The 72,089-nt window shown below is 34.4% G+C and overlaps 2 protein-coding genes, 1 non-coding gene and 1 pseudogene across 6 annotated transcripts; 1 reads left to right on the top strand and 3 right to left on the bottom strand.

The window, feature by feature from the left end:
• Positions 1-7,299: 7,299 nt before the first annotated feature.
• Positions 7,300-7,404, top strand: LOC128292448 (small nucleolar RNA R71). The gene has a single exon (XR_008282433.1). It is a non-coding gene; the product is annotated as a small nucleolar RNA R71 (small nucleolar RNA).
• Positions 7,405-24,311: 16,907 nt separating this feature from the next.
• Positions 24,312-43,449, bottom strand: LOC108459189 (E3 ubiquitin-protein ligase SINAT2-like; annotated as a pseudogene).
• Positions 43,450-46,248: 2,799 nt separating this feature from the next.
• On the bottom strand, positions 46,249-50,454 carry LOC108460797 (gamma-tubulin complex component 3). 3 transcript variants are annotated; one of them, XR_008281745.1, is made up of 4 exons: positions 47,914-50,448; positions 47,353-47,815; positions 47,232-47,276; positions 46,249-46,695 (listed from the first exon to the last, which is right to left on the bottom strand). XR_008281745.1 is itself a non-coding variant. In XM_017760452.2 (2 exons), the coding sequence occupies exons 1-2, from the start codon at positions 50,175-50,177 to the stop codon at positions 47,524-47,526; spliced, it is 2,556 nt and encodes an 851-aa protein (XP_017615941.1). In that variant the 5' UTR covers positions 50,178-50,454; the 3' UTR covers positions 47,065-47,523. The 3 variants fall into 3 exon arrangements, 1 of the variants encoding a protein (XP_017615941.1); XR_001867654.2 differs by lacking the exon at positions 46,249-46,695 and having other exon boundaries at positions 47,065-47,276; XM_017760452.2 differs by lacking the exon at positions 46,249-46,695 and having other exon boundaries at positions 47,065-47,815; positions 47,914-50,454.
• Positions 50,455-53,037: 2,583 nt separating this feature from the next.
• LOC108458555 (DNA-3-methyladenine glycosylase) lies at positions 53,038-56,017 on the bottom strand. 2 transcript variants are annotated; one of them, XM_017757973.2, is made up of 7 exons: positions 55,659-56,017; positions 55,301-55,372; positions 55,029-55,152; positions 54,608-54,678; positions 54,121-54,217; positions 53,421-53,478; positions 53,245-53,332 (listed from the first exon to the last, which is right to left on the bottom strand). In XM_017757973.2, the coding sequence occupies exons 1-6, from the start codon at positions 55,983-55,985 to the stop codon at positions 53,441-53,443; spliced, it is 729 nt and encodes a 242-aa protein (XP_017613462.1). In that variant the 5' UTR covers positions 55,986-56,017; the 3' UTR covers positions 53,245-53,332; positions 53,421-53,440. The 2 variants fall into 2 exon arrangements, with proteins under 2 accessions (XP_017613460.1, XP_017613462.1); XM_017757971.2 differs by lacking the exon at positions 54,121-54,217 and having other exon boundaries at positions 53,038-53,332.
• Positions 56,018-72,089: the final 16,072 nt, after the last annotated feature.

Genomic DNA, 72,089 nt, shown 5'->3' with positions numbered 1-72,089 from the left:
ATATACAAATGAAAACGTCCTTGTCTTGATTGGACGTTGAATGTTGATGAATGTTAATGATATACAATTTTTATGAGATAAAGGATTATAATGAAATGAACTTATCTATGTTAAATTGTTGGACTGAATTATATGATTGTAATGATATGTACATGATGATGCACGAAATGAAAGTGATGCAAATATCTATGTTTGTTTGGCCTTATATGATGTCATGAGCATGAATTAAATTAATTAAATGAATGGATAAGTAAAGTTATCTAGAAAACATAGAATGTATGCATAAGTATATTGTCTAAATGGGACAATAGGAAAATTGGTGTAAGCCAACATGAATGAATGACATGATTTTGATGATGTTGCTATGATGATGGGAGTTGTGTCATATGTGTATGTATAAGAAAGTCGAGTCAGAGGTCCTACAACCCCTCCCCCTTACCAAAGTGGTACTTATAATGGAATTTCATGAGATTTGTATTGAATAAGTTTTCGGTTGAGAACCCAAAGAGTTCAGTGATAGAATAATCATAAGTATGATCAGAGATTGAAAATGAGCTGATAAGTAAAGTTAGAGCCAGTAAAGTATCGGATTGACGTAAAGATTATTGGAGTTATGCCTTGTCTCGACTAGAAAAGGAATTCTCCTTGGTAAACCTGAATTACTCGGTGCAAGGTCGAGAAAAGTGTAAATCGAAATTTATTCAGAATCGACCTTCTTTAGTGAATGGTTTAATATGAAATTTGTGACGATGAGAACTAGTTGGGGAAATGATAATTGAAATGTGAACTATCCGAGTGTGACAGATTATGACCGGATGATTTAGCGATCTCTTTTGAGATGTTCTATGTGTTTACCGTTCTCGTAAATATTTCTATGGCTATTGATCTTCGAAGAAATTCTTGTTATATGGGAATGTCTTTTAATCTCGGTGTTGGATGAAAGCATTGGTAGTCTAACTGGTTTATAATTTATATTGCTCTATTTCATCGGGTATTCTATTTCATTTAAATCGATAAGAATTGATGAGAGAATACGTAAGATATTATGTTTCATTTCTTCTACTTGATGCTTCATCGATATATATGTATGGGAAGATATATTGTTCTTGTTATATTTGATTCAGTTGGATTAAATGATGTTTTCTTTTGGACTTTCTTTCTTTGAAGAATTATCGGGGTATTCTATATTTTCTCTATGAGTTTGGTTTTCGATTCTCCGGCATAGTATCATATCTTGGGTTTCTTTATCCTGGATCTCTTTATTCTGGAATTATTTATTCTGGATTTCTCTGTCTTGGATTTCTTTATTCGGTTTCCTTGTTATCTTTGTTCCATAATTTGTCAATTATGACTCGTGTTCGAAGTGCGTTCTTCAGCTCGTGATAATCATGTCAAATATGACTATACTTCTAATTTGATCTTGGTAATGTGGTGATTTTAGTATTGGGGTTTTTCTAATTTACGTAAGGATTTGACGTCAGTAAAGGCATAAGTGATAAAAGCGCAAGTTTCAGTCGGTATGGTGAATTATCTATTAGAAAGATTTCATGTGATAATTATTTCAGGATTATTTTTCCCAAGTCTGATAATAGAATTTCATTTTGTACGAATAAAAGAGTAAATAGTCTGAACGAGAAGTGTATATTTATTAGAAAGAGTTTGATATTAGTTAAAGTCACTACGAATGATAAGGTTTTCGTCTTGTGAAAGCTAAAAAGTTTATTACATGTTGACAGAGTTCGGATAGATGAGAATATTGGTAACCGAAGCATCTGAACTAGACTAGTCTACTTTGAGTAAAGACTTCCTGACTTTCAGTAATGTACTGTTGTATGAATTGTGATGTGTTTCAAGACAGTGAGGTAATGTGATAGTTTAGAGCATTCGATGTTACATAAAATCAGAGTTGTTAAAGGGGTTAAAGCCGAGCATTGGGATCTATCAAAATTATCCTTGTCAGTGTTGATATTGGGGTGGAAATGAGAAGGATTATTCTTGAGGCCATATCAGAATTATTTCCATGGCAGAAAGAGGAAAATGTGATGTATCCTATTGTTAAATGTTTGGCGAGATCTATAAATCATATATGTATTGAATGAATTCCTACTCATCAGATTCATGGAATTTCAGGTCTCTTTGATTGTTGGATTTCTTGAAATTCTGGTCTCCATTAATCAAGTTAAGATCCGGTTTTATGTCATGATATCATGGGAAGCGAGAAGGGTTGAAAATTTAAGAACAGTTGAGAGTTGAAGCGTAAGCTTTCAGATCAAATGAGAAATTAAAGAGATGTATTGGAGGTGCAGTCTAAGTGAAATTTCTTGACACAGAATATGAGATTAAAAGTGAAGACCACTTTTCTGGTAAGATTTTCGGGGACGAAAATCCCTAAAAGGGGGGAGAGTTGTAATATCCTGATTTTGGGCCTAGTCGGAATAGTGGTTTCGTGACCACAAAATCCGAGATAGAAATAATTATTTTATAATTATTTTAAGGTCTATGATATGATTGCATGATTGTATGAAAATTTCGTGAAGAAATTTTATGCATAAAGTGCTTAAATTGAAATTAGGGACTAAATCGAATAATTTGTAAAACTTGCATTCTAGAAGTTTCTAGTATGAAATTGTTTTGAAATATTAATTAGGAGGTCTTAAATAGCAATTTTACCAATTTCTAAGTCTATGGACAAAAATTGGACATGGATGGAATTTTTGGAAAGTTTAGTAGTAAGGGCATTTTGGTCATTTAGGGGTAAAATGAATTAAAATACAAAATTAAAAGCCAATTTTGCTCAAATTCAACCCCATGGCCGAATGTAGTAAGGAGAAACCATGGCTAGGGTTTTTCAAGCTTCCAAGCTCGATTGTAAGTCCGTTCTAGCCTTGTTTTTAATGATTTTTACGTTTTTGGAGTCCCGGTAGCTCGATTAAGCTTATGCTAGCAATAATTTAACCTAGGATTTATATTTGGAAAAATACCCATAGGTGAAATTTGTGTATTTTGGTGTTTTATGATAGAATATGAGGTTTTAAATTATGTTAGACAACTTGTGCTACTCGGTTTTAAGTGAAAACAAGCAAAAGGGCTTAATCGGTAAAAATACCTAATAGTCATAAGTACATGTTAGAGTGAGAATTTGATGTTGCCATAGAAGGGAAAAATGATCAGCATGTCATAAAACATAAGAAAATAGGCTAAAGTTTAATTTACAAGCTTTGGGGCAAAAGTGTAAATATGCAAAAGTTTAGGGGCAAAATTGTAATTTTTCCAAAATATGATTTTGGGTCAATTTGAATAATTTGAGTCCTAATTAGACTATATTTTAAATGATAGAGCAAGGAAAACTAAAATTCAGGCTAAAATAGGGAAAATACCAAGTTGTGGACGAAATGGTAAAAGTAGCCATTTTCGCATACGGGGTAAGTTCATGTGTAAATAATGTAGCATAATTGTTATTTTTAAGTTATTGATGTTAATTATATGATATGCTGATTTTTTTTATCGTGAAATATTATGCTTTGTGGTTAATGTTGAGTAATATGCAAATTATGTTTACTACTTGATAAATATGACTTGCTACCGAGTATCGATTCCGGTATTCCATGGAAGACGGCAATGTGAGATCGAGAAAAAAAGCCTGTTTGAACCTTAGGAATAGATTAGGATACAAGTGACATGTCACTAGGATGGTTGAGCATCCGAACTCGTTGAGTTGAGTCCGAGTTCACTTATGGATGCGAATGTCCGAACTCGTTGAGTTGAGTCCGAGTTCGTGAGAAGTAACTAGGCATCCAAACTCGTTGAGTTGAGTCTGATTTCACTCATGGATGCGAAAGCCTGAGCTCATTGAGTTGAGTCCGAGTTCGCTTATGGGCGGGTTACATAGTAGCTTGGCTACATATGTGGCACTTATGTGCAAACTTTCCATGTATCTGAATTATATTTCGATGTGTTCAACGGGTAAAGTTCTACTCAAATGGAGGAATACTCAAGATGAAAGGGACGTATTGGTAAGTGTTGTGAAATGGATACTTTGAACAGGTATGTACTTAACCCTCGGGTTGAAAACTCGATATAACAACAATATGGTAAGATGATAAATGAAAATGTGATATGAATGTCTTGGTGATGATTATGCAAATGATGTTTTATGTTTGCTTATATGGTTATCTTACTTGCTATTTGCATGTGAACTTATTAAGCATTTATGCTTACTCCCTCCTTTTCATTCCTTGTAGTGTTGACAAGCCAGATCGGAAATCGGGAACGGTCGGAGGCATGCTCACACTATATCCGTATACCATCTTGGCATAATGGCTTGCATATTTTGAGTATGGCATGTATAGCATTATAATCATTTTGTATATATGGTCTTATGATATTGTTATTGAGTGGTATGGAAACGCTTGGTAATGATTAGCCATTGGAATGGCTAATCATGATCATATTTGGTGTTATGTATGCTAAATTACTAGCTAATCCATGGAAAACATGAAATAGGTAAAATTTACCATAAAATAGATTCAGACAGCAGCAGTAACGTGAGTTTGAAAAATCATTTAAAATAGTAGAGATACAATTAGATGGTGAATAAAATATGTAATTGAATAATTATGAGTCTATTTTCATATGGATGGAACAAAACAGGTATATGAGTTATATTTTATGAGATGTTTAATTTTTTGTGAAACAGGGCCAGAGCTATTTCTGGATCCCCTGTTCTGACTTTGTAAATTCACCATAGAGTTTACAAAGATAATTAGAAGTCATGCTTTATATGTACAGATTCCTTATTGAGTCTAGTTTTATTAGAGACAAACGGTATAGTCATTGAAGCTCTGTACAGGGAGATATCTGATTCGTAATACACAGAGGTAAGAGTAGTCGAACCCTGAAATAGAGGAGATTTTAACTAATAAACTGTACTAATTGGCCTGACCAAAAATTCTAGGAAAAAATTAGTAAATAGATATATGAGTCTAGTTTCAGGGAAAATTTACATAATTAGATTTTGAGTTTTGTAACTCGAGATATGAATTTTCAAGCAACTGTGACGAGATTGTTAGCTTGACTGAAAATTTTAAAAATAAATTGTTTGGGCTGTTTAAGTAATGAATTAAGTCTGTTAACACCTCGTGTTCGACTCCGGTGACGGTCTCGGGTACGGGGCGTTACAAAAACCCTGTGTTCCAAGACTCAGTTAGTAGGTTAGACGTGAAAAACTAGAATTTAAAGAAATCAATACTGTTAGTGCTTGGGTTGTCTCCCCAGAAGCGCTTATTTATAGTCTAAGCTCGACTTTCCTCTCTAGTGTGTGATCATGGTGGCTCGAGGAGTTTACACTCCTCATCCCTGCTATCAACTTTATCAATATAAGGTTTAAAACGAGTATTATTTACCTTAAATGTGCCGAATTTGGGATGAATTACCTCGACTGTACCATATAGGAAAATACTGAGTACCGTGAGAGGAATTTCTTCATTAGGTTTAGAAGTGGCAATTCGAGGATCTACTGCATCTAGTAGTATTTTTTCTCCAACCTTAAGTTGATTTGGTGATGTATTGAGCTCGTCATAGCTCGGTTTTGGTTTATCGGGTGTTCTCGATTTTTGTGTCCACCATTTATCTAGCTCCTCGATTTGCAGACTTCATTCTTCATAGATAGGTCCTTTGATGTTGCTTGAACATGGCTCATATATGTTCTTCGAACCTTTTTCCTGTAAGGTAGGTTGCACCACATGGTCAGTTTTAATAGTATGATTTATACAACCACCTTCTATTTTCAATGTGTTATTCGAATTATGAGCTTGAAGGGTGATTGTTTCGTCTCCCACACCAAGTGTGAGTTCACCTGTGCCAACATCAATAATTGTTTTAGCGGTTGCTAAAAAGGGCCTCCCTAAAATTAAAGGAACGTTACTATCCTCTTCTATGTCTAGAACAACGAAATCAACTGAGAATATAAATTTGTCAATTTTAACGAGTACATCTTCAATAATTCCCCTAGGAAATTTGATTGTTTTATCGGCTAATTAAATACTCATCCTAATTTGTTTGGGCTTCCCAAGACCTAGTTACTTAAACATTTTGTAAGGCATAACATTGATACTAGCCCCTAAATCAGCCAAAGCATTATTAGCATCTAGGCTACCAATTAAACAGGGAATCGTAAAACTCCCTGGATCTTTTAATTTGTTGGCCAGCTTATTCTGTAGTATGGCTGAGCAAACCACATTTAGCTCCACATGCGACGCCTTATCCAACTTCCGCTTGTTTGTTAAAAGCTCCTTTAAGAATTTGACTACGTTTGGCATCTGCGAAAGAGCTTCAATAAATAGTAAGTTAATATGTAACTTCTTTAATAATTTAAGGAATTTACCGAATTTTTCTTCTGTGCGGTCTTTCCTTGTCGCATTTGGGTATGGCACACGAGGCTTGTATTCTGTACTTACCGATTTCTGGTCATTGTGGTTCACCTCACCTTTACCTTTACTTAGCACAGTTTCTTTCCTTGGTTTTGGTTCAGGTGCAACTAACCCTTCCTCATCTTGAACGGTAATTGCATTGATTTGCTCCCTTGGGTTAGGTTCAGTGTTACTCAGCAGGCTACCTTGTGGTCGTTCAGATATTAATTTAGCGAGCTGACCTATCTAAGTTTCAAGCCCTTGGATCGATGCTTGTTGATTTTTAAGTGCTGTCTCAGTATTTTGAAAATGAGTTTCTGACACCGAGATGAATATTGTTAGCAACTCTTCAAGGTTTGGTTTTTTCTCTGGTTGGTAGAGTGGTTGTTGGAAGCCTGGATGTGGTGGTGGTCTCTGATTTCCGTGGCTTCCCCATGAAAATTTTGGGTGGTTCCTCCAACCTACATTGTAAGTGTTACTATAAGGATTATTTTGAGATCGATGATTATTACCCATGTAATTTAACTGCTCGTTCTCCATATTGTGGCCATAGGGTGGGTATTCTGAATTGCTTGATCCACCTCCACTGGCTTCGCATTTCATTACTGGGTGAACCTGTGAAGAACCGAGAAAACCGTCAATTTTTCTATTCAAAAGTTCTACCTGATTAGAGAGCATGGTGACTGAATCGATATTAAATATGCCGACTGTTTTTGTTGGTTTTGTCCTCATGACTTGCCACTGATAATTATTCAGTGACATCTCTTCTATAAATTCATATGCATCCTCAGGTGTCTTATTATTGATAGCTCCACCAGTGGCTGCGTCAATCATTTGTCGAGCTGAAGGATTCAGGCCATTATGAAACGTTTAAACTTGTAGCCAGAGTGGTAACCCATGGTGAGGGCACCTTCTCAACAGATCCTTGTATCTCTCCCATGCATCGTAGAGTGTTTCTAAATCCATCTGTAAAAAAAAATCATTACGTAACTTGGCTGTTTTAGCCGATGAAAAATATTTTAACAAAAACTTTTCAGTCATTTGTTCCCAAGTAGTGATTGACCCTCGTGGTAACGAGTTCAACCACTGTTTAGCCTTATTCCTCAACAAAAAGGGAAACAACCGAAGGTGAATGGCATCATCAGAAACGCCATTGATTTTAAAAGTGTCGCAAAACTCTAAGAAATTCGCCAAGTGAGCGTTGGGATCCTCGTCCTGCAAACCATCAAACTGAACAAACTGTTGGATCATTTGAATGGTGTTAGGTTTCAGTTTAAAATTATTTGCAGCAACAGCAAGCCTAACTATGCTCGATTCAGTTCCTGTTAAAGAAGGTTTAGCATAATCATACATAGTACGTGGAGCAGGATTCTAATTAGCAGCAATTGCAAGAGGTAGCAGATTTTCTTGATTTTCAGCCATCTCCTCGGTTGTGGTTGAAGTATCGTCCTCTTGCTCTTCCTCTGTGTATCGTAAGCTTCGTCTTATTTCTCTTCGGTTTCTACGAACTGTTCGATCGATCTCACTATCAAACAGTAACGGTCCCGACGGGTTTCTTCTACTCATACACTATAAAAACCTGCCCGGAATGAATAAAAGAAAAATTAGAAAGGAAAATAGAAATTTAAATAAATAAGGTAAAATGGCTAAAGTAATAAAAATCGAGTGTTCCTAATATCTTAGTTCCCCGACAATGGCACCAAAAACTTGATACGTGATATTCATGACAGGTTTTAAATATTTATAATTAATCGTTCTTGGAACTAACTATTATCACGATGAAGGCAAGTGTACCTATCGAATAGTAGTATAGCTTTAGCAAAACTGGATTGTCGAACCCAAAGGAACCAAAAGTACTAGTAATTAATTTCTTTTTATTATCTAACCTAAAAATTAAGGGATTTGTTTATCTAGACTAATTAACTAAACTAAGGGTGCACAGAGAGAAAATTTGGAAAAAGCTTTGGGAAAACTCGATTGTCTAAGACAATACCCAAGGAAAAATCCACCTAGTCTTTACTTGTTATTTGATTCTGAATAACATGATTTATTCATTTGACTTGATCCGTAAAAATCCCTAAGTTATATTATTATCTCTCTCGAGACTAATAACGTCTAACCCTATGTTGATTAATTGAAATCTCTTTCTCATTAATGCCCTAGTGTTGCATTAACTCGATCTATGGATCCCCTTATCAGGTTTCACCCTAATTCAGCAAAATCTTATCACCCTATCTCTAGGCGTGCAATCGACTTCGATTAATTATGACAAATTTACTCTTAGACAGGGTTTATTCCTCCTCTGAATAAGAGCATTAACTTGAATCAATATCCTGAAATATTAAACAAGAATTAAGAACACATAATTAAGAACAAGTCAAATATTTATCATACAATTCAGATAATAATAACAAGATCCGTTCTTAGGCTTCATTCCCCTTAGGTATTTAGGGAGTTTAGTTCATAATTATAAAAGAAAACATCTCAGAAGAATAATGAATACAAAACATAAAGAAAACCCAAAACCCCTGAATGGAAATTGAAGGGAGATCTTTAGTCTTAAGGATGAATCCGGCTTCTGAGATGGATCAATAGGCTTCCCTTGAGTAATTCCTTGCCTCCTACTCCGTGTGTATGTTCTAAGTGCCTCCTCCGGTGTATAAATAGGCTTTAGAATACCTAAGAGCCCTCAAAAGTGGCCTTTTCCAAATAGGGCTATACTTGGGCTGGGCAGGGACACGCCCGTGTGCGATTACTCCAGCCCGTGGTCAAGGCTGTTGAATAGGCACGGGCGTGTAGTCTACCAGTGTAAGTCATGCTTCGATCCTACCAAATGGACACGACCGTGTGACACGCCCGTGTAAGGAAGTTCAGACCGTGTTGATTTCCCATGTGGGTTCATTTTCTCTGTTTTCGGCCCATTTCTCGCTCTTTTTGCTCTCCTATGCTCACCTAAGTATAAAACATGAAATTAAAGAATTAGGATCATCGAATTCACCAAAGCTAAGGAGAATTCATCCATAAATGTGCTAAGCATGGGATAAAAATATGTATAAATTACGGTTTTTCATTCTATGTTTAAATATATAATTTATAATTTGTTTTAATATATGCCGAATTATGATTTAAACATATTATTAGTATGAACTGTGATATGATCAGTAATGTCTCGTAGTTTAATCTGGCTACGGAAACGGCTAGGGGTGTTACAGCCTATGTCTCTACCTGTGTGGTGGCTACTGGACATTCTGTTTTGCCAAAAATTAAGATGCAGGGGGCACACGGCCAGATCACATGCCCATGGGGGCAAACCGTGTGTCACACATGACCTAGACACACGTTCGTGTGTCTATCTGTATGGACAAATTAAGGGCTATTTACCAAGCCATTTGCCACCCTTATTCACACATACACTCACATCAATTCAAAGGCACAAAACCTAACATACTTAGGTAACCAAAACATCCACAATTATGACCAGCACATGACAGTACAATATCAACAAGCATTCATCACTAATAACATAACCCATCACATACACACAATCACAAACCACATCTCAAAGACATAGGCACATGCAAAATCATATGATCAATATAAGCCATTATTCATGGCTACACACAAATTGAACCATAACCATTATAAGCTAACAGATTTGGCCACATTAACAATGACAAAATTAATCAATAGACCAAGTCCTTATACATGCCATAAACTTAAAATACTTGCATTCACTTATACCTAAATGATAATTTGATAGTATGATAGCATCGCCAGTGAACTCCAACCCGAGCTAGCTAAATTAACCTATAAGAGATAGGAAAGGTAAAGCTTAGTAAGTTCATATGCAAATAATAAACAACTATTAACATTCATTTACTTTATTCATCCATAAGTACTATTATTACAATTTGCATTAAATCTCAAGATTACCACTCAATCATTCGTAGTGCGTACTCTTTTAACTTATAAACCCCATTTACATGCCTTGGCATTAGCTGTGACAGCCCTAAATTGACCCTAGTCAGAAAGTGGTTTCGGGACCGCTAAATCGAGTCACCGAAGTATTTGAGTATAATATTTATTGTCTAAAATATGTGAATATGAGTGTGTGAAAGTTTTAAGCTTCGATTTAGTCAATTCCATGTGAATTTAGTTAATAGGACTTATGTGTGACACTTTTGAAATGTGATAGGTTAATCTATAAGGATCTATTAGTGCATGTTATGAAAATAATGGGTTTGCATGTCAAATTTCCACCTATGACAAGTAGTGGCCGGCCATGATGGGTTATATACATGCAATATGTATTAATTATTAGTTAGTAGCTTTATATTTTATAACATAAATAAATAAAAAAGGGAAAAGTAATTGAAATAAAGAAATGAAGGGTGATGAAAACAAAGCTTGAGTTTCTTTCTTCTTGGCCGAATGTAAAGAGGAAGATGGGAGAAAGGCATTCAGTCATCTTAAGTTAGCATTAAGGTAAGAAGTTATGTTAATTCTTGAAATTTTGGTTAATCTTGAATGAGGTATCAAGTTATTTTAGTAACCCATGTTGAATTTTTGATTGTGGGAATGAGTAGGGCTTTCGGCTATGGTAATTAATAAGGGTGATGGTTGTTGTTTTATGATAAATTTAGATGAACAATGGTAGATGAATGTTTGAACTATACAAATGAGCATATGTGAGCATTGGGTGCTAAGGGAAAAGAATCGGCTACCTTATTATGTACCAAGACCGAATGTGAATTTGATTATGTTTGAGTAATTTATGTACTTAAAATTGATGTAGTATAAGTTACCATGTTCTTGCCGAAAATGTAATTGATAAAGGAGGAGTTTGTTATTGAACGTTAGGCTAAGTCCCTAGTGGATGGATGAATTGATAATAATTGTGTATAAAGATTTGCTTTACTATGTCTTTGTTAACAAGATGAGAAATGAGTTAAGATGGTCTTAGTGTACCGATTAGGACCTAAGGAGTTGAGCTTATTGATAGTATAGATTTCTAATGCACCTATGGTAATGGCCGAACATGTAGTTGTTTAATGTTTGAACAAGTGTCGTTTAGGTGTTCTAAATTGTCTAAATTAGATGTTAATCATCTAAAGGTTCGGCATTGTGCATTCTTGTTAAGAGTTTGATTTGAAATCATGAGGTTTTGTTGACTTGTGTTTAAATGGCATTCTGACATGGTCTATGAGTGTTTGCAAATCCGGTTTAAGTGCATAGGTGCTAAATACTTTGTATTGGAAATTTTGATGTATAAGTAGTAAATTGATTCAAATGAATTGGTTCTAAAATCTATATGAATGCCATATGATTGTGTTTGATTGGGGAGTAAATTGTTTGATTTAGCTCAAGAGCTTAGAGGATCAAAGTCGGATAAGGGAAAGGAAAAAGTGATTGAATAGCCGTTGAAATCGTTCGACAACATCCGAGGTAAGTTTTCGAGTAATGAAACTTAGTTTATGATTTGATTAAGTCATGACATATAAGCATAACAAATAAACGGTGATATAATGATTCTACTTGAATTGTATATTGAGGTGATTAGTTTATACCTATGACGGGTAGCTGAATGTGTATAGAGATCATGTTATAAAGCAAATCAAAATCATGCTCTTTGTATGTGGCTATTGAGCCGAAAATGGTAATGGTTGAGAAGCGTCTTGTGTTTGAATTCTAGTTATGATAATGAAATATGGATGTGTCATGATTTATTGGTATATGTGCTTGATTATTCGGATGATATCCGGGCTAAGTCCCGAAGGCATTTGTGCAAGTTACTATATCCGAGCTAAGTCCCGAAGGCATTTGTGCGAGTAGTTGCTATACCCGGGCTAAGTCCCGAAGGCATTGGTGCTAGTGACTATATCCGGGCTATGTCCCAAAGGAATTCATGCTAGTGACTATATCCGGGCTAAGACCCAAAGGCATTTGTGCGAGTTGCTATATCCGGCTAAATCCTGAAGATACTTGGGTTTGGAAGCGAGCGATCTTGCTGTAATAATTTCAATTAATATGCTCATAAAATACAAACGATAAGGTATGTTTCGTATATGCATCGGAAAGGTTGATTCCTTTCAAATAGTACTCGCTCAATTGATTAACGAGCTTCCGGCCTCTAGTTAGGTTTGATACCCTGTGTATGAATATATTGGTTGAAGTGTGAAAAAATTATGATTTTGAGAATGTGCATATATGAAATTATTCATTTAGTCATATGAACGCTATACTTTAGTCGTAAATAATTTCGTTACTCAAAACTTACTAAGCATTAAATGCTTATTCCGTTTCTTTAATTCTCTGTTTTCTAGATTTTTGTTAAATCACCTATCGGACTCGGGATTGTCAAGTCAAGTCGTCCACACTATCTAAGCCCTTTTGGTACTCTTTTAGTTAAACGTTGATAATGGCATGTATAGGACTAACCTTTGTTGTTAATCAAGTACCTGTGGTAATGTGTATATATTTGGATAGCCATGCGAAAATGGCTTAAATATTTTGAGCATAGTATTAAAATCATTTTGTATATATATGGTTATTGAGAGGTGAGGAAATGTTTGGCAATGATTAGCCATTGGAATGGTTAATCACGATCATATTTGGTGCTATGTATGTCAAATGGCTAGTTGAATCATGGAAACTATGAAATAGGTGAAATTTACCTTAAAATAGATGCTGACAGCAGCAGTCATGTGAGTTTGAAAATTCACTAAAAATAGTAGGAATATAATTAAATAATGAATAAATTATTTAATCGAACCTTGATGAGTCTATTTTCATATGGAAGAAGCGAAACGACCATATAAGCCGTATTTTATGAGATGATTAAGTTTTCGTGAAACAGGGCCAGAACGGTTACTGGATCCCCTGTTCTGACTTTGGAAATTTACCATAAATTAACCAGAAATAATTAGAAGTCATGCTTTATATGTACAGATTCCGTTTTGAGTCTAGTTTCATTAGAAACAAACAGCATATGTATTGAAGCCCTGTACATGGAGATATCTAAGTCGTAATGCATGAAGGTCATAGTAGTCGAACCCTGAAACAGGGGAGATTTTAACTAATAAACTGTACTAATTGGGCTGACCAAAAATTCTAGAAAAAAAGTTGTAGATGGATATGTGAGTCTAGTTTCAGGGAAAATTTACGGAATCAGTTTTCGAGTTTTGAAACTCGAGATATGATTTTTACGGTGACAGTGATGCAGTTAGCCAGCTTGTCTGGAAATTTTAAAATGAACTGTGTAAATAAATGAATTAAGTTCGTTAACACCTCGTGTTCGACTCCAGCAACGGTCTTGGGTGCGGGGCGTTACAATTTTATTGGTATCGAAGCTACGGTTTAGTCGATTCTAGGACTACCGTAATACGTTCGGGTCTAGCTATACATGCCATTGTGTGTCTATTTGATAGTGTGGTGATTTCTGACAGTTAAAAATGTGTTTGTTTATAGTAATGGATCCCGATCCCAACCGAGCGGTAGCTGATAATCTTGAGAGTGTAGCGCCTGCTCCCGCACAAGGGACAACGTCGGTGGACTCTCAACCTATTGCTAGTAATCAGAATGACGAAGCTAGACAGGTTTTTTATAGTGTAATGAATGATTGGTTCAACCAATACATTCGAACTAATACGGATGTTCCACAACCCCATTTCCGACTAATACAACCCCAGACTGCGATACCTCGATGAATCGACAGATAAGGTTAAATAAGCCCCAGTTGATAGAATCCGAAAACACGGGCTCTTGAATTTAAAGCTACTGAGACAATGACGATGCCGAGCAAGCTGAATTTTGGTTGGACAACACTATTCGGGTACTTGATGAACTATCTTGCACACCCGATGAATGCCTAAAGTGTACAATCTCCTTGCTACGTGATTCTGCCTACTATTGGTGGAATACGTTGATTTTTGTTATGCCCAGAGAGCAAGTAACTTGGGAGTTTTTCCAAACTGAGTTTCAAAAAAGGTATATCAGCCAGAGATTCATTGATCAAAAACGAAAAGAATTTCTTGAACTTAAACAAGGTTCCATGTCGGTTACTGATTATGAACGAAAGTTTGTAAGGCTTAGCCGGTACGCGCGAGAATGCATTTCTTCAGAAGCTGTGATGTGTAAACGTTTGAAGATGGGTGAACGATGATATAAAGCTGTATGTTGGCATTTTAGAAATCAGAGAATTTGTGGTACTTGTCGAGAGAGCTTGCAAAGCCGAAGAGCTCAGTAAGGAGAAAAGAAAAGCTGATATGGGAGCAAAGGAGTTTCGTAAGAGATCTTCGAGAAGGCCCTTTCAACAGTCATCGAAGAAATTTAGAGATGATTTAGGCCGATCTAGAGACACGTCGGGCTTTTCTAGACGAGACCGTGATCGACCCCCTGTGAGTACACGAGTTGCTTGATCGCCGCCGTGTTGGAAATGATTGTCGAGGCGAGCAGAGTGCGATATTGTGGTAAATGGCATTCGGGAGTTGTAGATTCCATGACCGCTCTGTTACAAGTGCGGATCAGTTGACCACTTTATTAAAGATTGCCCGAGATTGTGCGAGCAGAATGTAAATCAGTGGGAAACCGGGTGCTACTCTTGCTCGAGGTAGACCATCTAAAAATGCGGGAATGCTAGTGGCGGTCGAGAGGATCTAGAGATGTTACCACCAGATCTCGAGGCTCATGCTCCGCCAGAGCTTATGCTATCGTGCACGCGAGGATGCTTCTTCACCGATGTTATTACCGGTACATTCACTCTCTTTGATACTAATGTGATTGCATTGATTGACCCCGGTTCTACTCATTCTTATATATGTGAGACTTTAGCATCCAAAGAAGACTTTACTGTTGAGTCTCTCGAGTTCGTTATTAGAGTGTCGAATCCCTTGGGTCATTGTGTGCTTGTTGATAAGGTGTGTAAGAAATGTCCCCTAGTAATTCGAGGTTCCCGTTTTCTGGCGGACTTGATGCTTTTACCGTTTGATGAATTTGATGTTATTCTCGGTTTGGATTGGTTGACCGTGCATGATGCGGTTGTGAATTGCAAAAGCAAGACTATTGATTTGAGGTGAGCAAATAATGAGATAATCCTAGTTGAGTCTACTATCTTGAATGGATTGCCAACAATAATATCCTCGACGTTAGCTCAAAAATATGTGAGAAAGGGGTGTGAAGCGTATCTTGCATACGTGCTTGATAATGAAAAGTCAGGAAAGAAACTTGAATCGATACCAGTGGTTTGTGAATATCCGGATGTTTTTCCCGAAGAATTACCGAGGTTACCACCTATTCGGGAGGTAGAGTTTGGCATCGAACTTGTACCTGGGACTACACCGATTTCGATAGCTCCGTATCGTATGGCACCAACGGAATTAAAAGAACTGAAAACTCAGTTGCAAGAGTTGACGGATAGAGGTTTTGCTCGACCGAGTTTTTCACCTTGGGGTGCACCTGTATTGTTTGTGAAAAAGAAGGACGGAACCATGAGGTTGTGCATCGACTATCGTCGGTGAATAAAGTGACAATAAAGAATAAATATCCGTTACTGCGTATTGATGATTTGTTTGATCAACTAAAGGGAGCCTCGGTGTTTTCAAAGATAGATTTGAGATCGGGTTATTATCGATTCTTAATTCGGGATTGAATATACCCAAAGCGCTTTCGAGCGAGATACGGTCACTACTGAGTTCTTAGTGATGCCGTTTGGGCTCACTAATGCCCCAATGTATTTATGGATTTGATGAATCGGATCTTCGACCGTTTTGGATTGGTTTGTAGTTGTGTTTATTGATGATATTTTGGTCTATTCGAGAAATGAAACCGATCATGCTGAACACCTGGGGTTAGTGTTGCAGGTTTTACGGGATAAGCAGTTATATGCTAAGTTCAGTAAATGTGAGTTTTGGTTGAGAGAAGTTAGCTTTTTGGGACATGTGGTTTCTGCATCGGGTATTCGAGTTGATCCGAGCAAAATTTCAGCCATACTTAACTGGAAGCCCCCGAGAAATATTATTGAGGTTCGGAGCTTTTTGGGACTTGCCGGTTACTACAGACGGTTTGTAAAGGGTTTCTCGATGATAGCCACACCAATGACGAAGCTACTTACGAAAGATGTTAAGTTCGAATGGTCGAAAAATGTCGAAAAGTTTCGATCAACTAAAAACTTACTTGACTGAAGCTCCAGTGCTAGTGCAGCCTGAATCAGGCAAAGAGTTTGTCATTTACAGTGATGCATCCTTACTTGGGTTAGGTTGTGTATTGATGCAAGAAGGTCGAGTTGTAGCTTATGCGTCGAGACAATTGAAGCCACATGAGAAAAATTATCCAACCCATGATCTCGAACTAGCTGCCATCGTATTCGCTTTGAAAATATGGCGACATTACTTATTTGGTGAGAAGTGTCATGTATATTCGGATCACAAAAGTCTCAAATATTTGATGACTCAAAGAGACTTGAATATGCGACAAAGACGTTGGCTCGAGTTGTTAAAAGATTATGAGCTTGTCGTTGACTATCATCCGGGAAAGGCTAATGTGGTTGCGGATGCTTTAAGTTGTAAATCATTGTTTGCTTTACGAGCGATGAATGTACACCTGTCTGTTCTATCCGACAATGTGTTAGTAGCAGAATTAAAGGCCAAACCATTGTTGATTCACCAAATTCGTGAAGCTCAGAAAGTCGATGATGAATTGGTTGCAAAACGGGCTGAATGCGTTTCGAATATGGAATCAGAGTTCCAAATTGATGATGACGATTGTTTGAGGTTCGAAGTCGTTTGTGTGTTCCAAGAAATTGAACTTATTTCGATGATTCGAGCGAAGCTCATTGTAGCCGAATGTCAATTCACCCGGGGAGTACGAAAATGTACAATGATCTGAGACGTCAGTTTTGGTGGCATGGTATGAAACGAGACATTTCCGATTTTGTTTCGAGGTGTTTAATATGTCAACAAGTGAAAGCGGAACATCAAGTACCTATAGGTTTACTTCAGCCGATCATGATACCTGAATGGAAATAGGATCGAGTCACGATGGATTTTGTATCTGGGTTGCCATTTTCGGCAAGTAAGAAAGATGCGATTTGGGTTGTTGTTGATAGACTGACTAAGTCGGCTCACTTTATCCCCGTACGTACGGATTTTTCATTGGATAAACTAGCTGAATTGTATGTTTCTCAGATTGTAAGATTACACAGGGTACCTATTTCTATTGTGTCGAATAGAGATCCGAGGTTCACCTCGCGATTTTGGAAGAAATTGCAAGAAGCTTTGGGTACCAAGTTTCATTTTAGCACCGCCTTTCATCCACAAACTGATGGTCAATCCGAGCAGATAATTCAGATACTTGAGGATATGTTGAGATGTTGCATCCTTGAGTTTAGTGGTTCATGGGAGTGGTATTTACCTTTGATTGAATTCGTTTACAACAATAGTTTTCAGTCAAGTACTAAGATGGCGCCTTACGAGGCTTTGTACGGTCGTAAATGCCGTACACCATTGTTTTGGACCGAGCTCGGTGAAAGTAAAATTTTCGTAGTTGATTTGATTAAAGATGCTGAGCAGAAAGTAAAAATAATTCGTGAACGTTTGAAGGTAGCAGCAGATCGTCAGAAGTCGTACGCGGATTTAAAACGAAGAGATATTGAGTATCAGGTGGGAGGCAAAGTGTTTCTTAAAGTTTCACCTTGGAAAAAGATACTCAGATTTGGCCGTAAGGGCAAACTGAGTCCGAGGTTCATAGGGCCATATGAAATATCCGAACGAGTTGGCCCAGTGGCATATAGATTGATTTTACCCCCTGACCTCAAGAAGATTCACAACGTTTTTCATGTCTCAATGCTTCGACGTTACAGATCTGATCCTTCGCACATAATAAATCCCTCCGAGGTTGAAATTCAAGCCGATATGAGTTATGAAGAAGAACCGATTCGCATCCTAGCTCGTGAAGTGAAAGAGTTGCGAAACAAGAGGGTTCCGTTAGTAAAGGTGTTGTGGCTCAAACACGGGATCGAAGAAGCTACTGGGGAAACTGAGAACTCTATGAAAGAACGATACCCAAACCTATTTACCGGTAAGATTTTTGGGGACGAAAATTTCTTAAGTGGGGGAGAGTTGTGATGCCCTAAATTGACCCTAGTCGGAAAGTGGTTTCGGAACCACTAAACTGAGTCACCGAAGTATTTGAGTATAATATTTATTGTCTAAAATATGTGAATATGAGTGTGTGAAAGTTTTAAGCTTCGATTTAGTCAATTGCATGTGAATTTAGTTAATAGGACTTATGTGTGACACTTTTGAAATGTGATAGGTTAATCTATAAGGATCTATTAGTGCATGTTATGAAAATAATGGGTTTGCATGTCAAATTTCCACCTATGACAAGTAGTGGCCGGCCATGATGGGTTATATACATGCAATATGTATTAATTATTAGTTAGTAGCTTTATATTTTATAACATAAATAAATAAAAAAGGAAAAAGTAATTGAAATAAGGAAATGAAGGGTGATGAAAACAAAGCTTGAGTTTCTTTCTTCTTGGCCGAATGTAAAGAGGAAGATGGGAGAAAGGCATTCGGTCATCTTAAGTTAGGATTAAGGTAAGAAGTTATGTTAATTGTTGAAATTTTGGTTAATCTTGAATGAGCTATCAAGTTATTTTAGTAACCCATGTTGAATTTTTGATTGTGGGAATGAGTAGGGCTTTCGGCTATGGTAATTAATAAGGGTGATGGTTGTTGTTTCATGATAAATTTAGATGAACAATGGTAGATGAGTGTTTGAACTATACAAATGAGCATATGTGAGCATTGGGTGCTAAGGGAAAAGAATCGGCTACCTTATTATGTACCAAGACCGAATGTGAATTTGATTATGTTTAAGTAATTTATGTACTTAAAATTGATGTAGTATAAGTTACCATGTTCTTGCCGAAAATGTAATTGATAAAGGAGGAGTTTGTTATTGAACGTTAAGCTAAGTCCTTAGTGGATGGATGAATTGATAATAATTGTGTATAAAGATTTGCTTTACTATGTCTTTGTTAACAAGATGAGAAATGAGTTAAGATGGTCTTAGTGTACCGATTAGGACCTAAGTAGTTGAGCTTATTGATAGTATAGATTTCTAATGCACCTATGGTAATGGTCGAACATGTAGTTGTTTAATGTTTGAACAAGTGCCGTTTAGGTGTTCTAAATTGTCTAAATTAGATGTTAATCATCTAAGGGTTCAGCATTGTGCATTCTTGTTAAGAGTTTGATTTGAAATCATGAGGTTTTGTTGACTTGTGTTTAAATGACATTCGGACATGGTCTATGAGTGTTTGCAAATCCGATTTAAGTGCATAGGTGCTAAATACTTTGTATTGGAAATTTTGATGTATAAGTAGTAAATTGATTCAAATGAATTGGTTCTAAAATGTATATGAATGCCATATGATTGTGTTTGATTGGGGAGTAAATTGTTTGATTTAGCTCAAGAGCTTAGAGGATCAAAGTTGGATAAGGGAAAGGAAAAAGTGATTGAATAGCCGTTGAAATCGTTCGACAACATCCGAGGTAAGTTTTCGAGTAATGAAACTTAGTTTATGATTTGATTAAGTCATGACATATAAGCATAACAAATAAACGGTGATATAATGATTCTACTTGAATTGTATATTGAGGTGATTAGTTTATACCTATGACGGTAGCGAATGTGTATAGAGATCATGTTATAAAGCAAATCAAAATCATGCTCTTTGTATGTGGCTATTGAGCCTAAAATGGTAATGGTTGATAAGCGTCTTGTGTTTGAATTCTAGTTATGATAATGAAATATGGATGTGTCATGATTTATTGGTATATGTGCTTGATTATTCGGATGATATCCAGGCTAAGTCCCGAAGGCATTTGTGCAAGTTACTATATCCGAGCTAAGTCCCGAAGGCATTTGTGCGAGTAGTTGCTATACCCGGGCTAAGTCCCGAAGGCATTTGTGCTAGTGACTATATCCGGGCTAAGTCCCGAAGGCATTCATGCTAGTGACTATATCCGGGCTAAGACCCGAAGGCATTTGTGCGAGTTGCTATATCCGGCTAAATCCTGAAGATACTTGGGTTTGGAAGCGAGCGATCTTGCTGTAATAATTTCAATTAATACGCTCATAAAATACAACCGATAAGGTATGTTTCGTATATGCATCGGAAAGGTTGATTCCTTTCAAATAGTACTCGCTCAATTGATTAATGAGCTTCCAGCCTCTAGTTAGGTTTGATACCCTGTGTATGAATATATTGGTTGAAGTGTGAAGAAATTATGATTTTGAGAATGTGCATATATGAAATTATTCATTTAGTCATATGAACGCTATACTTTAGTCGTAAATAATTTCGTTACTCAAAACTTACTAAGCATTAAATGCTTATTCCGTTTCTTTAATTCTCTGTTTTATAGATTTTTGTTCGTCAGCTATCGGACTCGGGATTGTCGAAGTCAAAGTCGTCCACACTATCTAAGCCCTTTTGGTACTCTTTTAGTTAAATGTTGATAATGGCATGTATAGGACTAACTTTTGTTGTTAATCAAGTACCTTTGGTAATGTGTATATATTCGGATAGTCATGCGAAAATGGCTTAAATATTTTGAGCATAGTATTAAAATCATTTTGTATATATATGGTTATTGAGAGGTGTGGAAATGCTTGGCAATGATTAGCCATTGGAATGGTTAATCACGATCATATTTGGTGCTATGTATGTCAAATGGCTAGTTGAATCATGGAAACTATGAAATAGGTGAAATTTACCTTAAAATAGATGCTGACAGCAGTAGTGATGTGAGTTTGAAAATTCACTAAAAATAGTAGGAATATAATTAAATAATGAATAAATTATTTAATCGAACCTTGATGAGTCTATTTTCATATGGAAGAAGCGAAACGACCATATAAGCCGTATTTTATGAGATGATTAAGTTTTCGTGAAACAGGGCCAGAACGGTTACTGGATCCCCTGTTCTGACTTTGGAAATTTACCATAAATTAAACAGAAATAATTAGAAGTCATTCTTTATATGTACAGATTCCGTTTTGAGTCTAGTTTCATTAGAAACAAACGGCATATGTATTGAAGCCCTGTACATGGAGGTATCTAAGTCGTAATGCATGAAGGTCAGAGTAGTCGAACCCTGAAACAGGGGAGACTTTAACTAATAAACTGTACTAATTGGGCCAACCAAAAATTCTAGAAAAAAATATGTAGATGGATATATGAGTCTAGTTTCAGAGAAAATTTACGGAATCAGTTTTTGAGTTTTGGAACTCGAGAGATGATTTTTAAGGTGATAGTGATGCAGTTAGCCAGCTTGTCTGGAAATTTTAAAATGAACTGTGTAAATAAATGAATTAAGTTCGTTAACACCTCGTGTTCGACTCCGGCAACGGTCTCGGGTGCGGGGCGTTACATTGGCCTAGCCACCATAGTCTCCCCATTATAACATATCACATTATTTAACAAGTTATTTTCATCCTCTTAATCACATGCACATTATTTGTGATTAATCATAATTTCAACATATAGTTCAACCACCTTTCACTTATCTAAGCTCGTATCTTACTATATTTTCATAATGACTTTATTTGGCAATTATGTCTGTCTTTCCTTTTCCTCATATCTAATGAAACACAATTTAAATAAATAAACCATACTATATCACAATTCAATTTGGCTCATAAACCTATCACATGATCATTAACAAATCTTACCATGTATCCTTTCATCTTAAGTGTAAATCAATATTCATAAGGTTGTAGATATTTCTTGAGTAACTTACTCGAACATATTCTTACCGATTGTTCATCACACACCAAGCTCATCACTCATGAGTTGTTGTACATACCTATACCATCTCGTAACATATTCATACATTTTTCATCTCATCATTGATATACCCGTTGAACCACTCGGAATACTAAAGGTTACTCGGAAAGTCTTTCACATAAGTGCCTCATACGTAGCCAAAGCTACCTCATATCTCATAACACATGAAGTCTCATTCTTGAGCTATTCACGAGTCTGCTCACACAAGCTGTCTGTCAGGATATAGCTACACAGGCTGCTCACACAAGCTGTCAGGTATCCGCAACACATGCTGGACTACCCAGCCACCGGTAGGACGTACAAGACCAGCACTCGGAACCACATAAACATATATCACATATCTCATGAGCTCATAAATCACAGGGTTCCTAATGACATGTCACTCGTATCCTATTCTATTCCTAAGGTTTAGACGGGATTTTTCACACTTATCGAAACTTGTCAATTGTATCCATAGAATTAATCATTCATTCCACATATTAATGAATCATTTAAAATATTTAAAATACAAACATAATAATGCATTAGTCACATAAGAACTTACCTCGATACCAAAATGGCAAAAAGGGACATAATTGTTAATTTCTCGTTTTTCCCCCGTTTTAGGTCCAAACCTCGTTTTTTTATTATAATATCACATTTACTCTATTTATTAGTCACATTATTCAATGTGATCCAAAAATCACATTATGAAAAATTATGTTTTTGCCCCTAAAGTTTCATATATTTATATTTTAGTCCCTAGGCTTGTAAAATGAAATGTGTTCAATTTCTTTACTACCCATGCATAGCTGAATTATTTTCATGCTCATAATAGCCCACATTTTCCATTAAATCAGATTTTTAACACATATTTCATAACTTTTACAAATAGGTCTTTTTATGCATTTTCACTGAAACTCACTTAGTAAAAGTCGTTTCTCTAACCATAAACATGCATTTTCTACCATTGAACATTAAAATACACACATATTCATCTTGGTTCAAACCCTAGACTTTAACCATATCTCATCTTGTTATGAAGATTTTAAAAACGTAAAAATCATTAAAAACGGGGCTAGAACAGACTTACAGTCGAGCTTGGAAGCTTGAAAAACCATAGCCATGGTTTCTCCATGTAAGTTTCGGCAAAGGGGTTGAAGATGGAAAAAAATTGGCTTTTAATTTTGTTTTTAATTCATTTTAATAACTAAATGACCAAAATGCCCTTAATAAAAAACTTTGGAAACGTGCCTAACCATTTCCATTTTTATCCACCAACTTAATCAATGGTCTAATTACCATATAAGGACCTCCAATTTAAATTTTCATAACAATTGGACACCTCTAACATGTAGAACTCAACTTTTTTACTTTTTTACAATTTAGTCCTTTTGACTAAATTGAGTGCCCAAATGTCAAAATTTTTGAACGAAATTTTCACGAGATCATTCCGTGAAACTGTAGACCATAAAAATATAATAAAAATAAATTTTTCCTCGTCGAATTTGTGGTCTCGAAACCACTATTCCGACTAGGCCCAAAATCAGTTGTTACACGGTTAGCATGGTACCTGCCTTACCAGAGGCATCACAATAAGATGATTTACTCTTTTAACACTTCTAGATTCGTTTACTCACTTGAATAATTTGTACTCTTCCATACCTGATTCCATATGCTTGAATATTATACATCTTTTTATTCATGTAGTAACTTATATGTTTCATTTATAAACACAAATTCCAACTGTCTAGCCTTACAATCAACTAGTATATCAACAAGAAGATCAAGAGAGACATTTGTAGCTGAGGCCACTACTTAAAGTGACTCATACTCAACTGAGAGTCCTATAAGAATGGTATTGATATGCTCGTGTCCAAACACCACACTGTCAGCTGCAGTTAGAAGATCACACATGCCTTTAATCTTGGATAATTATTCTTTAATAGTCAGTTGTCCTTTTTTTTCTAGAATAAAGTGTATAACTAAAGCTTGAGAGCTTAATGTTAGACTTAGTGTCAAACCGCTTTTCAAGAGTAGCTTATACATCAAAGCTAATGTTGGCACTAGTTAGGTAGACAAGCACCCCATCACACATAGTCGACAAGAGCCATGATGCCAATAGCTTATCCTGTTGTCTATGCATTAGAAAATCAAGTTTATCTACTAACTTGTCATCTTTATCAACCACAAACTGAGAAGGAACACTAATGGTCCCCAAAACATACCCTTGCAAGTTATATCCCTCAAGAATCAACATTATCTGATTTTTTCACAAAAGAAAATTATTTTCACTTAGTTTAAAAATTTCATGCTTTGGAAACTACTGAATTCTCTTTCCAGCTACACAAGAACCTATTTCTGAATGAGGTGAACAAGAACCTATTTCTGAATGAGTTAAATACACCTACTCATCAACATTTGAAGATTAATGTTGACTACTATCGTTCTTCGAGACCACCATTAGAGCCATGAAGACCAACACTTGAACCTGCAACTATTACTCCTTATAGCAAACCTTCCAATCAACAATTAACATCTCGCACATCACAAAAATATTGGTTCTGGTACCATGTTAGAAACAATCAAACCAACATAAGAAGAGAAATAAAAACCAGAAATGAAAAAAAGTAAGAAACAGAACTGGTCTATTTATTTTATTGAATAGACTCTAATAATCCATAAGGATCGAACCTTGATATTTATACAAAGCTAGTTAATGAAGCAACTAAGGTTTCAACACTAAAAACTGATCCATTAACTAAAAAGAACTTAGTTACAAACTGTTAACAGAATTACCTAACTAACAAACTTGACTAACGACTAACAACTAAATGCAGCAACCTAACAACTAACTGCCTAATAGCTAACATCAGTTTAACCAAACTAATTCCTTAACACAAGGTAATGGTGGTGTGTATATGCCATTTGGAATAAAAGTGGATTTTAGAATATAAATGATATAAGTTTTTATTGGAGTGAGGATATCACCTATACTATCATTAAGTTAGTGTTACACGAAAATTTTATAAAGTTTTTATTTTTACAAAGCAATAGATATTATTTTGAGAATAATTTTATTTTTCTTATAAAAATTAAAATAATATTTGTACATGTGGATTCAAACTCAAACCATTATTATTTTTAATAACTCAACTTTATCATTTCAACATTATAGTCATAATTGTTTATTAAATGAATTATTTTTAAAAAAATTTCTTGTATAATCTCTTTTACTTACAATGTGTGATAAACTAAGAGATATAAATAAACCATTAGTTATGTATTAAATTCAATTCAAGATATAAATATTCACAAAACCATGAGGCCAATGAATCTAGTGTATCCATAGGAAAATAACACGGAGGTCAATGATCATTCTTTTGGAGTTGAGACAAAATTTGTTATAGACATGACGACCACCGAATCAAGCATCATGCATGGCAAATTACCATTACAAACTTTCAGTGTTTTTCCATTGTAAACTGATCGAGGTTTCATGGTTGAGATATGACCTGTTAAAAAGGGCATTGTTCTTGTATTTTAAAGATTAAATCCAATTTCTTTTTTTCATTCTTTCCACTATTAAGGAAAAGCGGGAAAAAAATAGATAACTAAAGGCAAAATGTACAATTTAAGGATGGAAAAGGGATGTTGCTACATTAAATTTCGAGCAACCAAATATGACTCGTATAAATCATCATCTCCTACATTAACCATTTAAAAGAAAGGGACCATAGTCGGTAGAGGGATTAGTCGGAAGTAAATACAAAAGAAAGCTCCGATTGAAAAGATAAAAACTTCATTTGTTTGCCAATTAAACTGAATTTATCTAAAACTGTATAAAATATCTTCGATTCTCCATCGGTTTTCCTATCTAATTCTTCTTTCCATTTACGACCAGTTACCCTCAACTTCAGCTCTCGTCTCTCACTACTAGAAAAAATAGAGTTAGGTTTCTTTGGATTACAGGTCCATCCAGACTCTCACGAACTTTCCTGCTACTGTCTCGGATGCTCCTTGGAATCCCCTGTGTAACACCCTCATACATATTCAATGTCGGAATAGAGTTACAAAGCATTACTGGACCTACAACACAATTATACATACTTTTCACATATATTTAATCAATTCATGCATTCATCAATTAATATCAATCAAATTGTCCCTAATACTAGCCTACTAGGCCCTAAACATAAATTAGGAGTGGTTCGGGACTAAATTGATAACTTAAGAAACTTTCACGAAACTTAGAAAGTTTTTCTCAAAACAGAGAACACACGCCCGTGTGGCCAGGCCGTGTGTGTCATAGGCTGTGTGGACATTCAAAATGGGAGCACATGGTCGTGTCGCAGCCCGTCCCGACCCCTTGTAACTCTCTGACTTGGGTCACACGGCCAACACACACTCCCGTGTGGCTAACCCGTGTGCCCTAAAAATGGCCACACACGCCCATGTGCCAGGTCGTGTGCTAGGCCGTGCCAAACTTGTAGGGTATACTAACTTATGCCACACGGCCAAGTCACACGCCCGTTTGTGAGGCCATGTGGAGCATATTTACTTAATTTCAAAATCAACACCAGGGGACACACAGCCATGTACATGACCGTGTGTCACACACAGCTGAGACATACGCCAGTGTCTCTGCCCGTGTGGACAAAAATAGGCTATTTACCAAGCCATTTTGCCACCCAAATTGTCACACACCTACATCACAATCCAAAGCACCAACACAAGGCATAATAGGCATTAAATCACTTCAACCAAGTATCATTTAAACCATATCAATGCCAACAATATACAAGACACACAATATTCCAATTTTCCATTTAGTTCATACCAAATATAAATTACTTCAAACATCAAAATGATCAAACTCAAATATGCATTATTTGGCCTAATTTCACAAGCATACCAACATTCACAAATCATCAATTAAACATTCATAATACCTATTATCAACAATCATCACACAACCATCAACCAACTCAATTCACAAGACAATAACATATATATATGATTCAACATACCAAGATAGACCAAAATATGTCATCACTCATGGCTATTCATACATATCGAAACATATACATTTACAAGCCAATTCATTTGGCCAAAATCATTATCAAATCATAACCAAAATGACCAAAGTCCTTATACATGCCATATACTTAAAATACCAAGTTCATAGGTACTGTAACACCCCTAGCCCGTGTCCGATCGCCGGTATAGGCTATGAGGTATTACCAAGCTAAACATTTAATTTCAATCACATAATCTACCAACACAAGTATAAATCGAACTGAATACATACAAATTTATAAGTCATAAGTGCCATTTTCATACGGCCAAGATAATTACAATTTCAAAACATATTTTTTTGTTTTTTTGTGTCAACAATCCAACCTATACATGCCATATCGAGTCCAAAATATAACTGTACCAAAAAGATCGATAGTATGAAGAACTGCTGACGATCCCCGAGTCGATAGCCAAAATCAACAATCTATAAAACAAAGAAATAAGAAACAGAGTAAGCTTTTGAGGCTTAGTAAGTTTTAAGCAATTCATACTATTAATGCTCATCATTAAAATTGAACATTGAGTATCACAAAACTTGTATTCTAATTGTAATTCACTTGACCAAATATACATCAGTACATTAGTTACAAACCCCTTGGCCGAATATGTATGTATGCATACACAAGACTTCTTGCACATATTTCACTATTTACATAGATTATACTAATACCTTTAATCACATTCTTTCATATGGAGACTTACATTAACCAATTATATTATTGTCTTATCCTTAAATACCGAATTCATTCACACACACACATATATATATATATATTTCATGCTTTGATGCTATTAAATCACTTAAAAAAATCAATTCAAATATAAGCACATAACACGAACCTTAACATGTAAAACATATAATACTTACGTAACGATGTTTACCACTGATATTCAAAGTCGAAATCTTATTTAACTTACTGGCATCGGTTCATCAAATCTTAGAGCTCGAATACATTACTAAGCGCAAGCTCGGGTCTTTAACCGGATATTTTCCCAAAGACGTAGCTGCAGACCTCAAGTCCGGATATATTTCTAGCATATAGTCTGCGGATCTCATGTCCGGATATATTTCTAGCATATAGCCTGCGGATCTCATGTCCGGATATTTCCAATCTCATACTCATTTGATCATAACACATGTTAGTCACCTTATCACTTAATAGTCGTATAGTACATTCGAGTATAAACTCGATACGCACATCATCATTCACATTTCAGCTCAATGGTTATATCTCATATCGCTCATTCTATTCATCATTTAATCTTAAATTCAAAGTGGCCATCAAACTATAAGTCATATACATGCATTATCTATTATACATCTTAATTCAAGTGCAAGCCAAAGATCACAATTTACCTACTATACTCTGCTAAAGGAAACTAATTAAAACTTAACTCGGATATATTTGAACAGTTGCGAAATGGTTACTCAGTTACTTTCTCTTTTCCCTTATTCGAAGTTGCCCTCCTATGCTCTTGAGCTTTAATTCAACAAATTTTAAACTAATCATTAATCGACTATTCAAATATTATTTTCAGAATATAATATATATATATTCAATTTCACACATCTGATTATAGTAAGCTTATAAGAAATCAATAAGCAATTTATTAGCAAAATTTTTTTATCAATGTTTACAATATAATCACAATTTCACTATAAGCTGACTTCCTAAGCAACAGTCATTAAATTATTTATAACTGGAGGTACAAAACTCTAAATCAATTTCCATAAATTTTCCTTGAAAATAGACTCATTTACCTTTTATCCATAAAATTTTCAGGATTTTTGGTTTGGCCAATCAAAACCATAATTTTCTTAAAGTTTCCCCTATTTCACTATTTGACTATACTGACCACTCTTCATTACGAATCAAATTTCTCATTGTACAGATTTCAAAATATGTTCTTGTTTATTTCATTTGAACTCATTAAGGAGTCTAATAATATAAATTTTATCTTATAAATTTTTTTACTATTTATAATGATTTTCTAAAAAGCGAGCAGGGATTTGGATTCATTCGACACTTTGTCACACACAACTTTAAATATCTCTCTATAGCAAATTCGTTTGCTTGTACTGTTTATTTTATAAGAAACTAGACTCATTGAGCTTTGATTACATATTTTATTCAGTCTCTAATTCCACTCCAACAATTTATGGTGATTTTCAAAAATCACGCTACTCTTCTTGTCCTAAGCGATTATTACAATTTGCTCTTAAATTTCCAAGTCCAAACACTTAAGAACTTAACATTTGAGTTTAGAGCATATCATCATATATAATTAGCTCAACCTTCAATAATTCAATTTGCTAATTAAAACATAGAAATTTATAACCAATTCAAAATTCCTTAACAATGGCCGAATATAAAAAGGGCTATCAAAGGACATCATCAACTGACTAACAAGCTTCAATTGTAATTCAAAACTTAAGTTCACATTCGGCCATTATAAGCAAAACAGCCATTCAAAGCTCACTTCAATTATTTAACAAATAATACTATTGTTTAATACTATCTCCCAATTTGGTATGAGTTATCGAATGAAATTAAACTCCTAATTCATGCACTAAAATCACATTCGGCACAAGCCAACTTCATTTCAATTATGCCACTCTCAAACTTATCTATAATACCCTAAGTTCATTTAGTAGCTAGGCAACAATTATACAAAAACAACAAGCATTTAACAACAATGTACTTAACCAATTCCTTAAGCATACATTCGGCAATATATATATATTAATGACTAAAACACTTATGCCGATTCTAAAACATCCATAAATCTTCATAATAGCACATGTAACTAGCTCAAATCTCAAACCATCTAATATACTATCAAAATATATATAACATTACAACCATTCTCTTTAACATCTTCCATAGTTGAATGTTCATATCACCATCAACTTCAAAATTTTGGCATGGGCTAAGTAAGGAACTTAGGATCTAGCTTAAACTATGCTAAGATTTAAAAAGAAAACTAACTTGAATTTCTTACCTTAATTTCCAGCTCAAAGGTGACCGAAAGACTTAAGCTATTTCCTCTCTTGCTCTCTTATTTTCGGCTAGAAGGAAGTAAAGATGAATTCTTCTTCTTTTTTTTTCTTCACCCATTTTCTATCTTTAATAACCTTATTCTATATTATAAAACCATATAATAGATATAATGCTAATATATATATATATATATATATATATATATATATGTTATATAATAATTAACAACATGGCCGGCCACTAACTAAAATGGACAATTTGACATGCAAGTCCATACTTTTATAACATGCATTAATAGACCCTTACACATTTACCTATCACATTTTAAAAATGTCTCATATAAGTCCTATTAAATAAATTCACATTCAAATGAATAAATTAAAGATTGGAACTTTCACACATGCATGTTCACGCACAATAAGCATAGAAAATAACGGTTAATTATTTTTATGACTCGGTTTTGTGGTCCCGAAACCACTTCCCGACTAGGGTCAATTTAGGGCTGTCACAGGTACTGAGAGATAGGTGGATAGTGTAATGATGTCTCCGACGATCCCCAAATCTGAGCTAGCTTTAAATTCATTATAAAACATAAAAAAATAAACAATGTAAGCTATAAAGCTTAGTAAGCTCGTATGACATAAATTCAATATAATAATAAACACATAATTCAACAATTGATCATAAGTATAAGAATTCACATCAACTAAACAACCCTCAATTACTCATTCACAAAACTATATACTTTATTCACCATTTCTTCGATTCAAAGCTAATATGATTTATGCACATACTTGTACCATCTCGTACTAACCTCATACACATTCTCGTCTTTCATTTACCCATTGAACCATTCGAAATAGAAGTCGGATACTCAAGGGTCTCACATGATAAGTATTTATACCATGGCCCATAGCCAAATCAAGGTAACTTATCTTCGAAGTACTGATATCATGGCCCAAAGCCAAATCGGTATAACTTGCACCTAAAGTGCTATACCATGGCCCGAAGCCAACTTAATGTATCCCCTAATGACATGTCACTAGCATCCTAAACTCTTCTTAAGGTTCAACCGGAATTTCGAATGTCAAATCGTCGTCGAATCACTATCGTTCATATCCATAGTCTCGTATTCAGAATTTATGCAATATCAAAGCAACATGAAATACATTTGTATTGATATTTATCACATACGAACTTACCTCGAATGTGGAATGTAACACCCCGAACCCGAGACCGTCGCCGGAGTCGAACGCAAGGTGTTAACAGACTTCAACCCACTTATTGACAATTTTCAGACAAGCTGCCAATCTGAGTACTAGTCGCTCCAAAATTCATAACTTGAGTTTTACAACTCGAAAATCAGTTCCGTAAATTTTTCCTGAAACTAGACTCATATGTCCATCTACATATTTTTTCTAGAATTTTGGTCGAGCCAATTAGTACAGTTTATTAGTTAAAGTCTCGCCTGTTGTAGGGATCGACTACACTGACCTTTGTGCGTTACGAATTGGATATCTCCTGTACAGGGCTTCAATACTGATGCCGTTTGTTTCTATAGAAACTAGACTCAGAGAGGAATCTACACATATATGGAATGACTCCTAATTATCTCTGGTTAATTTACAATGATTTTCCAAAGTTGGAACAGGGGATCCAGAAACCGTTCTGGCCCTATTTCACAAGAACTTTAAAATCTGTTAACTTATAACTCATATGACCATTTCGTTTCTTCCATATGAAAGTAGATTCATCAAGGTACACTTACATAATTTATTTGCTATTTAATACCATTCCTACTATTTTTAGTGATTTTTCACATCCACGTCACTGCTGCTGTCAGCATCTGCCTTTAGTAGGCTTTACCTATTTCATACTTTCCATGATTCAATTGGCCCTTTTTACATACATAGCACAAAGCGTGATCATGATTAACCATTCCAATGGCTAATCGTTTCAAAATAATTCCATACCTCATAAGGGTCAACATACAAACGATTATAGTTCTATGCTAAAAGCGTATATAAGCCATTTTCGCATGGCTATCCAAGTTTACACAAACCGAAGGTACATGACCTTCAACAAAGGATGGTCCTATACATGCCATTTCAAAGTTCAACCAAAATTTGTACCAAAATGGGGCTTCGATAGTGTGGATGACTTGACTTCTTTGATCCCGAATCCGATAGCTAACGGCGAAACCTATAAAACAGAGAGCCAAAGCAACGGGTAAGCATTTTAATGCTTAGTAAGTCTCAAGCAATGAAATCAGCTTTGACTAAGGTATTTTATTCACATGGCTAATTAAACCACTTTACTAATTCACATTCCCATACTCATACTTATTTCACATCACCGACCCTTATGTTCATACACAAAAGAACAACTTAGCCCAAGGCGGTAGCTCGTTATCAACTTAGCGCATACTTACTTGTAAGAATTCAATTAGTACAAGCACATACAAACATACCTCATTGCTGGAATTTTCACAAGTGTATAAGCTGAAATTTTCACAGCAAGATTGCTCACTTCGAATCACATACTTTCGGATTTAACCGGATATAGCGACTCAAGACGATTGCCTTGGTCATAACCGGATTTGGTGACTTGCACAAAGGCCTTGGTCTTAGCCGGATATATCAACTCGCACGAATGCCTTGGTCTTAGCCCGGATATATCAACTCGCACGAATGCCTTGGTCTTAGCCGGATATATCAACTCATACGAATGCCTTTGGTCTTAGCCCGGATATATTTCCAATGTTCACTTACACATATATCAATATTCAAGACACGTCCATAGTTCATTTTCGTTACTAAAGCTCTAACACAAAATATTTATCAACCTTTACTATTTCGGCTCAATGGCCACACAAACAAGGAGCATAATTTTGATATAATTCAAGTAGGGTCATCACTCAAGACTTACCTCGGATGTTGTCGAGCGATTTCGACGGCTATTCAACTACTTTTTCCTTCCCTTTATCGGATTTAGCTCCCTTTGCTCTTGAGCTAATTCACACAAATTTAACTTATTAAAATCTCATCATGATAGCTTATGGCGAATATGACAAGGAGTGTAAATGGTCATATGGCCATCCTTTAGCTCAAATACACAATGGTCATGCACATTTTACATCACAACAAGCAATTCAATACATTCAAACATCAACGTGAAGTTCAAAGTACTTGGCCCTTATATACATTAGGCATCAAAGTTGCATATGTACGAAATCATAAATCGAACTCAACACATTAGTTAATATTCCTCTTAGCGAATTTTCTAAGCCAAGAATAGGCATCAATATGCTTGCCTCAAACCGAATGCATGCACACTAATTACCCTCATGTGGCGAATATACACTTAATACCACACAAAAAAAAACAGCATACATTTTACTACTAACACATTACATATCGTAATTCATTGCACATCTCTTATTTACTTCATAATCAACACATCATCACAAGCAAATATACACTTTGAATTAGTATATATGTCATACCAATCCATCATGTGCAAACATATATTCATGTAGGTGCAAGGGCGAATTCTCAAGTGGCTTATATCCAAATATATACACATTTCCAAAGCTTAAATCTTACTCACCATGCAACATGCATGAATTATACTTATGGATATATCATGGCGAATACCACAACACCACACCATTTCAATTTGGTCATGGTGAAACAAAGAACTTAGTATCTCATTCAAAAAATGCTAAAAAAAAATCTAAGAATCTTCAATCCTCCATCACATGTATCACTTTCAAGCTTGTTATTTAACATGCAATGGCATTAACACCACATTCACTTTGGCGAATTTCATTCCCATGACATAGCAAGGATTTGAACCATGGGCTAACAAGAACATTAAGCTAGCAACTAAAACATGCATGAACCTCAAACATACCTTAATCTTGATGCAAGTTTTGCCAACCTCTTCCTAATCCTCTTCCAAACCAAGTATGAAGCAAAACTCCTTCCTTATCCTTAGTATTTTCGGCCAACAAGAGAGTGAAAAGAGATGAACAAAATTTTTTCTTTCTTTCTTTAGGACATTCGGCCAAGCTATGGAGGAAGATGGACACTTTTTTTTTTGTTTCTCATCTACTAACATTAATTGTTTATTCCATACCCTTATTTTATTCTTTCCATCATAACCCATTTACCAAACATGTTTCATGACATGATTTTTGCCCATAAATCCTTGTCATGGCCGGCCACTAGCTATGGGGGGGGGGAATTTGACATGCAAGTCCATTGTTTTGCATGCATCCTTTAATTAGTCATCACACATTTCCCCTCATACTTTCAAAGTTTATTACTAGGTCCTTTCTAGTGAAATTCACATCTATAATTCTAAATCAAAGCATAAAAAATATCACACATGAGTTAACACACATTATAGGCAATAAAATAAATATTAAATTATTTTTATGCCTTGGTTTTGTGGTCCCGAAACCACATTTCGACTAGGGTCGTTTTAAGGCTGTCACATGGAAACGACGAAATAAGTCGTTTAGTCGATAACTTTCGTTTTTCCCCAATCCAAATCTGAATTCCTCTTTTCTTGATATAAATATATTTAAAATTAACTTATTTAATCATCTCTCTATCCAATTTAATCCAAAACACACGTTAGGGTTATTTTACACATTTTCTCCTAAACTTTCACATTTTTACAATTTAGTCCTTTTACACAAAAATTACAAATTTATGAAATTTCCTTAATACCCATGCTAGAAGAATTACTATTATGCCCCTAGCAACCCATATTTTCCATTTATTTCACATTTCAACCACAAAGTTTCAACATTTCTCAATTTAATCCCTATTTTACATTTTCACTAAAAATCACTTAAAAAAACTTGTATATCTATCAACAAACATTCAAAATCTATCATCAAACATCAAAATCCATTCTTATTCATCAATGGAAACTTTCTAAATCCTTAACAGTTTTGCAAAATAGTCCTTGGGCTAGCTAGTACTAGTTACAACGATCACAAAAACATAAAAATCATTAAAAAAGGGACGAAAACAGACTTACAATTAAGCTAGAGAGCTTGGTCGAATGTTTGAAGCTTTGTTAATGGCTTCCTAGGTTAATTTCAGCTAGAAGATGGAGAACAAAGATGATAATTAACTTTTTTTATCTTATTAACCTTTATTTATCAAATTACTAAATTAACCTTGATTTAAAACATTAAAATTCACTTGTTTTATGTCCATAAATGTCCATTACCTATTATAATGGTCAAATTACAACATAAGGACCCTAACTTTAAGGTTCTATAGCTATTAACTTTAAGGTTCTATAGCTATTAAATACTTTTAGCTATTAGATCACCATTTTTACTCTTTACGCGATTTAGTCCTTTTTATCAAATTGACCAACCAAACAATAAAATTTCTTAACGAAATTTTCACACAATCACACTATCATGCTTTAGACATTAAAATAATAATAAGATAATAATTTCAATTTCATATTTGTAGTCCCGAAATCACTGTTCTGATTTAATTAAAAACAGGTTGTTACAACTTTCCCCCCTTAGGGATTTTCGTCCCCGAAAATCTTACCAGTGAATAGGTTAGGATACTATTTTCTTATAGATTTCTCGGGCTCCCACGTAGCATCTTCAACACCGTGTCATTTCAAAAGTAATTTTACGAGAGTTATGCTTTTATTTCTCAACTGTTTAACCTCATATACTAAAATTCTAATCGATTCTTCGTTGTACGTCATATCGGGTTGAATTTTGATCTCTGACAGAGAAATCACATTTGATGGATCAAACCTATATTGATGTAACATCGATACATGGAACACGTTATGGATTTTCTCTAGCTCAATCGGTAATGCTAGTCGATATGCGACTGGCCCTATTCGTTCAATAATCTCATACAACCTGATGAATCGCGAACTCAATTTGCCTTTGCGACCAAAACAAAATATTTTCTTTCACAGAGATACTTTCAAGAACACTTTGTCACTGATCTAAAATTCAATGTCTTTTCGTTTCAAATCCACGTACGACTTCTGAAGATCTTAAGCTACTTTCAAACAGTCGCGAATTACTTTCACTTTCTCTTCGGTTTCTCTAACCAAATCAACCCCTTGAATATGTTTCTCGCTAAGCTCAGTCCAGTACAATGGTGTTTGGCATTTACGACATACAAAGCTTCGTACGATGCCATTTTTATACTCGATTGAAAACTATTATTATACGCGAATTCAACCAATGATAAATATTTCTCCCAATTGCCTTCTAACTCTAAAACTTGCATCACTCGCTCAGACTGTCTGTCAGTTTGTGGATGAAAAGCTGTACTAAAATTCAACTTCGTACCTAAAGCTTCTTGCAATTTCTTCCAAAATCGTAATGTAAACCTCGGATCTCTATCCGAAATAATCGAAACTGGTACCCCATGCAACTTAATAATCTCAGCAATGTACAACTCAGCTAGTCGTTCAAGTGAATAGTCAGTACATACCAGAATGAAATGTGTAGATTTCGTTAGTCGATCAACGACAACCTAAATTGTATCTTTCTTTTTAGGAGTCAGGAGTAATCCCGATACAAAATCCATAGTCACTCTATCCCATTTCCACTCCGGTATCATCACAGGCTAAAGCAAACCCGAAGGCACTTGATGCTCGGCTTTCACTTGCTGACAAATCAAACACTTCGATACAAACTCAAAAATGCCTTGTTTCATACCTGACTACCAATACGACTTCTTCAAATCATTATACATTTTGGTACTCCCCGGGTGAACAGATAAACTACTGCTATATGCCTCGTGCAAAATTTTCTGAATCAACTCTGGATTTTTCAGTACACAGATTCTATCTCGAAACATCAAACAATCATCGAATCCAATTTGGTACTCTGAATCACTATTCAACTGGCATTGCATTCTTTTAGCTTGCAATTCACTATCACATTTCTGAGCTTCGCAAATTTGTTGAAGAAATACTGGTTTAGCTTTTAACTCAACTAAAATTGAACCATCATCAGATAATGTCAACTGTGTATTCCTTGCTCTCAAAGCAAACAACGATTTTTTACTCAAAGCATCAGCGACTATATTCACTTTCCCCGGGTGATAATCAATCACTAACTCGTAATCTTTTAATAACTCGAGCCATCTCCGTTGTCGTAAATTCAAATCCTTTTGAGTCATTATATACTTTAAGCTTTTATGATCAATAAAGATGTGGTATTTTTCACCGTACAAATGATGACGCCAAATTTTCAATGCAAAAGCTATAGCGGCCAATTCTAAATCGTGCATCGGATAGTTCTTTTCATGTTGCTTCAACTGTCTAGAGGCATAAGCTATCACTTTTCCCTCTTGCATCAAAACACAACCCAAATTGTTCAATGGCGCATCACTATAAATCACAAATTCTTTGTGACAGCCCAAAATTGACCCTAGTCGGGAAGTGGTTTCGGGACCGCTAAATCGAGTCACTGAAATGTTTGAACGTAATATTTATTGTCTAGAATATGTATTTATGAATGTGTGAAAATTTCGAGCTTCGATTTAGTCGATTGCATGTGAATTCAGTTATTAGGACTTGTGTGACACTTTTGAAATGTGATAGGCTAATCTATAAGGACCTAATAGTGCATGTAATCAAAGGAGGACTTGCATGTCAAATTTCCCCCTAATAGCTAGTGGCTGGCCATGACAAGGATTATGGGCAAAACATGTCATGAAACATGTTGTGTAAGTGGTTTATGTTGGAATAAATAAAGAAATGAGTATGGGTAATAAAGAAAAAAAAAAAAGGAAAGAAGGTGTGTGATTCCCCCCATTGCCGTGAGTTGAAGAAAAGAAAAGAAAAAAATTTGTTCATCCTTTCATTCTCTCTTGGCTGAAAATTCTAAGGAAGAAGGAGGGAGTTCTTGCCTCATGTTTGGTTTGGAAGTGGATTAGGAAGAGGTTTGGCCATACTTGTATCAAGATTAAGGTATGTTTGATGTTGTGCCATGAGATTCATGCATGTTTTTGGTTGCTAACTTGATGTTCTTATTAGCCCATGGTTCAAATCCTTGCTATGTCATGGGGGTGGTATTCGGCCAAGGTGGATTTTGTGTTAATGCCATTGCATGTTAAATATGAAGCTTGCTAATGATACATGTGATGGTGGATTGATGGCTCTTGGACTTTCTTTTTAGCATTTTGAGTGAGACATTAAGTTCTTTGTTTAACCATGACCAAAATTGAAATGGTATGGTGTTGTGATGTATTCGCCATGGTACATCCATAAGTATAATTTATGCTTATTGCATGGTAGGTAAGATTTGTGTTTTGGATTTATGTTCATGTTTAGCTATAATCAATTTTGAGATTCGGCTCTAGCATATATATATATATATATATATATGTTTGCACATGATGTATTGGTATGACATATATACTATCTCAAGGTATATATTTTCATATGATGATGTTTGGTTATGAAGTAAATGATTGATGCGTATTGAGTTACAATATGGAATCGTTAGTTAGTAAAATGTATGCCGTTTATGTGTGGTATTAAGTGTATAATTGGCCTCAACATGGACATGCATATTCGCCACATGAGGGGATTGGTGTGCATGCATTCGGTTAGAGGCAAGCATATTGATGCCTATTCTTGGCTTGGAAAATTGCTAAGGAGAGTACTAACTAATGTGTTGAGTTTGATTCATGATTTCGTACATATGTGACTTTAATGTCTAATGAAAATATGTGGGCTAAGTACCTTGAATTCCTCTTTCGATGCTCAAATGATTAAATCAATTTATTTGTTAAATTAAGCTCAAGAGCAAAGGGAGCTAAATCCGATAAAGGGAAGGAAAAAGTGGTCGAATAGCCATCGGAATCATTCGACAACATCCGAGGTAAGTTTTCGAGTAATGGAACTTAGATTATGATTTGATTAGATCATGTGTTAAGCAAATTGAAATCATGCTGTTTGTGTGTGGCTATTGAGCCGAAATTGTAAATATGATAAGTGTCTTGTGTTTGAGCTTTGGTAATGAGAATGTAATAAGAATGTGTTATGATTTGTTGATATATGTGCTTGGTTATTCGAATGATATCCGGGCTAAGTCCCGAAGGCTTTTGTGCGAAGTGACTAAATCCGGGTCAATTCCCGAAGCCATTGGTGCGAGTTACCAAAACCAGGTTAAGTAACGAAGGCATTTATGCGAGTTACTAAATCCGGGCTAATTCCCGAAGGCAATTGTGCGAATCACTATAACCGGGCTATGTCCCAAAGACAATCGAGCGAGTCGCTATATCCGGTTAAATTTTGAAGGTACGTGATTCGGGAATGAGCAATCTTGCTGTAAAAATTTCAGTTAATACGCTTGCAAAATTCCAGCAATGAGGTATGTTTCGTATGTGCTTTGAATTAGTTGAGCCCTTACAAATAAGTATTCGCTCAGTTGATAAACGAGCTACCGGCCTTTGGCTAAGTTGATCTTTTGTGTATGAACATAAGGGTTGGTAATGTGAAGTAAGTAGGATATTGAGAATGTGTGCATATGAAATTATCCGTTTAGCTATATGAATGCTATGCTTTTGTTGTGCTGAATCCTTGCTCAAAACTTACTAAGCATAAATTGCTTACTCCGTTTCTTTGTTCTCTGTTTTATAGATTTTGGCTCGTCAGCTATCGGACTCGGGATTTTTGGAAGTCGAAGTCTCCCACACTATCAAAGCCCCCTTTGGTACAAATTTTGGTTGAGCTTTGAAATGGCATGTATAGGACTACCCTTTGTTGTTTTTCGAGTACTTTTTGTGATGTATGTGTGTACAGCCATGCGAAAATGGCGCATAGAAGTGGAGTATGGCATTAGACCATCTGTGTTTATGTATATATATATGGTTTCATGATGTGACTATGGACTGGAATGGAAGTTTTGGGCAATGATCAGCCCTTGGAATGGCTAAATATGATCATATGTGGACCTATGTATGACAAAACTCTAGTTGGTCCATGGAAACCACGAAATAGGTAAAGTTTACCTTGAAAACAGATGGTGACAGCAGCAGTGGTGTGGATGTGAAAAATCACTAAAAATAGAAGGAATGGAATTAAATAGTGAATAAATTATGTAAATGAGCCTTGATGAATCTACTTTCATATGGAAGAAACGAAACGGTCATATGAGTTGTATGTTAAGAGATATTTAGGTATTCGTGAAACAGGGCCAGAACGGTTTCTGGATTCCCTGTTCCGACTTTGTAAATTCATTATAAATTAACCAGAGATAATTAAGAGTCATTCCATATATGTATAGATTCCTCTTTGAGTCTAGTTTCTATAGAAACAAACGGAATCAGTATTGAAGCCCTGTACAGGGAGATATTCAAGTTGTAACGCGCGGAGGTCAGTGTAGTCGACCCCTGTAACATGGGAGACTTTAACTAATAAACTGTACTAATTGGCTCGATCAAAAATTCTAGAAAAAAATATGTAGATGGAAATATGAGTCTAGTTTCAGGGAAAAATTATGAAACTGATTTTCGAGTTTTTAAACTCAAGATATGATTTTTAAGGCAACAGTGATGCAGTAACCAGCTTGTCTGGAAATTTTTTTTATGGACTGTGAAAACAATTAAGTCTGTGTGCACCTTGTGTTCGACTCCGGTAACGGACTCGGGTACGGGGTGTTACATTCTTTACGCGACTCAAGTTGAACCAACACTGGTGCCTCAATTAACAATATTTTCAATTGATCGAAACTTTGTTGACATTTCTCAAACCATTCAAACTTTACATCTTTCTGTAGCAGTCTAGTCATCAATATAGCAATCATCGAAAACCCTTTAACGAAACGTCAATTATAACCAGCTAATCCTAAAAAGCTTCTAACCTCAGATACATTTCTAGGTGGTTTCCAGTCAATAACTGCAGAAATCTTACTCAGATCAACTCGAATGCCATCCACTAAGACAATATGTCCCAAAAATCCAACTTCCCAGAGCCAAAACTCACAGTTACTAAATTTAGCATACAGTTGCTTATCTCTCAATGTTTGCAACACAATCCTCAAGTGCTCAGCATGCTCAGACTCATCACGTGAATAGATCAGAATGTCACCGATGAACACAACAACAAATATGTCTAAATACGGTCTAAATATCCAATTCATCAAATCCATAAAAATGGCAGGAGCATTGGTTAGTCCAAAAGGCATAATAAGAAATTCATAATGTCTGTACCTCGTTTTGGATGCAGTTTTCGACACATCTGAGTCTTTAACTCGCAACTAATAATAACCAGACCTTAAATCAATCTTTGAAAGCATTGTTGCACGTTTTAACTGATCAAACAAATCATCTATTCTCGACAACGGATACTTATTCTTTATCGTAACCTTGTTGAGTTGACGATAGTTAATATACATTCTTATTGACCCATCTTTCTTCTTAACAAACAAAAATGGTATTATCTGAGAAAGATAAAGTGTGAACCCGTATTTTCCCTTTATTTCACATTTCAACCATAAAGTTTCAACATTTCTCAATTTAATCCCTATTTTGAATTTTCACTAAAAAATCACTTAACAAAACTTGTATATCTATCAACAAGCATTCAAAATCTATCATCAAACATCAAAATACATGCTTATTCATCAATGGAAACTTTCTAAATCCTTAACAGTTTTGCAAAATAGTCCTTGGGCTAGCTAGTACTAGTTACAACGATCACAAAAACATAGAAATCATTAAAAACGGGACGAAAACGGACTTACAATTAAGCTAGAGAGCTTGGTCGAATGTTTGAAGCTTTGTTAATGGCTTCCTAGGTTAATTTCGACTAGAAGATGGAGAACAAAGATGATAATTAACTTTGTTTTATCTTATTAACCTTTATTTATTAAATTACTAAATTAACCTTGATTTAAAACATTAAAATTCACTTGTTTTATGTCCATAAATGTCCATTACCTATTATAATGGTCAAATTACAACATAAGGACCCTAACTTTAAGGTTCTATAGCTATTAAATTCATTTAGCTATTAGAACTCCACTTTTACTCTTTACGCGATTTAGTCTTTTTTATCAAATTGACCAACCAAACAATAAAATTTCTTAACGAAATTTTCACACAATCACACTATCATGCTGTAGACATTAAAATAATAATAAAATAATAATTTCAACTTCAAATTTGTTGTCTCGAAACACTGTTCCGATTTGACTAAACACGGGTTACACCCAGCCATATTAACTAACGGCCATTAGCCCTAACTTCCAAATTGTAACTAAACCATTTTGCTTCATTATCATCACCCATCAAACGTACAAAGGCCATATGGACAGGTGCCCTTCGAAGCTGGAAAGCCTCAAAATGCAAGCAGAACTTTCTTCCGAAACAATTGAACACCTGTGCAGGATACCGCAGTTCAAAAAGAAGGTTAGGTTTCATATCAAGTCAAAGGAATGCTTTCAGAAGCATTAGATTTGCAGTTTAAAAGGAGTACTAGCTATAACTTTTAGAAGTCCAACTAGAAACCTCAAAATGCCCTTGGTTGGTGTAAAGAACTCAAGTGACTTGTATGGTAGTCGCTTTATTTTCCACTACTAGGAAAAAAATAGCTACAAGTAACACTTTACAACCTTAATGTTTTATCACAACACAAATAACTATAATTTGAGAAGCATAGAAATACTTGAGTTGCCATGTATTGTAGAATAAAGAAACTTACAGTAAGCAATCCATGTGGCACTTTCAACTTCGTGCGTATTTGATTTGACATATCGATGGTTGAAGAAGCATCCGTCATGCATGTCAACCTTATGATCATCCTTGAGATGTGCAACAAGGGTTGGGATGTCACCAGTGATGGAGCAATCTGACGCAGCATAAGGGCCCTTGTAGGGACGAAACCAACAGTGTTGCCCGTGCTTAAGCTTTCCGTAATAGGGAAAGATATCATGGCATCCAAGATTCTGGTATTTACAAGGAACCTCCAACGATTCTGCAACGTCCTCCAAAGCTAAACACCTTATATCTCCAAGATCACGGCGGCATGTTGGGCCACAGTTGTGCACTTTATTCTTACAATTTGAACACGAAGTGTGTCCGTTGGGGCACTGTAATAGATGATTGAATGCAACATATAAAATTTTATTAATTAATATTTTACTGAATAAAGAAAATGAAAGAGGTTAATAATTAAAATGATCAAGTAAGTGAAATAGGTGCTATGTTAAGTACAATAAAATGACTTAAGAATTAATTTAAAGTTTTCTGAATTATTATTTAATTAATTATAATTAAATAATTGAAGTTTAAAATGAAATTAAATTAATTAGTTAGTATAAATATATTGATCAAGGAAATTAAATAAAAGCGTTTGAATAATTCAGTGATTAAATTGTAACTTTTTTAGTTAAGTGACCACAAAAATTTAATCATAGTTTAGTGACTAATAGTGCAATTTACCCAAAAATAATAATAATTTTGATATTAATTTGATATAATTTGCAAGCAAGTGTAATATGTGAATACATCTTTCTTCCATTGATTTTATTTATTTCTGAATGTGTAATCATATATTAAAAATATAATGTACAGTATAAGAATAGTTATCTAACTATTCAGTTCGTTCTATTTTTGACCAATGTGAATTTTGTTCATTTTAGTAATTTTTGAAATTAAAATTTTAGTCATTTTGTCATTAACTTAGTAATAAATTTTGCCTCTGGTTCTATCAATTTAATATTAAATCTAAAAATGCAACAACTTTAGCTCTTAATGTTTAAAAATTTGTTATTTTAGCTTTAATTTTAAAATTATAAAATATATTTAAAAGCTTTAAAATATTTTTATATTTGCTTTTAAAATTTTGTTATATTATATTTACTTTTCTTATCAACCATGCTCATATTCTTTCAACCAAGCATATAAAAAACCCATAAATTAAAACTATTTTTTATTTAGTCTCTTTTGATTTAGTCCTTTTTCCTACATTGTTTGTCTCAAATGCCTAAATAAAACCCAAAAAGCTCAAATTTAATAAATTTATAAATCCCAAAAATGGTTGGATTGATAACATTAACTTCGATGGCCTTACTCTTTGCAAGATATTACTAGTTTGAAAATTAAGTATTCTCATATCTTTATCATTTCTAGCTTAGGCATTAGAGAGATATTGTAGGTCAAGGCCATGGCATTTAATATTTTCAACTTCTTCAATTGAATGCATCAAACAACAAAGTAGAATATTCTGTTGAAAGTCATTTTGGGTACAAAAATATTTTTAAAAATTTAAAATTTTGTATAATTTATATTCTTTTAAAATTTTAAGAATTTTAAATATTTTAAATATTTTTTATAATTTTTATAGTTAGGACTAAAATGAAAATTTTTGTAAACACTAAGGGGTAAATTTATTGAATGTTTTAGATTTAAAATCAAATTGATAAAAATATGTGAACATTAGAGAGTTAAGTTTGTTACTGGACCAATAAAACAAAACCCACCTTAAGCTTCCACTAGGCAACTAAGATTGACTAAAACATATTTAATTTTAAAAAGTTAAGTGACTAAAATAGAATGAACTAAATAGTTGAGTAACTATACTTGTACTTTCCCAAAAATATATAAAAAATTATAAAGTTGGGGACAAATATTACTCTTAATCTTATAGCTTTTTGAACAGTTGAAGCCTAAATTTTTGATTGATGATGGATGAACTTTCGGAAAGTTATAATCAAGTTCATGGTTATAATTTTGATGAAAACTCTCTTCTATTTGAAGAGTCAGATCTTAATCTAAAAGACTGCAAAGATAATGTTAGCGGAGAAAGATGATTTTGAAGCGAGATTAGTTAGGATGATCTTCGAGCGAGATTAGTTAGGATGATTTTCAAACTAGAGAAAGGAGCATCTATTTAACTACAACCACACCCCATCGAATTCCTTGGCTTCTCGAATCCAAAACCCACGCAAAGAGGAGCCTATATCAAATTACAACCTCATACAAACGAAAAGTCTGCGCCTTTTGCCTACCGCTATCCGCATCAATTTTATTGGTCCACATGTAACATTAAATTTATGTTTGGAGTCCTATTAATGCCGTGCTCCTTTTCTCCGCTTCTTTAAGTTTCAGTTTTTTGGGGTCAAATTTCTCAAGTTCCAGTGAAAACAGAGTGTTGCTTTCTTTTCAATCATAACAGAAGCTCAGGAGATCTGATCCGAGAGGCTGCCAGAAACAGAGTTCAAGTTAACATCCAAGCAGCCATTTATGGGGCCCTGACTAGTATTGGATTCTCGGCTATTTAACTGGTGTAGGGATCCATAGAGTATGACGTTGCTCCCCGATTACTGATGCATAGCATACGACAAATGTGTTGATGATGCGAAGCATTCATATGAGCATTTCAAAGCATCAAGGCCTTCTTCAACAATTCTCTCAGCTTATACCAAGATAACTGTTAACTTAAATTCTCTCTCATATTTTATGGAAAGGCGCCATTAACCATAAATGACTTTTAAATGGCAGCTTCTAAAGTTCTTGCGCAAAACCCTACAAACATGTATGACATAAACTCATTTTCTGGTTTAGTAAACCAGAAATTACCATGGCTTAGTAAGTGTATGTTTCTGGATTAAAATGATGACCCATAGTCTCAGCTTGATACCAAGGAACTTATGTATGTTTCTGGATCTATAACCTGTAGAGTGGTTTAGTATAGTGTTCTTTCAATGGCTTAAGCTTCTGATACCTGACAATTATAAGGTTGCAGATGGACTCAATGAGACTAATTTTAGACCTTTTTTTGCCACTCAAAAAACTTCGGATGCAGTCTTAAAGCATAGCACCCGATAAATCCTTATTTGAATCTTAAAAGAGAGAAAGAAACTTGAGAAGGAGAAGAAAAAGAGTTCATGGCGTTAACAGGAAGTAAAAATATAAAATTCAATCTGACACATGGACTAATTAGATTAATAGGGCACGAATTGGAGCTGGCAGAAAGGACAGAGGATTTCAGTTCACCTCATACACCACTGACTTCCTTGGCATCTCGAATCTGAAAGCTATTGCTTATCGATGGGTGAAACCATAATGATAAGCCATGAGAATAAGAATTCTCACATTGACAAAGTAAAAACCCAACCACTAGCATCATTGGTAATGTGGATTTTGCTCTTTTGAAAAGCCCTTTGCAGCTATAACAGTTTTAGGGGGAGGGGGGGAACATACAAAATTAAGATCATGGCTGAGGAATAGGTTCACACGACATGAGCATTGTGTAAGTAATCCAAAACTACTGAATATATCATCTATTTGTGTTCCACAGCGGAACACAGCAACATAATGAACAGAAACATATGCCATCCCTGTCAAGACAATAAAATCCTGGTTACATTTAAATATTATTAATTTCCTACTACATAAAAATTAAATTGTAAAAGATTCTTTCCAGATTGCTAGTCATACTTTGAACTTCAAAATTCTAGTACTTACTGATCTCTATTCCATGCAGAAATTGAAAAGGAACATGAAAATGGATAGATATTACAAGTTGGTTAATGGTCCCTTATAGTTGAAAATAAATAAATAAATAAATAAATAAAAATAAAAAAAAATAAACTAGGCTTTGCATCAAAAAACAGATAAAAGCCACATCTTAGAGCCGCAATAAAGTCCCCAAAGGTATAGCACAAGAAATGGTTAAGTTAAAATAAGAGAGATAAAAATCAAGCATATAGCATGAATTGCTCATCAATTAACAAATAGAGAAATATGGTACAGATATACAACCTTTGGACATATCAGTTGTAAGAGCTGTAAGAAAACACCAATAACCTTGGACTATCAGATCCAAAACTTGTACACTACTACATAAACACCATAAACAAAATCATAAGAATACCTTCAAATCAACTGCAACATTCCAAACAAGCCATCCGAAAGACATCTGAAATATAATATACAGCGTCAAATGCCTGTAAAAATATAGAACAAAACTGACAGAAGAGTACAAGTTGTCCTACCTAAAAACGAAGAGATGTTGTACAAATTGGTCAGTCTAAATGTTCACCAGGTGTACAAGAGATTGTTCATTCAAGTGGGAGCATTGTGAAAATGACATTAGTGAATTGAAGAACTACATTTATGTCTCAAATATGAGCAGCAACTCCTTAAACCCATACGTGTTGATAGCTTTACATGGTAGCATGCTGTCGAGTATAAAATTCAGTGAAATCTAACCGGAAAAGGAGGAATTTCAAATCTACATGTTGCTGAACAGGCAACTGAGTTAAGAAACCCTCAAGCAATGATTTATACTCCGTAGCTAATGCATCTAGTTCTTGTCCCATATTTTGAAGGAATTCACTAGCACGCTGTGTTAGAGCTTTCCTGCCTTCCCTAATCCAAGACCCTGGCTCTGAAGATTTATCCTTGGTTTGCCTCAGTTTGTTTTTGTCTCGAGAACTTAAAGAGGATTCTGCAGTTCTACACAACATAAAAAGCAAGTGTGAGGGAACATCTAAACAGGACACTTCACTTAAGATAACTAAAAAATGTGCAAATAGTATGATATCAGTACATACCTCGCTTGTAACTCATGAATTCCTTCATATAACCGATCTGCAAGACTTCTAAATTGCAGTATAAGGTCAAAGAGGACAAACAGTGACTTGTAAAGGGTTTGAGATCTTTCACCCAGGAGTGATTTTTCTACAATTGAGTGGAGGTACTTCTCATGTGCTGCAAGTAGATCATCAAGATCTTTGGCTACTTCCATTTCATTGGAAAAATTGGACCATGACACCTCCAAGACTTCAAACATGATATAGTATTGCAAGTTGGTAACAAAATGATTCATCTCATCCCAAAGAACCTGGCATCGCCTCAATGTTGAAAGCAATTGCAATTTTACAGCATGTTGCAGCTTTGTGTATACATGTGAAGTAAGACAATTGGGTTTCATTGTCTTCCAAGCACCAATGAGTGCATGCTCCACCTGTCTAAGCTTCCACAGAAAATTAAAAATTCTTAAATACCTTGTCATGACAGATTCAGTAAACACTGTATCTAAAGGAACCCTAGCATCATATTCCAATGAGAATACATCCCATCCACGGTCACCAGTGCCGTGTGGCATCATCTTAACTCTCAACCGATCTAGTATGTCAGGATCATCATACTGAGCATTAGATGACCGAATTGCACTTTCCAGTAATCCAGCTAACTTGAAGGAACTAATAGTATTAGCAGGCTCAGAAAGCTCTGGTCCAACAATATCCATCAGGTACTGAACAAAATCACCCTGCCCAAGCAGCAAATATCTCTTGATTGCAAGACAGTGTTCTTTAAACTTGTACCTCTTGTATATAACATCCAACAAATGCTTATCAATTCTCTTAGCTGCTTCCATGACTAGAGATTCAAGTGCATCAGTTTCTCCATATCCAAGACCCCCTCTTCTAGTAGTCACTCCAGCAGCAGCTACAGCCTCTGTTGCTGCATCCGCCCAACCTCGGTCATCACAACAAACACGAAGAAAATTAATAGATTTCCCAGTCCTCAGAATACGTTGAGCAATAGATTGGGAAATGAACAGAGGCAACATTCCAGCATGCAGTCGGTAACCTTCTCTCCAAAGGGATTCAGCTTTCACTGGTTGCCCCACAATAAAGAATTCAGCAAAAATGTCCTCCAATTCCCCTTCCAAAACCCAGCTCCTCACCATTTCAAAAAGCGGAGAGCACACCCTCCTAAGCAATCGCCTCATGAAGTCATGGACTAGAGGATCACCATGCTGTGCATGCAAATGAATAGCGCCAGCCATAGCACCTCCCCTCAAAGCTTTACACTTATCAACCAAAATGGCCATCAGTCTCATTTTCACCATTGGCTCAGCAAACCAAACTGACAATCTCCTCAAGGACAAGTAGTTCCCTGAACTTGCATTCTCTGAAACCAATGGAATTGGATTTGTTGACTGAGCCTCTAGGACAGCCAACAACTTATAATACTCCGATAACTCATCCTGCAAAGCAGCACAAAATGCCTGGCCTACAGTCCCCACATCTTCAGCAGGAAAACGATCCATACTCTCTGAAATATACCCTTTAACTTTCCTAAACAACCAGCCTAATTCACAAAGCTTCCTAACAATAGTTCGAGTAGCTCTAGGTACCTTAATTGAATCTGATAAAGCATAACCATCTAAATTACTATCAAATTTCACATACTTCCCATCAATCCCTTGACAAGCATACAACACATCTCTAACCAAAACCTCTTCAGTCACCTCATTCTCTTCCTCAACTAAATTCCCAAACTCCCTAAACGAAATTTCGCGCAAATTTTCGGGGTCTTTTGAAACCAATAAAACCCCATTTTTCCAAGCCTTTTCTCTATTCTCTTTAGCATTCAAAACCCTTAAATCATTTCCCATTTCATCATCATTTAAACCTAAATTAGGCAAGAAAACCGAAGAATCCATCCCACTGATAGCATTTTTTCGATCCTCGGATATAATTTTAAGCAAATAAAGAACAGCCCATTTGTTATTAACGCTGCCCGGACCATTTTTGGAAGCGAACTTGGTATAGAGATCAGCGAAAGTAAGGGCATCAGAGGAGTTACCTTGAGTGGCGAGACGGCGCTTGATGGATTCGGCGACGGCGTCCGCATCAGGGGAAACGGAAGGGGTTAAACGGCTGGATAGAATGCGGAGAGCGTAGCGAAGAGATTGGGAGAGATGAGGAGAGTTAGGGCTTGCGTTTTGAGGGTTTTGTTGAGAGAGTAAACGACGAACTAGCTCAATTACTAGATCTGTGACTTTGCGCTGATCTTCTTCTTCCATTTCTGAAAAACAAAGGGTGAACTTTTTTCTCTGTTTCTTTTTTTCCTTTAAAGTACGAGATTTTGGGAAAGACAAAAAATCGGTTTAAGGGTTTTCATTTAATTTTATATGGGCGGCAAACTGGCAAATTAAAAAAATATATATCTTCATAATCTTTAAACTATGACATTTTTCTGAGTTAGGTGTTTTTTTTAAAAAATTAGTCTACCTAAAATATTATTTTGTACCTTAAACAAATTTATTTTGTTTAAAAAAAACACCATCTATTAGCTCCGTTGAAAAATTTATTGTGATATGTCACGTATTTATTTTTAATTTTAATCTTCTTCCTTCTATCCTTTTTCTTTCATGATTTTTTTAAAGTTCATTTATTTTTTACTTTTATTTAATTTAATCTTCTCTTGAGATATTTTTTTTTTTTTTTTTGAATTGAGAAGAGGTCCAAAGGCAAAGCATCAAAAAATCATTAGTTGATTTAGCCCCACACAAATCTAACATATGCCAAATTTTACTCAACACTGAAAGACAACTTTGTGGCATATAGTGGAAAAATAACTCCTTTTGTAATGGTGGTATCAATTTTCTTATTGCATCTGTCATCTAATTTGTCTCGCAAAACATATGCTGACAAGTAATACTTCAATCTCTCAACTTAAAACTATTAATATATCAGATTAAGCTAAACGGACTGACCATTGCATCTTAATTATTAAGCAATAGAACCACCCAATGGTAATCCACTTCGATCACAACCTGTCTGAAATCAACCCTCCACACTAGCTACAAGTTGTCTACAACACCTCATAATTTCGCTTGCAACACGTCCAACACACCATCATTTAGACAGTAGCCAAGTATTTGATTTCCGTGTTTATCATGCAACAACCAACCCACTGGGCCAAGCCTTGTTCCTATGTCCACGCCACCGTCTATGTTCAATTTGGCCCAGCCCGGAGGAGGTCCCTCCCAGTGAACCAGTTGTTGAACACCACCTTGTTGCACTGGCTTAGGCAGTATAGATTGGATGATATGCTTAGCATAAGCAATGCTTTGCTTCAGCACAAGTTCAGAACTGGTAAGAGTAGAATTAAAAACAAAAGCATTTCGATTCTTCCATACACACCAACAAACATCCCCAGACAGTACATTCCACTGTGCACCCACCTTCAGAAGTAAATCCTTCTCGATTTGGTTCATGTACAACCAAATCTCCAAATCATAGTTAAAGAAAGTTTGTTGCTTCCCTTGTGACACTATCCTTGCCCAAATTGTTGGAAAAATCGTTAAGAAAATAGTTTTAATAATTACCATGAAAGTTTAAATTTTTTTTCAAAATCAAGCCACTTTGTGATATTTATAGTAATAAACTCTAATTGAAAAGTACATGTGCTTTGTGTGAGATAGATTTGAGTTGATTTTGAATTTCAACCAAACGACTTTCTTTGCTATCCTTGTACCACGAATTTCGTTGAGTACAAGCTTGAGCAACACGAACCAGATCACAAAAAAGAAATAAATTTATTACTTCTAGTAGAAAAGTAACTTCTCTCATAGAAATAGGTAAACATCATAATTTCTAGAAAATAGAATTTATTCTTAGTTAATAAATTCTTAGTAATTAAAAAAAATGTGTGTTTTAGGTCAACTAATGACATCTATTTATAAATAAAAGTACAAGAATCCTAGTTAAACAAACCCTTAAAAATAATATTATTTAAATAAAAAAACACACTTTTAGAAAACGAGGTCAGCGACACACCCTAGTATTGGGTCAAATTATATGTGTTTCTTAGACTTTTGATTCAACACTTTATAATTTAATTCAACTCAATATTTGTTTTCTATTTCCCAAAATAAAATTATTTATTCCTCAATTTAATTAATTAAATTAACTAAATTAATTTCTCAATTAAATAAATTTCTCAACTCAATTTGAATTTCGATAAGGTCATAACAACTTTGATGTAAAAGAGACTAAAAAAAAAAAAAAAAAAAGCTTTAATTTATGGGTTTTTATATATGCTTGATTGATGAGAATGTGAGCATGGTCGATAAGAAAAAGTAAATATAAATTAACAAAATTCTAAAAGTAAATATAAAAATATTTTAAAGATTTTTAAATATATTTTATAATTTTTAAAATTAGAGCTAAAATAACAAATTTTTAAACATTAAGAGCTAAAGTTGTTGCATTTTTTAGATTATCAAATTGGTAGAACCGAAGCAAATTTTATTACTAAGTTAATGACAAAATGACTAAAATTTTAATTTAAAAAATTACTAAAACAAAAAAATTCTCATTGGTCAAAATAGAACGAACTAAATAGTTAGATAACTATTCTTATACTTTACCTCATATTTTTAATATATGATATTCACAAATAAAATAAAATAAATAGAAGAAAGCTGTATTCACATATTACCTTTGCTTGTAAATTATATCAAATTAATATCAAATTTATTATTATTCTTGGGTAAACTGCACTTTTAATCACTAAACTATGATTAAATTTTTGTGGTCACTTAAATAAAAATGGTTACAATTTGATCACTGAATTATTCAAAAAATTTTATTTAAGTTACTGAATTATTCAAGGTGCTTATTTGAGTTATTGGATTGTCAAGTTTTTTTCTTTTCTCTAAAATTCCACTAACATGCTCCAAGTAGTGATTCGACAATTGGAGAGCTGGATCAATACTCATCGACGAGCAAAATAACATACATAAATCCAAGTCAATCTGACAATTAATGTTGAATTGGATAAAAAAATTTGTTTGAATTTTGATTTACAAGTTTGTGAAATTTAAAGTTGCCCAAAAAAAATATTAAAAGGAAAGAAAGCTTTACAAAGGCAAAAAATTGCAAATGAATTTGCTTCATTCGTAGTGCATTGAATTCATATATATATCACATTTTCCTAGAACGACAGAAGGAAAAAGAAGTGATAAAAAACAATTCATATCAAAACAAGTTCATGTATTATAAAGAGCCTAGGAAAGCCTGAGAGTATTTTTAGGAGCACTTATCCATGCGGAACCGGCAATGGCAAATCTCCACAAGGCGTTAACGTGCTCGGGTAAAGCGTACTCAATGCCAACACGTGGCCCAATTAATATCTTATCCGGTTCAGGCCCGTCCAAGAGTTCCAAACCACCTAGGCCACACTCCATATAATTTTATATTATAGGACTACATCAGTAGAAATCAGAATTATGTACAAATATAGCAGCTCAACTAATTACCAGGAGTGTATAGTGGATGGTTAGACCATTCTGTGGTAATTCCAAGTGCCTGACCAACCTAATACATAGAAATATATGAATTAATAACTCAAAAATCATACATTACTCCAGAGAGATATCTATGACTATTTTTTTCATGAAGTACTCATGTTTGACACCCATGTATGGCACATATGGGTATGACCCCCCACCAAGTACATAGAGAAACTTATAAAAAATTAAACATACTCATATTTGACACTCTCACTTGAATTTGAGTAATATAGGAGATGATTGCTCTATGCAAGGAATCGTTTTTTTTTGGGGAGGTGGGGGTGGGGGTGCGGGTGGGGGAGGGAGGACCAGATCACTAATAGATCAGCGAGTAAATTTTCTCTTTGCTAAGTTGCAGCAACTTAATACATGAAAGACCTGAAGAACTTTAATACACCAATGTTTCAATCCAAGCAAAAAACTTTATTGTCTGATTATACATTAATGTTAAGCTCATATAATTCTTTCTAAGTGTCATTCAATGCCTCCACATTTTATCAGCTAGAATATGATCTAAAACTTTTTTTTTCCACATAAATGACTTGGAAGCTTAAAAGTAAAAAGGATAAGTGAAAGTTAATACTTCATGAAAGTGTAACAAAAAGAGAGGCAGACGAAAAGAAAACAAAGTGTGAAGTACATATGCACATGTGTGGGCAGAAATGACCTGACAGTTTGCATGCAGGGTTGGCCGTATACATGGTACATTTCTTCAGTTCTCTTTTGAAGCCATTAAAGCCTTGGAATTTTGGCATCATTCCAAACTGTTAGATTCACTTTAAACCTTCTTAGTAGCAAATCCAATGCTGAGTTTGAATGTTTGATAAATGAAAAATCTGAATTCATTTCATCACTTCCTTTTCTTTTGTTTTGGATAATTTTCATCATCCCTCCTCCCTCTCCCCAAATTTTGTCATTATAGCTCATCTCACTAATAAGTTCAAATTGCATATAGGTGATGCAATGAATATGTCAAGGTAAAAGAGGATCAAGATTTTATTTGCACTTGAGAAGAATTCTTAATTAATTATCTGAAACCAATATTTAAAAACTGTTTATGCTAATTGAACCAACAAATCCACATTGCATAAAAAGGAACATAAAAAGGAACATCAAAATAATCCAAAAATAAGAGGAAATAATAAACTTAGAACCTTTCCGGGTCCAGTGAGAAGAATAGGCTTTTCAGTTTGCTGACCACGACGCTCCTGAATAGTCTCCAAACCTGCAACGGGGTTCACATATTGCCTTCAACAAACATTATGTTTTGTTTTCTGACCCAAAGATAGAAAGCATGTAAAGTTCGAGATTTTTATGAAGGACAAGAAAACTAGAAATGAATATTCCCACAAAAATTCTTAACAGTTACTATATTATGAGATGTTAAAGTAGGCGATTGCAAATAATTAAATAAGGACAATTCAAGGGATCATCAACTACGCATTCACAACAATGAAAGGCTAAATAGGCTACAATAATAAGAAACATTAGCAATTTAATAGATAACAAACAAAGCAGATGATTATAGAAGTAACAGATACTTAGTTAATACAAGATAATAATATGATAACGTACCACACACCGGAGCGCATGCACGTATTAACACTGCAGCCCCAGCTCCTTCTTTGTCAGCAACAACATTGAGCATCGTATGAAGTCCATAGCAAAGATAAACATAAGCATGCCCTCCAGGACCAAACTACAACAACCACATAGAGGATCTCAATATCTATTATTATTAGTACCAAAATAAACATAAATAGTGTTAAAACCATCAAGGTATTACTGGAGCAATGATCAGATTAGCAAGCACATGTGAAAGATGAAAGCAAAAGGGCTAAACTCACAACAGGGGCTGTTCTTGCCGTGACTCCAAATCTACCATGACAAGCTGAGTCATTTGGCCTATAAGCCTCTACCTGTTAAAACATAATGATTCAAATAAGAAAATGCATAACAATGGAATTAAAATTAATTGGTGGGGGGAATATGAAACTTTGACCAGACCCAATTAGTAGGTAGCCTTTGTTTTTCTTTGGTTTTCTTCTCAGCAAGCAAATAAAATGGGCTTTGAACAAAATTCAACTGCTCAAATTAATGAAAGCCCCAACACCCAAAAAGTACAAATTTCGAACTTCCATTTCGATTTTCCGAAGAGCTAAAAGAATTTAGGAAGAAAGTCAGCAAAAATGCACCAAAAATTACCTCAGTGATTTGAAGAACAACATCATCTCTCCTTAAAAACTTGCCAAGCAAACGTGGCGCCAAATCAAGAGCGTCAATTTGAAAGAACTCCGGGGGCAGTATCGTGGTATTGCGAAAACAAGGGAGAGAAACCGGAGAAGATTGCGGCCGAGTTTGTTTACGGCTTGGTTTGGTCCGGGTCCTAACGGTCACTGCTTTGGAACTGTGACTCGTCCGTCCTTCCAGGCATTGGCTCGACCGAACTGTTTTCCTGGATTTCGAAGCAACTGGTTTAAATTGGTGAGTTGGGTTCATCTGGACCAAAAGTGTTGGAGCTGAAAGAGACATAAGGATATTGAATTTTTTTATATTGGTCAGAATTTGAAGGGTTGGGTTCTACTTTTGACTTTTTGGGTAAACGACCCACACAACTTTTAGAATATTTTCAATTTGATCACCTAAAATTAAATTTTTATAATTTTGTTATCTAACTTTTAGGGCAGTTTCATTTCAATCACCAGCTGTAACGGTAGTTAATTGTACATGTTATAACATATCTGTATTTTCATTTTTGTCACTCAACTTTCGAGTCGCTTTAAGTTTGGTGACTTAAAAATAATATCTTTTTAAATATTGATTGGTGTAAATAAAACATCAAGCATTAAAGTGAAATAGTGATAGAAACTAAAATAATACACAAAATTGTCAAATTGTATTTGCTTATCCCATTGTCAAAATTCTAAAATTCTTTTTAAAATATTAAAATTTAAATTTCAAAACATCAAAATAAATTAAATAAATTGTTGAAATTTTTTATCTCTTGATAATGTCAATTGATTTGTTACTATAATATTGAAATTTATTAATTTAATCACCTTCCAAAATTTAAATTTTTATTTTATATTTTCCAAATTATTGTAATGTCCCTAAAATCCCTTAATCGTAAATAGTGTTAATTCAAGAATATATGACTTAGAATTTTGAAGTCAATAAAATAAGAATTATTAGTGTTAGTAGAAAAGATAATTAGATACTTGAGGAATTGAAAAGATTAATATATTGAAAAATATTAATTTAGGGTATAAACTAAATTGTAAGGTTATAAAAAGTGTTAGAATAAAATGAAAGATTTAAAGTATAAAGAATTAAATTGAATTGGTGGGAAAATGTGAAAGAACATAGAGTGCAATTATTACAAAAAGAGTTGATAATTGTTTAAATTTTAATTAAAGAAAGATATGAAAATTTTGTCAGGGCCATTGGATAACATAGGAAAGAATTAAATCTAAGCCATTCAAAATGGAATGTGATGGAAAGATTTTTTAGTTGTCATACTTTTTATTTCTTTATATATTATTAATATTATATCATATAATTTTATTATTATTAAATTATTTAGTGACGTGATCTTTGGAATGTTAATTGGGCCAAACATCAAGCTGCCCATTTCCATACCATTTAGGATATATGTTGACGAGGCTCTAAGAGATAGGATGTAAGATATTTCTGATGGTCCAATTAAAATTCCTATTAGGCCTATGATACGGGCTAGAACTAAGAGATTCAAAGAAGCACTTGTAGGTTTGATCCAACACGTTTGGGCTGAATATGACAAGTTCAATATTTAATTGGCATCTATTAAAGACCCAAGTTCATGCAACATTTTGCATGTGAAATTTTGAAGCTCAATCATCCATTTTACTTTGTCTTAATTCCATAACTTTTTAAAATCATACTTTTTTGTTTCAATGTGTGTCTTATTATTTAAATATTAAATATTGTAATTTTCATTACATCATTAGTTTTATATCTAATGTGTCCTATTGTGTTTTAAAAATGTCTTAGTTTGTTATGTCATTATCATGTCTTTTTTGTTACAATTTAATTGTTATGTTTATTTTTGTCTTTAATATGTCTTTATTTTGTTCTAGGAACAACAAATGGTTGGTCACCTAAAGGGTTACAAGGAGTTGTTCATTCAGCTAAGGAATATGGAATTAAGGTGCTTTAAACTAGGTCTGTTCGTTCTCCAAGGTTCATACAAAACCGAACAGTCACAAAAAAGGTGCAAATCCTTAAGGATTAAGCTGCATGAACATTCATCAAGTGTCCATTCAAACTCCTTCACATATATGAAATTTTCGGTCACCAAAGGGTCTTACATGAATTTGGTCAATTAACTTCTTCCCATGCATGAACTCTCTTGCAACGAGTTAAATGCAGCCACCGAATTCATCATCAAGGTGCATGGACGACAAGGGGAATGTATATGGTTGTTCATTGTATTCTTTGAATATTTGGATTGATGAACTTTAGGATTAATGTATTATTTTAATTCATGTATTCACATTAATGGCTGAAATGACCATTCGTTTTCTAAGGCCCTATATATATTCGGTCAAGTACTTTGTAATAGGGTAATGAACATTTTTAATATATATTTGAGAGTTATCTTTTTTTTCTTTAAGAAATAAACCCAAACTTATCAAGAATTGTCTTATGGCGTTCAAAACTTAATCGGTCTTATCATTTCAATCATTTCTATTTCTAAAGAGTGGGGATCACCCTTATACAGTTGGTTCCTATTTCATATATAAATAGTGGGTCGGTTTTTCTTCAATTTCCAAACCTATCAAAATATTAATCATCTTTATAAAAACTGGGTCTCGTTATTATATAGCATAAGTTCATTTTTAAGATTTTTTTTTGAGTTCGAAAGTTATATCATTTACCATTTTGTTTGCTATTTTTCTTTTATTCCTATCTTTTGCTATATTTCGAGTTTGATCCTATTTAGAAACAATTGGGCAACTTAAATTGTGACTCATAATCTTGACTGCATACGAGGTTCACATCATTGGGTATCAGAGCTAGAATTCTTTACAGGTATCGTTTTATTTTCTCTCTCTCGTATTTAAAAAAAATCATGAGAAAACAATTGTGAAAAAAACAAAAGATGAGGTTAAAATTTTAAAAATAGTCAGGGAACCCATTAATAAAAATTTCAATTGATTAGTACTTTTGAGCTCATTTTACATATTTTGGTAAATTTTTACGAAAAAAAAAGCCAAGCAAAAAAAAAATTCTTTTTTCCATTTAGCCAAAATACCTTCTAATCATCTTTTGAGTCATTTGAACACATTTCTATCACATTAATTTCAACCTTCTATTTTTCTTCGATTGTGTCCCATCCTAACAACACCTTCAAGATTACCGTTTTGTTAATTTCTTTTCATACCAAGTTCCTAACGAACTCAAGAGATTTGAGTGGTAAAAGGCGAGAGCATGTCAGCCAATTAGAGTGATAAAAGCCAAAATTTGTGTGCAAAAACGGGAGGAGTGAACTTTCTTTTCAAGAGTAAGACATGAGGTTTTGTTTTGTGAGGTACACATCTTATCGTCAAATTTGTTCTTTTGTTTATTAAAATCATGATCAAAGAGAGTATTATTTCAAGGAAGGCTCTAAACGTTCGAACCTAGTGCTAAGGATTACAACAAGAAAACTTGCTTCAAACTCGTTGCCATGTAAAAGGCAAGGTCTACAGTTTGATAGTTGATGGTAGGAATTGTACTAATATTGCAAGTACAATCATGGTGGAAAAGCTCCATTTGCCTACAACAAAGCACCCTCAATTGTACAATTGCAATGGTTGAACAAGAATGGTGAAATCAAAGTCACCAAACAAGTGATGGTATCTTTCTAAATTGGTATGTACAAAGATGAAGTACTTTATGATGTTGTCTTGATGCAAGCCTACCATATCCTTCTTACGTGTCCATGGCAATTTGATTAACGAGTTCATTATGATGGCCATGCTAACTGGTACACTTTCAAGTGTCAAAGTAATAAGATCACCTTGGTATTATTGACTCTGGATTAAATTCGGGAAGACCAAGTCAAGATGATGAAATCGAGAGAAATTGTTAGAGAAAAAAAGAATGAAGAAGTAAAAAAGAATAAGAGAGAGGAAAACAAAATCGTAAAGAGAGAAGAAACTAAAAAAAGAAAGAAAGAGAAAGCTTGAGAAAAGAGAAAAAGAAAAATATGAAAAGAAAAAAGAAGAGGAGAGTAAGATTGAGATTGAAAAGAAAAAGAGAAAGAAAATGAGAGAACAAAAAGAAAAGAGCATTTGAGTAATGAGGGTGAGGTGAGTGAAAATAAATGTTAAATAAAAAAGGAGAGTTTCAATTTGGAAAAAGAAAATAAGCAGCAAAAAAATACCCAAGCAAAGGAAAAAGATGTTTTAACTAACCAAAATTTGAATTTGCTTTGTGATAACCCTTTATTACAAGTTTCTAAGAACCCATCAGCGGTTGTTTTACTTCATTTCTCATCCAATGAAAGACGATTATGTATTTTAGAGAAAAGTAAGTTGGAGAATAAAATTACTTCACAAGACCAATAAGGTAAGGATGGTAAGGGAACTTTGGCAATTGAATCAAGGAAGCTTATCTCACATGTTGTTGATAAGTTTGACACTGATATTGTTTTAAAAAGTTTTCTTTACAACATGCGTTCTCATTGGTCTACTGTTATTAACAATGAATTTTCACATAATAATCTTAAACTGCTTAATGTTTATGGTTATGTGAAATTCATGACTCTTCATTGGAAACACTTGTGGATGTATATGCCTATTCGAAGAAAGTTTGAGGGTTTTGTTTATTCAAACATTCATAGACCTAACTTTTCTTTGTTTAGCATGGGTGATTTGTTTTTGAAAGAAAAATATTTGATTCATGAAGATGAGAAGGATCAAAATTTTGTGTTTCATCTCGGGATTGTTTATCCATATCATTATTGAGAAAATTCAAGTATCAGAATTTCATTTTAAACAATTGTGTGGATAAATTCTTGTTGTCCAACATTTATTAGTCACTTCTGAAAGGGAATTTTTTTTGTTCATGTTGAGATGGTAAAGCAAAATCATGTCTTTGACCCTGGAGTTTTCTTTTGTGCACCATTTTTAAATGGGGATCCAAGTAAATGTATTGTGTTCATTTGCAATATCTCTGATTTGTTTTGTGCTGATGGAGGTGATAATGTAAAGGAAGATTCTTTTGAAGAAGAAAGGATAGCACAAGCTTATATTAGTTCTGCTTATAAAGGTGTTTTTCTTTTTCAGGTTACTGGAAAAGAGTTGTTTTCAATTCAATGGCAGAAAAGTACAATTTAAGAGACTGTGATCAACAAAATTTTATTTCGAGCAAATAGCTTGATTTAAGGACAAATTGCTTTGAAGAGGGAGGGGATGATGTGATTTCTAGAATGTTAATTGGGCCAAGAACCAAGCTACCCATTTCCATACTATTTGGATCATATGTTGATGAGACTCCAAGAGATATGATGCAAGCTATTTCTGATGGTCCAATTAAAATTCTTATTGGGCCTACGGCGCGGGTTAGAGCTTAGAAATTCAAGAAAGCACTTGTGACCTTGATCCAACACGTTTGGGTTGAATATGACAAGTCCAATCTTTATTTGGCATCTATTAAAGATCCAATTCCATGCAACATTTTGCATATGGACTTTTGAAGACAAAATCAATTTTACTTTGTCTTAATTTCACAGCTTTTAAAAATCATATTTTGTTGTTTTAATATGTGTCTTATTATTTAAGTATTTAATGTTGTATCACTTTCATTACATCATTAATTTCATATTTAATGTGTCCTATTGTGTTTTAAATATGTCTTAGTTTGTTATGTCATTATTATGTCCTTTTTCATTACAGTTTAATTGTTGTGTTTATTTTTGTCTTTAATATGTCTTTATTTTGTCCTAGGCACAACAAAGGACTGGTCACCTAAAAGGTTACAAGGAATTGTTTATTCAGATGAGAGACATGGAATTAAGGTGCTTTAAACTAGATCTTTTCATTCTCTAAGGTTTATACAAAACCGACCAGTCACAAAGAAGGTGCAAAGCCTTAAGGATTAAATTACATGAACATTCATCAAGTGTCCATTCAAATTACTTTACATACATGGAATTTTGGTCAGCAAAGGGTCTTACATGAATTTTGCAGATTGATTTCTTCACATGCATGAGCTCTCTTGTAACGCAATAAATGTGGTAACTAAATTCATCATCAAGGTGCATGGACTACAAGGGGAATGTATATGGTTGTTCATTGCATTCTTTGAATACTTAGATTCATGAAATTTAGGATTAATGTATTATTTTAATTCATTTATTCACATTAATGGCCAAAATGACCATTCGTTTGCTAAGGTCTTATATATATTCAGTGAAGTACTTTGTAATAGGGTAATGTACATTTTTAATATAACTTTAAGAGTTATCTATTTGTTCTTTAAAAACTAAACCTGAACTTATCAAGACTTGTGTTGTGACGTCAAAACTTAACCGATCTTATCACTTCCATCCTTTCTATTTCTGAAGTGTGGCGATTACCCTTTTACCGTTGGTTCCTATTTCATATATAAATAGTGGGTCACAATTTTCTTCAATTATCTAAACTTAACGAAATATTAATCTTCTTTATAGAAACAATGTCTGTAACAACCCATTTTTAGTCAAATCGAAAAGTGGTTTCAGAACCAAAAATCTGAGATTGAAGAATTATTTTAATATAATTTTAAGTGTTTACAGTATGATAGCATGTATGTGTGAAAGTTTCGTGAAGTAATTTTATCGTTTGAATGCTTAATTCGGTAAAAAGGACTAAACCGCATAAAGCGTAAAACTTGGGTTCTAATACTAAAGGTGTCTAATAGCTATAGAACCTTAAAGTTAAGGTCCTTAAGTGGTAATTAGACATTTTGATTGTGAGTGGGCATATATGGCCACAAAATGGATGTTATTAAATGGTTTTATTAAAAGTTAATGTTGTAATTTGATTATTAATCATAATATTAATAAAACAAAAAACATAAAGATGAGTTTCATTCATCTTTATCAATCTTGTATAGCAAAGAATAAAGCCATTTTAGGGCTTGAAATATTCGACCACTTCATGATCTAATTGTAAGTCCCTTTTTGCTTGGTTTTTAATGATTTCTATGTTTTGTGATCGTTGCAACTAGTACTAGCTAGCCTAGGGGTTATTTTGCAAAACTGTTAAAGATTTTGAATGATTCCATTTATGAATACATGTGTATTTTGAAGTTTCTTGATAGATTATGAATGCTTGCTGATAGATATACAAGTTTTGTTAAGTGATATTTAGTGAAAATGCAAAATAGGGATTTTGTAACATCCCGAATTAAGGTCTAGTCAAAACAGTGGTTTTGAGACCACAAATCTGAAGTAGAAATAATTCTTTTAAGATTATTATGAGGTCTATGATATGATTGCATGCTTGTGTGAAAATTTCATGAAGAAATTTTATTGATAAAGTGTCCAATTTGACATTTAGGACTAAATTGAAAAAGTTGTAAAATGTGAGTTCTAGAAGCTTTAAGCATGAAATTGCCATGAATTATTATTTAGAGGTCCTTAAATATAAATTTTCCCAATTTCTATTTTTATGGACAAAAATGGGCATGAATAGGAAAAATTTGAAAGAAAGGCCTTAAGGGCATTTTTGTCATTTGGTTAATAAAAGAATAAAAAAGGAAAATAAGTCTAAAATTGTGTCCATCTTTTACTACCTTGGCTGAAAATCTTAAGAAGCCATAGCTAGGGTTTTGTTCAACTTTCAAGTCAATAGTAAGTGCATCCTAGCCCCGTTTTTAATGCTCTTTACATTTTTGAAACCCTCATAACCCGATTTACCTATTTCTAGCCATATCTTGAAGTAGGGTTCATGTTTGAAATTTGACCCACGTATGACATGCATGTGTTTTGGTGTTTAATGGAAGAATATGAATGTTTGATGTGTGATAAACATCTTTTACTAAGTGATGTCTAGTGAAAATGACTAAAAAGGACTTATTTGTAAAGTTTGTAAAATGAGTAGTAAGGAGTATGATTTAATGAAAAATGTGGGCTACTATGAGCATGTTATAAGTTCGGCTAGGCTTGGGTAACAAAGAAAATGAACACATTTTATTTTACGAGCCTAAGGGCTAATTTGTAATTATGTGAAAGTTTAGAGGCAAAATTGTAATTTTCCAAAGTATGAATTGTGGATTAGTTTGAACAATGTGATAATTAAATAGGTGATATTTGCCATTATAGATCAAGAAAAAAGGAGTCCGGACCTAAACCAAGGAAAGAACAAGGTTGTGAACTAAATCGAATAGTTAGTCATGTTTTGGTACCGAGGTAAGTTCGTGTGTAAATAATGCAAGATTACATTATTATGTTTTTAATGATTTAATATTGCATGAATTGTGTAATTGTCTTTGTGGATTTAATTAATGATGACTCAATGACGATTCGACGAAGTTTGATATCTTGAAACCCTGGTTGAACCTTAGGAATAGTTAGGATACAAATGTCATGACATTATGGTTATATGTGATCCCATGTAAGACCATGTCTAAGACATGGCATTGGCACCGATATGTGATCCTATGTAAGATCATGTCTGGGACATGATATTGGCATAGATATGTGATCCCATGTAAGACCATATCAGGGATATGGCATTGGCATCGATATGAGGCATCGTGTAAGACCATAGCTGGGCTATCTGCTTCGATCTGTGATCCCATGTAAGACCATATTTGGGATATGGCATTGGCATCTTACTATGTGCATGAGAGTGCCTGAGTATCCTTTAGTATTCCAAGTGGTTCAATAGGAAATCCGACGATTATGCCAAAAAGATGACAAGATATGATCATGTTGAAAGGGTACAAGTATGTACACAAAGCTCTCAAATACTAAGATTACGAATTGATGACATGTCGATAAGAAGCAAATGAATGAATTATGATCATGAGTTTTATTGTGCATTATGTAAATGACATGACTTAAAGTGTACTTATGATACTTGATGACATTATGATCAATATTATTATGTTATATGTATAATAATGCATGGTTAATATTGTTAATTATTTACATGCAAAGTTACTAAGCTTTATGCTTACTCTTCTCTTTTCCATTTTCTTATATTACCGCCAAGCTAGCTCGGTGATCGAAGGACGTCGGAGCTCGATTCACACTATCAAACTAATCTTTTAGATATAGTGAATTCAAGTATGGCATGTATAGGGACTTGGTTTTTTTTTTTGTTATATGTCATATTGGTTTAGTCAAATGTGTTGGCTTATAGTGATTTGAGGATTCATTTTGTATATAGCCATGAGATATGACTCATATTAATTATGGGGATGTAATCCTATTTGTATATGCGTGCATGTGCTATGGTCACTCATGATGTGGTTAAATTCATGTGGCATGGATGAATTGTGAATATGATAATGGATGTTTGATGATGGAATTGTGAGTAAATGGCATAATAACAACTAAGGCATGGATGTATAAAATGGAAGTAAATTGATGTTACATATTACATGTGATTTGGTAAGCTAGTGTAAATTGATAAGAAGCTAATATGCATGAGCCATATTCATGAATGTGTAAGTGCTCATTTATGCCATGTAGGATGTCATTGAGATGTGTAAGTGTGCATGTGTTATTGAGGGTGACAAAAGGCTTGGAAAATAGCCTTAAAGTTGTCTACACGGGTAGCCACACGGACGTGTGTCTAGACCGTGTGTGACACACGGTCTGCCCCATGGGCATGTGATCCAGCTGTGTGTCCCCTGCACCCTAATTAGGTAAAATAGAATGCCCAGTAGTAAACACATGGGCAGAGACACAGCCTTGTGTCTCATCCGTGTGGAGGAAACGGCCTCAGGACATGGGTGTGTGCCCTGGCCGTGTGAAGTCTGCACCTGATTTTTGGAATTTAATTTGCCACACGGCCTAAGCACATGGGCTTGTGACTTGGCCGTGTGACCCTAATTGTGTTGATGACATCATAAACAGAGAGTTACACAGGCTACAAGTACTTTAACCTAGTCAAAATAAGCCAAGTCCATATACCCTAAATCCAACCTAAATTTCACATATACAACTCAACCAATAATTATATACCTTCGGCTATTTAATCAATCTTCCATACAACAATTAAGACATATACGTTCATATTATTATAAAACTAAATTAAATTAACCATGTCAACCAATCAAACATCCATATCCAAGCATAGCATAATCCGCACATAATGGTACTACTAAACTCAATATTAACAAAATATTTAAACACTTTACCACATAATTCAATCACCAATACCAAATTACCAAAACCAAGCACATCAAACATTTTAATCAAGAACATATAAAACCAAACTTAAGCATAATAATCAAGCCATTTTCGCATGGCCTTATATACACATTCAAATTCCAAACAAATTAATACTAGCTTATACATATATGTACTCTCAAAACCAACCAAAACAAATGCTAGCCTATACATGCCATAAGTTCATAATTTGATCTTTTAAAATATTGCAAAGATGATTGATAGTGTGATGAAGTTCCTTGATGATCCTTGAGCTCGTAGCCAGCTTTCAAAAATCTATAAAACAATAAACAAATACTCACACAGTAAGCTTAAATAGCTTAGTAAGTCATAAGCAAATAATAATCAAATGAACATTAGTTTTAAATCAACTAAACCGAATCAAATAATCTTTAATCAATTACACATTTTTCATGCTTGAAACTCATATGCCATCACATGAACAATAACTAATTATATTTACTTGGCCGAATACACATGTTTATAAGCATATATAATTCTCACTTTCATAATGCATATTTTATATGTTCATCTCAAGTATATACTTACCTTATCTTTCAAATCATTTAAAGTAGCACATACCTGACATTTTAGCTTGATTTCACATTTGATCTTAACTCGATATTGCCCGTTGAACCATTTGGAATTGAATAGGATACTCAGATAATCTCACATATCGTACAATGACAACATCCCAGACGTGCCCTTACATGTAATCACATATCGATGCCACTTTCCCAAACAGGGTCTTACTTGCACACATATATCGAAGTCACATATCGATGCCAACGTATTAAACGTGGTCTTACTCGGACACATATATCAGAATCACATATCGATGCCAATGTATTAAACGTGGTCTTACTCATACACATATATCGATGCCATGGTCTTATTCGCATATCACATATCAGAATCCTATGTCATGACATATGTATCCTAGCTATTCCTAAGGTTCATACGGGGCTTTCAGACGTCATATCTCGGTCAAAATGAATTTGTAAATATAGCTCCCTAGCATATACACATTCGACTAACAACATATATACTTCACATAAATCATTTCAGCATAATAAGCTTGTATTTATTTAAAATAAACAACATCTATTTGCTTATAAACTTACCTCGGACAACAGTAGTCGAAATGGTACGACTATTCGACCACTTTGGTTTTTCCCCTATCCAAATCTAATTTCTTTTGTTCTTGATCTCAACATATTCAAATTAAACTGATTCAAACATAATTCTATTCAATTTATGTGACACCCCTAAAGTGACCCCAGTCGGAAAGTGGTTTCGGGACCACAAAACCGAGTCATAAAAATAATTAACCATTATAGTTGATGCTCATTATATGTACATATGCATGTGTGAAAACTTCATGTTTGAATTTTGTTAATTGTAAGTGAATTTTATCAAACAGGACTTATGTGAGGAAATTTAGAAATGTGCTAGGCAAATGTAAAGTGGCCTAATAATGCATGTTGTGAAAAAGATGGGTTTGCATGGCAAATTACCCAAAATTAAGCATAGTGGCCGGCCATGCTATGGGTGGAAACATGTTGGAAACATGTTGTGTTAGTGTGTTATGTTAGAAAGAATAAAATAAGAGGTTAGTATTAAAGAAATGAAAAGAGAGGGGTGATGAAAAAAAAAAAAGTTGTCTCACCTTGCTCCTCCATTGCCGTGACTTGGGGGAGGGAGAAGAAAGTTGGGTTGCTTTAATTTTTAGCTTAGAAGATGGCAAGAAGGAGGAAAAACTATGATTTTAGCTAGTTAGGTAGCTGAAATTTCAAGTAACTCGGTAATCCATCGAAGAAGAAGAAGAGGGCTGCAACAAAAAGAAAAATGGAGACACTTGCATGTTGAAGGAAACTAAGGATTTAGCTTGTTTAGGAGTTGTATCCTAAGTTGGTAAGTTTTCCAAGCTCTCCTCTATCTTTAACTTTGTTTTAAAGAAAATGATGATGGATTGTGGTTGGAAGGCATGAATGTGGGTTGTAGAAAAGAAAAGCTCTTAGATTAGTTGTAAAAAAATTACTACCGTCAATTTTGTGCCTTCGTTATGCTGTCCAAAATTTGAACAAATTAATGGTTCTATTTTCATGCCGATTAGGGGTTGATAAATTGAGTTTAATAGCTAAAATATTATGTTAATCTTACTAAGTTTCAATTGTTAGTAGTGGCGTAACCATTTGACAATTAAATGCATAAGCATCGCTAGAAATTTCAGCTTGAAAACAAATTGTTCCAGCATGTAAATCTGATTTGAATGTCTTGTAAAATGTGGAGAAATTGGTCTGCTGCATGCTTGAAATAAAAGAAAATAATGCTTGCTGTCCAGATTGGAATTTTGCTAGAAGGTTGAACAATTGTTGTTCAAATGAAATTTTGGAGTGTTTAATGGACTCCATGTTGCTAAAATTTACATGAATAGAAATTTTAAGCTTAAATTGTAAGAAATTGAGTTGTGTGGTTTAAATTGTCAAAGATGCATTTGGCAATTGATTATAATTTGTTAAAGGGTGTAAAGTATTGATAGTTCTAAATGGTACATAGTTAAATGAAGATGGAAGCTCGATAAACTTTTATTTAGAATGGAAGTAGGAGAAGTGTGTATTCGGCCATGTTGTGATTGAGTTGAATTTGAATGGTGATTGCCAAATGTGATTGTTAAGTGAATAATATTAGTTAAGTACTTAAGCAATCTATTGTTTTACTTAAGCTTAAGAGCAAAGAGGATCAAAGTCGGATAGGGAAAAGAGAAAGTAAGCGAATAGCCGTGGACATCTAATCGTCGACCACTTCGAGGTAAGTTTTAAGCGATTAATCGTTGAGTAAATTCAATCATAATAGGACATAATGAGTTGATTTGATAAGATATGATGTGGCCATGATATGTCTTAAACTCAAATGGTAAGTTCATAGGTGTTTGGACTTGGAAATTTAAGAGCAAATTGTAATAATTTGCTTTGGACAGCAACAGTAACGTGATTTTAGAAAATCACTATAAATTGTTGGTGTGGAATTATAGGCTGAAAAGATATGTAATCGAAGCTTAGTTGGTCTAGTTTCTTATAAAAGAGACCGTGGAAGCAAAGAAATTTCCTATAAAGAGATATTTAAAGTGTAAGGGACAGTGTCGGAATGACTCGAAATCCCTGTTCTGTTTTTGGAAAATCATTATAATTTGTAAAAAATGGTTATAAGATAAGATTTATATGCTTAGACTCCTTAATGAGTCTAGTTTCAAATGGAATCAAATAGAACACATTATGAATTCTGTACAATGAAAAATTTGATTCGTAGCGAAGAGTGGTCAGATTAGTCAAACAGTGAAACAGGGGAAACTTTAAGAAAAATCTGGTATTGATTGGCCAAACCTAAAATTCTGAAAATTTTATGGGTGAAAGATACATGAGTCTACATTCGGGTAAAATTAACGGCAATTGATTTTCAGTTTTGTAGCTCCAGTTATAAACAACTTAGTGACTGTTGGTCAGGAAAACTGCTTGTAGTGAATATGTGATTTTGTTGTAAACTTCAATGAAACTATTTGAGTTGCTTATAAGCTATTGCTGAAATTGATGTACAAGAAAAATATGAAATATGTATGATATACATATATGTGTGATAAGGCTGAATGGCCAATGTGATGAATGTGAAAGTGCATATGTGTGATAAGGCCGTATGGCCAATGTGATGAATGTGAAAGTGTATATATGTGATAAGGCCTAATGGCCGATGTGATGAATGTGAAAGTGTATGTATATGTGATAAGGCCTAATGGCCGATGTGGTGAATGTGAAAGTGTATGTATATGTGATAAGGCCTAATGGCCGATGTGGTGAATGTGAAAGTGTATGTATATGTGATAAGGCCTAATGGCCGATGTGGTGAATGTGAAAGTGTATATATATGTGATAAGGCCTAATGGCTAATGTAAAATATATGTGTGATATGCATATGTGGTAAAGCCGAATGGCTAATGTGAATGTTGTAACATGTGATTAAATGTACATGAAACTTGGAAAATGTTCCGGGTGAGACCCGATGACTACGTGTGGAGATTATGACCGGGTAAGACCCGATGACTACGTGTGGAGATTATGTCCGGGTAAGACTTCGTAATAAGAATTGCTTATAAATATACGCAATGCGAAAGGTTAAACAGTATTTACTCCAAGTTTATATGTGAGCTTGATTTAAACTAAACCATAAGGTAGTTATGTGATGTATACGAGAGCAATCTATGAGACTATTCCTATGATTATGATGAGATGTGCATATTCGGATAAAAGGGGTGGTATACCCGAAGGAAGAGTGAAATAAAAATACGAACAACTATGTTATAACTTGATTGTTATCTGTTGACACTGCTTGAAACTTACTAAGCATTGTAATGCTTACTCCGTGTACTTTGTTTCCTCTGTTTTATAGATCTCATTTGGAAGCTACAGGGCTCGGGGATCGTCGACAACTAGTCACACTATCACTATCCACTGTTTGGTACTGCTATGTTTTGGAATATCTTATGGCATGTATAGAATAGACTAGTAGTGAGAGGATATCTTGGTTAATGTATAGGACTACCCTTTTGTTGTAGGTCATGTACCCTTCGGTTTTGTGTAAATTTGGATAGCCATGCGAAAATGGCTTAGATATACTTTGATCATAGCTTTATAATCGTTTGTATGTTGTTTGTCAAGAGGTATGGAAATGTTGGTAACGGTTAGCCATGGGAATGGTCATTCATGATCACTTTTGGTATATGTATGACAAACTCTAGTTGATCCATGGAGGATCATGAAATAGGTAAAGTTTACCTTAAAAATAGATGTTGGTAGCAGCAGTGACGTGAATGTGAAAAATCACTAAAAATAGTAGAAAGGGAATTAAATAGTGAATAAATTATTTAGACGAACCTTGGTGAATCTATTTTCATAGGAAAGTAACAAAACGATCATATGAACAGTATGTTAAGAGATATTTAAGTTTTTGTGAGACAGGGCCAGAACGGTTTCTGGATTCTCTGTTCCGACTTTGGAAATTCATTGTAAATTAACCAGAGATAATTCGGAGTCATGCCATATATGTATAGATTCCTCTTTGAGTCTAGTTTCTATAGAAACAAACGGCATCAGTATTGAAGCCCTGTACAGGGAGATATCTAGGTCGTAATGTATGAAGGTCAGTGTAGTCACACCCTGTAACAGGGGAGAATTTAACTAATAAACTGTACTAATTGGCCTGACCAATAATTCTATAAAAAAATTTGTAGATGCATATATGAGTCTAGTTTCAGGGAAAAATTACGAAACTAGTTTTCGAGTCTTGGAACTCAAGATATGATTTTTAAAGTGACAGTGACGCAATTAGCCAACTGCCTGGAAAATTTTTAAAATGGACTGTGAAAGTGAATGGTTTAAGCCGTTAACCCCTCGTGTCCGACTCCGGCAGCGGACTCGGGTACGGGGTGTTACAATTTAGTCCAAAAACACATAAATGGGCAAATTAATATTTTACCCCTGACATTTTACACTTTTTACAATTTAGTCCAAATTGTACAAAACACAAAACATACAAAATTTGAATACACTATGCTTAGGCCGAATGTTCCTTATATTCATAAAAGTCCATACATTTCATTTATTTCACATTTTAGTCCCTTAATTTATTATTTTTGCAATTTAGCCCTAATTACTCAAAATCATCAAAACTTCAAGTATAAAACATGTTAATCTATCACATATCTTTTATTTTCTAGCATCAAAAAACAAAAATCACAAGCTTTCAATAATGGAAAAATACAAAATCACCATCAAATTCAAAAATTGAAACATGGCTTGATAGATAACATAGCAACGATCTCAAAAACGTAAAAATTATCAAAAACTGAACAAAAACTAACCTTGAATCAATCTTCCAAAGTGCCAAATGTGACAGCCTTAAAACGACCCTAGTCGGAATATGGTTTCGGGACCACAAAACCGAGGCATAAAAATAATTTAATATTCATTTTGATGCCTATAATATGTGTTAATTCGTGTGTGACATTTTTGATGTTTTGATTTAGGGTTATAAATGTGAATTTCACTAAAAAGGACCTAGTAGTAAACTTTGAAAGTAGGATAGGGAAATGTGTGATGACTAATTGAATCATGCATGCAAAACAATGGCTTTGCATGTCAAATACCCCTTCTTTTTATAAGTGGTGGCCGGCCATG

This window comes from Gossypium arboreum, chromosome 4 (assembly GCF_025698485.1).
Source record: "Gossypium arboreum isolate Shixiya-1 chromosome 4, ASM2569848v2, whole genome shotgun sequence".
Lineage (NCBI taxonomy): Eukaryota > Viridiplantae > Streptophyta > Magnoliopsida > Malvales > Malvaceae > Gossypium > Gossypium arboreum.
The sequence above is the reverse complement of the archived record's forward strand: the minus strand, read 5'-3'. Positions and strand labels throughout refer to the sequence as shown.

Excerpts from the sequence above, each read along its gene's own strand:
- LOC108460797 (XM_017760452.2), bottom strand. The coding sequence starts at position 50,177 with ATGGAAGAAGAAGATCAGCGCAAAGTCACAGATCTAGTAATTGAGCTA. Across the intron at positions 47,816-47,913 it reads ATTCATGAGTTACAAGCGAG|AACTGCAGAATCCTCTTTAA; the intron begins GTATGTACTGAT and ends TATGTTGTGTAG.
- LOC108458555 (XM_017757971.2), bottom strand. The coding sequence starts at position 55,985 with ATGTCTCTTTCAGCTCCAACACTTTTGGTCCAGATGAACCCAACTCAC. Across the intron at positions 55,153-55,300 it reads CGGCAAGAACAGCCCCTGTT|TTTGGTCCTGGAGGGCATGC; the intron begins GTGAGTTTAGCC and ends TGGTTGTTGTAG. Across the intron at positions 53,333-53,420 it reads CCATCCACTATACACTCCTG|GTGGTTTGGAACTCTTGGAC; the intron begins GTAATTAGTTGA and ends AGTGTGGCCTAG.